We start from the raw sequence: 63,986 nt of genomic DNA, 5'->3' as shown, positions 1-63,986 counted from the left end.
ACACTGCGTATAAATGATTATTAAATTTACAATAATGCAAATGCATCATTATTTTCCCTGGCTGTCACAAAAATTTGTGGCAGCCGTGGAAAAGAACAGAAAGTAACAAGTTTAATTCATTTATTTACAGATTACATGAGCTATTTTATTATTAACATTAGTTCAGATCTACGTGAACACAGAACCTACTACTCAATTTGGACGGCGCAGTTGCACACTGGCTGTTCTTTTCTGCTTTACAACCTTCCACAGAATTCTACCTGTGCCGACCCATCTTTACAGAAGAGTGATGGACTGTACAGCTTAACTTGTACAAAAAGTTGTTCACTTGTTACATTTAGGTGTTATTTTAAGTTTTGTTATTTAAATTCAGGTTACTATATTAATATATATATGTGTTATTATTTGCTGTTAATATTTTATTTGATGATAGTTAATATGTTTGTTGTTACTTATACATGATATTTATTTTCTCATGCTATATATATTTATAATACTTTATATGGTTCATAAATTATTCTATGTGATATTCACATAGATGACGCTTGCACAAAGATTTTACCATATTTGTTAACTTCAATTAATATTTTATTTCTTTATGTTATGATGTTCGATGTCATGAATGTGCTGTTGCTCTAAATGTCTATATAATGCCGAATTGTTAATGTCTTTATTCTTGATGTATTTTATGTATTTTATAATATTTAAACCTATTAATACCACTATAGATAATTCTTGTTCTTCAGAAAACTGCTTAATGTATCTCATGTTCTCACCCGGTTTTGTACTTAATGGCACCGGGCATGTACCTTATGTATATTCATCAACAAATAAATAATAATAATAATAAATAATTATTAACATTATTGAATGGTCTGCATTATTAATGTTCAGCATTCTGCTGTACTGTACGTTGCACTTGAACTTGTATGTATAATTATATGATTGTTTAGATTATATATTGACTTTTCTATTGTCATGTAAATGAGTTAATAAAAATTTGAATTTATCAAAATTGAAATAATTTTTTGTACTTGAAATTTAGTTCAAATAATTTGCTTAAATTACAACAGAGCTACAGAATCTTTCAGATACCATGTGATTTGGAGAAAATTGATCGATAACTTATGCATGGTGGAGAAATTTTTTTTTTGATCAATTTTTCCATTTGGATATTTTCAGGACAACCACATACTTATGATCTTTCGGATGATATGGATTTGAATTATAATGATTAGAACTGCAGCTGCGACAACTATTGCAATGGCATTCGCATCTTTATTACCAGTTTTTGTAAGAAGTTTTATGTTAAATATCAAGTTATGTATATAATGGACGGTCTGTTGTCCTTCTATATAACTTTTTCATCGATCCGATCCATCTTTTTTTATAGTTACGATATTAAAAATGAGCAATTAAAAACCTGAACACCTCACGAAATATAATCCCTCTCTCATTGCTTGGTAATTCAAATTTGCTGCATTCTACAAGTAAAAACCGTGCAATGAAGAAAATGGAAGAACGAACTGGACTTGTTCTTCATAACTATTAACCCACAGAAACGGGGACATCGCACTTCTTTTCTCATTTTACCTTTACACTTCCTGATAAGTTCACTAATAGCCGGGTGGATAAAACTAGTACACAGTGAAAGTTGGTCGTGTGTTTGCGCCTGACCAATAGGCTCGCGAACACACAGAGTTTTTCGGGTTTACTCCGCGTGTCTGACACCTATGTAAGGATCAGTTTACCATAAAACTCCCCCCGAAGAGCACCTACTTTTTCATTAATGCACTTCTATGAAATTCTTCTCCCGATCTTTAAAACATTAAACTGCACTTCTCTTTAAGTTTGAAGAATTCAATGATGGATTTGAGATCGTGGTTTCTTTTAACAATAGTTGTTTTAACACTTTTTTATTGCTTCAAAGATTATAATGGTTCTAATTCTGTCAACATTCATATTCTGCTGTACAGGGTAATCATTTAAATGTTGATAAAATACGAATACACTAACCTCGATATAGAGTTCTTCTTTTATGACGTAATTTAATTTCTTTAAACGAACGATTTAATGCCAATTTTAAAAGCAAAAGTTTTTACTAAAGAAACTTTTTTTTCTTCAGTAGAAGCTTTGTTTTTACCTGGCTACAGTACCTTTCCACCCGTGTAATACCCCACTTTACAGCAAACATGCTTTCTCACAGTGCCGAGTGGATAAAACCACCGAACTCTAGTCGTGCGGTCGCGACTGGCCAATGGCTGACCACATGGAATTTATCGGGTTTTCTTCACTTTTCTAACATCTAAATAGAGGCATTTTCCCATAAAATTCCTCTAGAGAAATAACTTCCCGTAAACAGATCGCTAATGTGACTCAATGCCGTATACACTTGATCTAATCCAATTCAATAGAAAATATCAAGCTGACACCAGTCAGGACTGAAGTCTGTATGATGTATCTATCGCTGATAAAAGATGGATTCTGTTCTCGCAACTGTATACATACACTAAGAATTATATCATTAGTTCGTTCTCACCTTTTTTTCTACTTTTGAAATAATATTGAAGGAGTTACAGTAGAGAACCGAAAATCGGAATCAATTGAGGGCTGGGGTTGTTCAGATTAGTGATTTGTTCCGATTACCGATTATGTACGAATAAATATATTAACCTGTCCGATGTTCAAATTTTTCTCCGTTGCGTGTCGCTTCGTGTTGAATTTTCGTCGATTTTAAGCCTAACGAAAATTTTTATAATAATAATCGAGGCTATCGTATCGTTAAAAATTATTTCTGCATTTTGTACAAACAAAATAAATATATTGAAGAATATAAAAAACATGAAAATTATACTTTAGAAGTAAATTTAGAATCAAAAACGTTCGATTCGGCACGACGCAGTCCGACTGAAAATCGTTCCGATTACCGGCGATTCCGATTACCGGGGTTCCGATTAACGATTTTCTACTGTACTTTGATCCAGTGTTCATTATCCCGACAAAAATACGAGAGTCAAATTGATTTGCCAATACTGTACAAGGTATCAGCCGTGTTAAAATCATTATTTATTACAGGCAGGCTACACGGCTTGCTTAAGAAATAGGGATGGATGATGTAGGTTAGTTCTATCCACAATAATTAATAAAGTCTGGAACGGTCAAACTCTTCTTATGAATTACATTATTGATATCCAAGGCCTCACAGAGGTGAAGAAACGACAATTATTATTGGCGATATTAACAAAGCAATTTGAGAAAACTCACTGTAAAAGTTATAAGCTTTCACGTAGACACGAAAAATTCAATCGAATTATTTATTTGTATAAATATTTTGAAGATCTAAAAGTATAAAACAATCTTGCTCACTCCAGTGATGAATACTGTTATGAAAGTAAAGACTTCATTGAAATAAAAACACAGAAGTTATGTACATATTTTATTAATTTCTCTGTAAAATCACAATCCAGTCTACAATTAATTGTTTAAAAACACATCACACTTACTTAAGTTTTCTGATAAAATTGATCTGTCATCAAGGACAAATAGGTACACAGTGTATCATAGAAATTGATTCAAATATAATTTTTAATTTGCACACAAATAGTTATTCAAATAAAATACCAATCTTAAAAATATTTATTTACAGTTTTTTTTTAATCAGAATCGTCATTAAATTTGATATGAGGTCCACGAAATTGTACAAACTTTGCACAATTATTGTTTTTGCTAAAAGGAGAACAAATATATTAATTTTAATTATAACAATCTCATTTAAAAATGTATATTATTCTATTTATTAAATACTTCCATCCATACTTTCCTCTAATACTACGTCCCATTAATACTTACCTAACGTCTTCTGACAGAGGAACACGGGAAATTTTTCAGATACATTCCATTGCTTTAAGATTTTCATTAAATAACTTTTCAATAATTTCAATAAGTTCATTTTCCGTATTTAAACGTCTCTTTAAATATATAATGTTAGGAAAATAAATTTCTGCGAAAAATATATAAAAAAGTAATATTCTTAATTGTTTAAAGTGCATTTAGTAAACAAACGTGTACTCACTATCTTGAAATATCAGCAATAGCTTAATGTTATAAAACGAGAAAATTCTGATGTTTTCATTCGTGCTGATAGATTCTGTCAGGCGCAAAACATTTACACCAAAATCTCTAACAAATTCACTGCGAGATACATGAGGATCAACATAGGATGTTTTCAATCTTAAGACATTATGAACGTGACGGCACATCTCGACGAGTTCCATGATTATTCCTCTTATCATTGCTTTTGACAAAAGGAATTGCTAGAAGAATTTTGATTATTTAATTACAATTTATGTAAAACATCAATTTGGGGTTCGATCCCGCTTATAGGCTACTGTATCTCTTTATCAAGTTGGAATTAATTGATGCAATGACACTTGGACGATCTGACAATGAAAAAATTCTCTCTGAAGAATTTTCTACGAAAATCGGTCCCCTTTTTAGGTAATTGGTAAAGAAAACCAAAAATTCTCCACGTGAATACCCTCTTGGCAAAGCACGAACCCACGATCACCAGTGTTTAGAAGTGTTGTCCACTCGGCCACCGATGGGCACAGGCTACAAAATCCCCGAAAGTACACAGTTTTGTGCAATTACAGAAAATTTATTACCCAAAACTTCGAAAAATATAGAACATACTTACTCTTCTCGTTATTGGTAAACATGTAAACTGTTTCATAGAGAATACAGTGTTGAGAAACATATTTCGAAGGCAAGGTATACACTCAAATAATTGTTTTTCATCTGTCTTCTTCAGGAACCCGATTCTTCTCTGGAAGAAATTTACGTATTCAAAAAACACAAATTTCGGAATATTGCAACAGACAATTGTCTAACAGTACTTACTGGTGATTGAGTGAAACGAATAAAACGCAAAATTGAGTAACTTTCGCCACCTGTATAGTTTTATATAAGGACAATTCTGACGCTAATGTTAAATTCATAATTTTCTTTACTTACAATCAATCAGCTCTGCCTTCATTCCGGCATCGTAACATCTATTTAACTTGCAAAAGTTACAATCATCGGGAACTGTTGGACAATTGCCATTGTCCAACTGTTCGCCTTCGTGGTGCCAGAATGTGTGGCACCACGAAGTTGGACACGCAATCATAGAAGAAATCCAAACAGTACAATCAGGCCTATGATCCGTATTTAGTTAGTACGGCCTCATTCACTTTGCAAATTACGCATTTTCTGACAACCACTGGAAAAATTTTATTTTGTTAGTGGTGTTTCCATATACATTAATTAATACGACTCATTTACCTTTATTCTTAGTTTGATTTTTGCATACTATTGGTCTAAATCTGCAAATACGAATTCGCTATATGAAATGTAAGATATTTTATTTAAATTTTCCTTGTATTTTATCGCACGATCCACCTCGTTGAATGACTATTGCCAAATTTAGTTATTTTAGAAGCCAGATAACCACACGATAAAGTGTCTTTGTCGTGTGATTCTTGTCGATAAAGTGGATTTCTAATGCACGGATTTGAGTACTTCTAAGAATATATCAAAGAAAAGCTTCCAAATTAAATCAAACAACTTTTCGAATATCTTTTGAAAATCAAATAATATTCGAAACTCCAATAACGGCCATTTCTATGGTCCTGTCAGTGGCAGTTGTTCGGAGATTTGGGAGTATATTCTATCAGTTATTAACGTGCGGAAGAAAAAAATATTGTCACATTTCGTGTGAAATGTCTCCATATCTAATCTACATACATTTTATACTTAAATATTACGTAAAATTTCCATGGAATTAAATTTATTTTGTTTACTTACGTATAACATTAAAAAGGGAATTTTAGGTCTTAAATTAAAAATGATACCTACTCTTCCTCTACTGCTCTTTTATTAAAGTTACACTTGAAGCTTTCCGTTCCTACAGTCGACATTTCACAATTTTAGTCACTTATTTTTTTCAGCAAAACGAAAGATTTCTAACGTTACTCAGGTTTTTCATTAACACGATTTAAACCAATTTGCATATTACGGTACTTTAATTGATTTTTCTTTAAATAAAACTCCTCGGATCTTTATCTCCATATGAAATTTTTGTATTGTATTTCAAAATAATAAATTATTGAGTCTGTGTAGCGAGTAACTAAGAAAGAAAACCAATGACATAATTCGTTTCTTATGAAACGAACTATGCTATTGGTTTGCTTACTTCAAGACGGTATTCAATACTTTCCAATTGTCATATCAGCAATACAGGGCGACACGAAATTAGGCGCATGCAGTACGATCCTTCTTTTTGTCGACATAGATTTTAACTTTATTTCATAATTTATGCATTACATTTCGGGTTCTTCTATGTAGAATCTCGAAGGATCGTCTGTGACGTATGCCGTGGCCATTCCGGACTCGCTGAAACACGTTTCCAAATGTTTTATTTTCCTCGTCACCGTAACGAGCCTCTTCGATGTTAAGAATTCGGGATAAGTTAAATCTGATTAGAAATAAATTTGCATAAATCTTACGCAATTCGAATTATTATTGTTGAAATTTACGTACGTACGATTTTCAAAAACAAGATATAATTCCGCGAAACGAAACACGGATTTATTCGCGATTTCTTCTTTTAAATATTTCGCAAAAGATAATATACTCGCACCGAATTCTTTCACAAAATCACTACGTGACACGTGAGGATCTAAAAATGACTTTTGTGCTCTTAACACGTCGTGCACATTGAGACATCTTCGAGTAAGTTCCATGATAATTCCTCTTATTAAACATTGCTCCACTATTTTAACCTGAAAATATAAATATTGCACTTGAATAATGTAATCACAGAGTATAAATCAGAAAACGTTTTATTTTAAATGTAAGCAAGGTAACAATGCAATAACATCGAACATAAAAGGCATATATTCAGAATATCTCTCTACAATACTTATTGTAGAGATTGACTAGAGAATCGAAGTATCAGTGAAGCAAAAATACGAACAAACTCGCAGTTTAAACAACTAAACGTCTCCTACAGACAAGGAACTAAACCTCAAAAGTGCTTCTGTTTGGAACTAGGAAATTCGTGTTGAACAATGATGTTCTTTACTACACACTGCCTAGCTACTTAAGATCTCGACTGAGACACTACACATTTCTACAGAAATTTGACACAAAAGGATCATTGTCCCACCAAATGAACAAATGTTGAATTCTTGGCACTGTCAAATTTATACCTATTCGCAAACTGAAGAACGACGTTTTACGCCTAGTTTTCACTTTGATGAATGTGTGTAAGAATTCAAGCTGTAGCTATAACTACAGTGTTTATATTTCTATATGTAAAGCTTAGATTCTTTCGCTATATTGCACCAGTGTCTCAACACGTACTGTTCAAAATAGACTGAGTAAATGCATATATTTGTTCGACGTTTCCGCATTGCAAGTCGTTTAAATTCATAAAAAAATATAAGAAATTTTAGTTTTTGAATTCTTCATCAGAAAATCCATCTTACTTGATGGGAAACAGGTAAAATTTTAAATGCTTCGATTCGCTTTGATGCTTTGATAAACGTGTGTTGTAAGTGTGGAATATATTCTAATAGCTGATCCTCGTCTTTCATCGTGTTCAACCTGATTCCTTTCTAATTGAAAATATTTAAAAAGTCATCAAGTTTAGTGAATTTTTGAAAGCAAATTCGAAATTGAAGCGACTTACTCGACTTTCTACCATTCGATTAAAACGTATGCTTAAATAATTTTCGCCATCTGAGACGTTTCAACGTTCTGTAAAGAACTTATTTTTGTTTGAATTAGAATAAATTGTTTGGATACTTACAACTAATTTTATCGGCATCCATTCCAACTTCGTAACATTTATTCAACCAACAAAAACTGCAATCGTTCTCCCCCATCAATAGGCAATTGCCTATTCCTTGGCATCGAGGCACCTCTAATTTCACTACATTGTTGTAGAAGAAATCTGAACAATACAAACAAGCCCATACTCCGTATGTATTCAGTATTGCAGGATGAATGCAACACACTCGACATTCTTAACGAATAAATTGTAATTTACTGTAAAGCAAAATTCTTTTGGAAATACCGTGGGAGAAATATAAATACTTACTTCTCTCCGGGTAATTTACATTGTTCATCGTGTCGTTCCTGAAAAATTCCGGAAGAATTATATATTTTCAACCTCATATTCTGGAAAAAATATGAAAATTACAAATACAATATCAGAACACGTATTTTAAAAGATTAAATTAATTTTATATATCACAACAGTTACTGCAGTTGTCGGGACTTCAATTTCGTGAGTAATTTTTGCGGTATTGACACCTTCAAGTATGATCAATGGGCACGGTAACACAACACAAGGGAGCTGTGCCGAGTGAGTATGCCTCCCGGAAGTACTTTCAACGGAAACTGGCTGTTATTTAGGCGTAGTACGCGAAGGAAACTCGGATATCGCTACTGTTGAGGAGCGAACCCGTGAACAATTACTATTCTTCGGTGGTTTTATGCACCTAATCTAAAGAATTGCTTCCTAGAGGCATCCATTTTTTGCGTCGCATTATTCGTCCGACCTTAAATCCTGTGTGGAGAATACTTGTAACCTTCGATCTCAATAACGAATTCACTGAGTTAAGCGCTATTCTTCACCTGGTGATAATTTTTTTAATTGATAATTCCGTAATTGTTTTACTGAAACTAATTATTTAAGTTAATACTTTGATTAAATTTTGTTGTAGTTTTCCGGAGGGAAGCTTCAGTTTGATTTTATGGGTTTTTCTACAAGAAATATTTTCGATTTACGTAGGATTTTGCTCTTTTATGCGGAACAAAAATTATGATATAAAATTACACAAAAAAAATTTTTAATGAGATTTTCTTAATTTCCACTTACGCATCTTGTTCATCGCTAGAACAGTCTTCTCCAGACGTACGAAAATGTACACCATTCTCCATTTTCAAAGATTTTTCCTGAAGATAATTTATATTTTTATTTAACAAAATTCATTTTAAGTATTCTTAGAAAACATCTTAACATAAATAAAATACTATTTTAATTTAATAATTATTTTTAAATAATAAATTAATATAAGTAATCGCTTTACATATTTACACAACGTCAAATTTCGTCACCTATACTACAATAATTTGGTCATCGGTGTTGCTGATTCTCATATGTCAAACTTGACATTATCATATTCAAAATTAAATAAAATTTCTTCATTTAATTTTGATGATTAATGATTTAACAATGGAAGTGTTCGTATAAAATGAATAATTAACATTTAATTGCATATATTTACATACCAAATCTAATGTACGGGATGTCTGATGTCGAATACTTGATTTAACTTGTAGTACCTGATACCGATTTAATAGAAGTAAGTAATCAATAGCCGAAAACTCAGTTATACCAAAAAGATGGTTCCCGTGGAAGCTATCTACAAGCGAGTTATAGTTTCATTAACTTTGAAATTACAGAAAAAAATGTACTTTCAATCAATACACTCAGCATATTTTCCTTCAATCTCGAGACATCATTCAAGAAATACCGTGTTTCTTTACTGCCCATTAGCAATAAAACTTTTTAGCATTGGTGGTCGCGGGTTTGTCACGTTGAGATTTCCAGCTTCTATGGGAAATAGAGGTTTATTTCCCATAGAAAGTCCTCCTGAGGTGCACACCTTTTCACAGACCATTTTGCAACTAAACTTGTTAATTTTTCTGCAGACTTGGGATGTTTAAAGAACACATTTTAGATTTTTCGAAAACACATTTATTCTACGATACCAGATTTTTCAATATCCAAAAGATATTTTCTATTTCATGTTTGAACTTTCAACTATCGACTACTTATTCTACAAAATTCGTAGGCACGTAAGCCAATATTTGTATCAATCCATTTGTATCATAATGTACAAAAATTTAATCTTTTTACCTGTTAATATTTACAGTCATATATATATATATATATAATGAATAAAGTTTCAAATAAAAAAGACATGGCTGCTCACTTTACAATTTTACTGGTATAAATTCAAATACTTGTCATGTATAAGTTACATCAGGGTTACCACTTCTTGGTGTAAAACCCAGAACTGGGTTTTTCGATTTTCTCCTGGTTTCGAGGTTGTTTTTTTTCTAATTTTTGTAAAATATGGGTTATTTTAAAAATATGACTTAAATAAAATGACTTAAATAATAAAAAAATTTAGATTTTAAAAACAAAAACGAAAAGCATGGTACTTTATTTGCTGAATCCTGAATCACGTGGAGTTAAAAAGAAACACTCAGATACACTTAAGCACCTGCTCAAGCTATGAAATCATACCCTGCAATGATTTGCTATCGTGACACAAGCAGCAACATCTTAACTCCAGCTACTTAATTAAAAATCTGGATGGCTTACGTGTATTTTGAAATTAAAATGTATTGCTTTATGCAATGTATAAATTAGTAATATTTTTTATTCTTAAATATGTGCATGATATATATATGTTGTAGATTTTGAAAATGTACAGTACAGTACATTGTAAGTTTGTATATGAAGTGGTGTAAGTTTTAGAACAAAAGTTTTAGAAGAATTAAAATGATGGCAGCTAAACGTGTTGCATTTATTCTATTAATTCTTAAATGTGAATAATTATATACAGTATTTAATAAGTGTAACTTACCTACAACACAATGTTAGTGTTCTAAATTTTAAGTAATAGACTTATTGTCTAATATGGTATATAAATTATCTGTGGTAAATATGGGTTCGGCCAGGCCCACATTGGGGCGGCCGAGTGGTGAGGGATGGAAGCTGACATATCCCTCACCAACCGGCCGCCCCATTGTGGGCCTGGTCGAACCCATAATGGGCTTGCTGTAAGAGGCTTTCTTATTGCCCACAGGACGGAAAGAATTAAAAAAGAAAAGACTGTGATGGTGGCAGTTGTCCTGATAATTAGCTATTTTGGGCTAATTTTTTAATAATATTTAGCTACAAAAGCTAAAAAGTATTGGCAACACTGAAATTGACATAGTTTTAGTCTAGAGGGTTTTGCCACGTGTTAAATAAGCAACAAAGAATTCTATACAAGCCAGACTTCTATCTCGCTATGGACTTCGAATTTCATTTGATTATTCACAACAATTTTATATACTTGCAAGTTTTAAACTCATTAGTATCACCTCATTAAGTAATTTATAACAGCGTTTGCAGCTAATATTGGTCAGTTATTTTTAGAGGTAAGAAATCTAGCTCAATTTTTTTCCAAATTAACCTTTCATTTTACATATTAAGTTAAACATGAGTGATAACGAAATGCCACCTGATACACCAGCAAAAAAAGACCTGGTATACACCAAAATTTCAAGAAAATTGGCTTCGAAATCCCATGTTTAAAGACTGGCTACGACGTGAGAAAACGGACAAAAACTTGAGCTTTTGTATTTGTTGTAATACAGTGCTGAAAAATGCTAACAAGTCAATGATTGAGACACAAATGAAAAGACCTAAGCATAGGAAAGCTTTTGAAGCTGCCAAAGACAAAACAGTTAAAACAATTGATGCCATCTTCAAAAAAAAAGAAACTCTCAGCTAATGAAGAAACTGCGAAGGCAGAATTGCTGATAGCAGCATACTTTTCGTAGCATAACGTGCCTTTTAGCAATGCAGATCATCTCATAGATGTTTGCAGGAAGGCCTTTCCAGATAACCAAATTGCAAAATGTATTCAGATGAAACATGCCAAGTTGTCGTATTTAATGCAAAATGGCACTGCTTATTATGAAAAACTGAAAATTGAAGACATATGCAAGAAACAAAAATATTCTATGATAATTGATGAGAGCACCGATATTTTAGTCTCACAAACTTTGGCTATTGTTGTTCGTTACTTTGATCATAAAAGAAATGATGTAAAAGATGTTTTTTTCGACATAGTATTGGTGGAAAATGGAACAGCTCAGGGTCTGCAAAACTGTATCAAATCAATTTTTCAAGAAAGAAAGGTACCGTTACAAAATATGATCGGGTTTACCAGTCACAACTGCGCTACAATGGTGGGTAACAAAACTGGACTTCTTACATTATTGAAGCAAGATTTTCCATCAATTTTTGCTATTGGTTGCATTTGCCATTCTTTTGCCCTTTGCAGCAGTCACGTTGTGAAAACATTTTCTTCGTATCTCGAATTATTTCTAAAAAATATTACATCGTATTTTGCTCGCAGCAGCAAAAGGCAAAATGATTTTAAAATGATTCAAGGGGTTGTCAACACAAGTCAACATAAAATACCAAAATTATCACAAACAAGATGGCTTTCTTGTGAAAATGTTATCAACATTATTTTAGAACAGTGGGATGCTTTAAAACTTTATTTTCAATCAGAGATGCAAACAAACAAAATCGATGGTGCCAGAGGTATATATGATATTCTAGTAAACAAAGGAACAAAACATACATTCGTTTTCCTACAGTATGTGTTACACAAAGTGAATGTTTTAAACACTGAATTTCAATCAGAACATTTTCGCCTACATGTTTTATATTCCATGATTTCAGCAGAGTATCGTAATATTTTAAGTATGTTTATTAAGGAAGAAACTTTGCTAACTACAAATTTGTCTGAAATTGACCCAGCTGATGTAAGAAATCACCAAGATGTGAAAAAAATATTTCTTGGTGGAAGAACAATGTCCCTGTTAGAAACTGAGCCTCTGTCAACCATTACTTCAATGTGATTTAAAGAGGACTGCTTAAAATTTCTTGTTGAACTTTGCAAGCAAATTAAGATGAGATTTTCGTTGCTATACAATTATTTTGTAATGATTCTTCGACGAAATTGTTCTGGGCAACTAGAAATGGCATATTAAAATTACATTGGATTCTTCACCATCAATTATCTGCGCCAATATTTAATAATGTGATTAAATATGCATGGTTCGCTTTTGGACTCGTACATACAAACCGTAAATTTTTAAAGTGTAGGAAAAGGAGAAAGGAAGAGACAGCAGAAAGGAGAGGGGAAAAAGGAAAACCACCGCAATATCTTGAAGAAAAACAACTCTTTTCCTGGTAGGTTGTGGGTCGCGAAGTTCGGATACCCCGGCTAGGTACCCCCGTTTTACAAAAAGAAATAGGCTTATTTCCTAAAACAGATTTTGTACTGATTGATACAACCTTATTTATATTATTAAATGCAAGCCCCCACAGTTCTAAGAGAGTAAGTGCGAAAAATTGGATGCCGATTGGTCAAAGCATTTACAAGTGTGTAGAAGACAGGCAGATATTCGTTTTATATAAATACATATTTATATACAATAAAATATTACATATAGCCTTATATTTTTACAGGTAAAAATGTAGGCAATTTTATTAAGTTAGAAAACAGCATATTTACAACACAATAAATACTAATGCTTATTGTTCGTTAACAGTGAGCGTAATAACAATTGTCATAATTGTTATATGGATCGGAATTTCTAATTTTGATCGCGAAAATGGCAAAACCGAAAATACTTTCATATTTACACTGTAAAGGAAGTAAAGAAACTACTGTTTTCATTGCCTCCTATTCAATGGCAAGTAATTTTAGTCACTATTTTTAGTGGATAAATCATCTCCCTGAACTCCGACCTTTCTGTGGATGTTCTCATCAGTTGACATATTGCCACCTGAAACGGTGGAAAGTAACTTTATATTGTTTACAAACTAATTGGTAAAATAATTTTCTTGCAGTTTTATTCAATTCTGAGATTAGCCGTTAACAGTTTTAAGGAGTTTGGAAGGATATATATTGACGAAAATAGAATTTGTTAGTATAATATACGTTCAAATTCGAGTACTTTAATGCATGAAGTGAATTTAAATAAAAATTTCGTGTTATTTCTTACAGCTGCATCTTGCTATCTTGCCTACACCATCATCAATTGGTTACTTTGGTCAGTGCTCTTACTAATGAGTTTGCTAGTTATTGGTGCGTTGATAAAGGTAAAATTTACTTATTTGCAATCAATAACCATGTACAGTATTTAAAAAAATATATTTATTGCTTTCTAACAAATATCATTAAAGCTGCCGTAGTCATTAACACGAAGTATATATTTTTATAGAAAATTCGTAAACTACTAATCCCATTTTTGATATGGATGGGTGTGGTGATTATCGGAGTACCAGCCGCAGAAGTTTGTGTATTGCTTGCCATAAAAAATATATCTGTAAGTGTATATGAATAAGTTACACGTTTAATAATGTGATGAATAGTGCAACAATGGTTCTACTATACAACTTGAGGCATGCTTCAGTCGTAATGCCCAACATTATAACGTAGCGTGAGGCAAACAGAAAAAAATGTTCTACTTTTCTAATTTTTAGGAATTATTTTTGATAATTTTATCAGTTTAATCATTGATGACCATAGCTTTGCAGCTATGGTCATCGATGATTAGCAAACCTAAGAGCCATAAATTACACTTTCGACAATTAAAAACTTAAATATTCTTATAAAATTTAGTTATTTTAAAACTTTATCTTCGTATCTTAACGTTGAAGACCCTAAAAAAAGATTTATTAATCTAAATTCGCCATAGTTTATGGCTTCAGAGCTTTACATTTGTTCCTCCAGTTGAACAAAATGAGGAAAATCTGAGGTAGTACCTCGTACTTCAGTTTAGGGATTATTTTCTAAGTTTTAATATTAAATGAATCATTTATTAAATATTTACTTAATATATTGCAGGTAGCAATTAGTCTTATTCTACTTACACTCATTTTTATAGGTTTCAATGTAAGTAAAACTTTTGAAATCGATGTAATTATAAGCTTCTCGAATCTAAAATTTTCTATGCATATTTAGATATACTGCTTTATATCAGTATATTTATATTACGAAGATTTTTATAAAAGTAAAAGATCAAGGAAACATCATAGAAACAAACGTAGTAAGAGGAAAATTCATCACTCTCCTGAGAATATTGAAGAAATTACTAAATTTACAAAGGATGATGTTGAAGATGGTGTTCGAAATATCTCTCCAGAACCATCTAAACTAAACAAATCAAATGAAGAAGAATTAGAAAAACCCAAAAAATTGAGGTCTTCGAGAAAAAGGAAACATAAATCATCGGCTCAAAATGTTAGATTAGAAGAACCCAATCTTAAATCTAAAAGGAGTAGAAAAATGGCATCTTCAAAAGGAATTTCTAAAAATAAATCTAAAAAAACTCTTCCAATTCATTCAAAATTGAATTCAATACCTGAAAGCCAAGCAAATTCATCATCAAAAACCATTCCAGTACCCATACATCAGGAGATGTAATGCATCATCCATGATCATCGTCAGCAAAGACATGATTATACATGTTTTAAATAATCGAAACAGTTTCTAAATTTTATACACAGTAACTAAAATTCTACATTTTAAAATAAATATAAATTAATAAATTTTTAAGTATCTTTGATACAAATCAAAGTATCAAAATGTATTTTGTGACGGGTGCTAAGTTCTCGATTTGCAAATTTCATTTAGAAGTGCGAGTTATCACTTTTGCCACAGGAAATTTAGAAATTGGTTTACCCACTTTCCTTTTGTAAGAATCACGTGTTCAACATTGTACGAATTTCTGTATGACATGCTGCATGAGTCAGAGTAACTACAGTGCATGTTGCTTAGTGTGATTATTGCTTGAGAAATGTTCCCTGCCCAATTGCAGGAAATATAAGATCATTTTTTCGATCTTTAAAGAAACTTCGTGGCGGCACTCAATTATTGATGTTCGCTACACTTGGGTTTTGTTTTAGACCCTTCGGGGAACTATGGCCTTGCAGCCTAAAAACTGCACGCCAATATTAAACATAAGAGGGTACTGTAGCCTTATGTATGCCATTCAGAGGGATCCTAACTTTCTCTACTGTCTATCACCTCTCCTTCTTTTTTCCCCTGTTCTTTCCCATACCCTTTTTCTGACAACTAAACACCTTGCGTACGGCCGATGTCTTTTATGTATATAGAGAGATTGAGAAATACCCCGTCATGTAACCTTGTATAAAACACATTTTGTAAAAGAAGACACTACATGTTCCCGAATCTCATCACCTCTTGAAAAACATTTTGCATTCAAATGGATAAGTGTAGAAGTTGGTGCCAAGTGTCTGTTAGTAAGAAAACTTACATCTACTTAATACTAATAAAACTGAACGCGATCGCGAATCTTAATACTACTTAACAGCTAGACACACAGTGTGCGAAAAGCAAACGAACACAATGACAAACTAGACAAAACGAACGGACCGACGGAGACAAACAAGCAAGTCCCCAAAATTTTTATTTTTATTTTATTTATTTATTTATTTTATTATTATTTTTTTTAAACGTTAACTTACTCACTAACTAAACTAACATATCAAAACCTAAGACGAACCTAACCAGACGACTAAAGCTAACAAACCCTAATCTAATTTAACCTAACCTGTCATAACCTAACCGAAAACCAAGCTAAGAGTCCCTGATCTGACTAACAACTATGAGTAACCGAATTTAAACGGTAAAAGAAGACAGAAAATAACAATTAAAATGCAAAGTTGAAAAGCAGCTATATACCGACAGTTGAAACAAAGCAAGGTATAACTAATTGCCATCCGTGCCCCGCGGAGTGAGTGCTCTCAAGAGGAATATGAATGCGCGTAGATGATGGAACGTTGTACGTGTGTGAATGAGTTGGTGCATATTGCAAGGTCAGTTGTACCCTTCAAGAATAGCAGCTCTCATTAAACTATCCCTAATGTGATTGTACCTATTGCAGTGAAAAAAAGAGTGAAGTGGTGTTTAGTCCTTCCGAATACCACAATCGCATTGTGGATTGTCCCCAAGGTTAAATCTATTCAAGTATTGCTTAAAGTTGCCGTGTCTTGTAAGTAGCCGAGTCAGGGTGTAACTAGGGTAAAAGTGGCAAAGAATCGCAGTAGTGTCTACCTTGAAGATGAAAGTGTAAATAAGCCTGCCAATGGTTTCACGGTCCCAGCTGTCTTGTCAGAGAATGAAAATTTGCTTCTTGATGTGATTGTTGATATATGAGATCGGAATGTAACTGAAAGTTCTAGTGACTGGAGACTTTGCAGCTTGTTTGGCAAGACAGTCAGCGGTCTCGTCGCCGAGAACCCCGCATGACCCGGAACCCATTGGAAATCTTTTTTAATGTTGTTGTCTAAGTGCCTGAGAATGTGGCGTATGAGATGGACGAGTTTTAAGCGGCTATCAGACTTCGCAATCCTGTGTAAAGCTACCCTACTGTCAGAATCAGTGTAAGTAGTGTCTTTGTCCTAATGTGAATTAAGCTCATATAAACAGCTAATGTTTCCGCCAGTGCTACTGAGCAGTGTGTACCTAGACGAAAGCAAGCGTTGTGAAACTCACGGCCTAAGTCGGAGTAAACTACAAAAGCGGCACCGCATCTTCTCCCATCTTGAAACCGTCAGTGTAAATCCTAAACATGAAATGATCATCTGGATCTTCGAAGTAAACATCAGGGGCAAGCTGATGGGAAAGGTGATAATCGTAAGTCGGAAGGATATTTTTGTCGATTCCAAAACCGATATCATTGATCAAGGTAAAACTGGAGGGAATCTTTTTCCTACTCTAATCATTTTTGTCGACATCCGAGTCGCTATAATGTCGCCAGGGTAAGGTGACAAGATTTTCCTGCTAAATAATGCGTTTAATTTCTAAGTCAATAGGGGTCAATCCTGATATTACCAAAAGGACATTAGTGGGTGCGGTCCCATAAGCCTTACAAATGCGAAGAGCTGCAATCATTCGAACAGATAACAGTTATGCACTTTGGCGGCCACGTGACCCCAGGCCTGTACAGTATGGAGGAGAACTGGCTGAATTGCAACACTGTAAATAAGCTTAGTAGCGTTATACTACGTTCGCACACTATCCGTGACTCACTTCGATCTCGATTTACCTACAATCTGGATTGTGACTGTTACCAGTCGAACGTCGTGCTGTTCGCACACGCTGAGAAGAACCCGCTCTTGAGAAGAACCCGGCTATTACAAGCGATGATAAAACTGGCATAACTACACAGTAAGTCACGAACATCAACAAACAAAATGGAAGTTTTGGTTAGAAATAAATACTTTTTCTTGCCATATATCTAATAATAGACAGATGTCATCGTCTCTCCAAATATCTTTTTTATTTCTCTGTCGAGCAATAAAAAAGATATATTATTTCTCTGTCGATTTTAGCCATTTTGTATTTTCTCGCGCTCGTGGGACTGTGGGATCTCTCTTATGACTGGATCTAGTTTCATGAACTCTCTTGAGTCGATCGCGATTGAACCTCGTATCAGTCGAGATTGAAACAGTGGAGAGAGGTCGCACCACGGCATAATCGCCGATCTTGATCACAATCTAGATTCAAATGTTCGGTACGAACGGGGTATTAGGGCAAACGCCCCGTGTGTTTTTAGCAATACTAATGAGAGCGTTGGCCGACTTTTTAGCTTTGTCCGTGATGTATTTGATGTGGGGTGTGAAGTCTCTGGTCAAGAGTAACACCTAAATATTTAATTTCCGTTGTTTGCTTTATTCCGTGAGCACCTATTCGAGGGGTAAGCTTCCTGACAAGTGGCGCGTTCCTACCAACTATCATGCTTTTACATTTGTCTTCCTATGAGTTGCCTATGCCTAATACTCCACTGGTGAATGTTATTGAGAATGTCGTTGCATATGTCCTGTAAGCGTTCACTGTTCCTGTGTGAAGGTAGGATAATTGTGTTATCCGCATAGCCCTGTATGCGGCAGGAGGCAGGGTGTCATTTAATTGCAGAATAAAGTCAGCCTATAACTTTATTCTCCACTTAAATGACACCCTGTTCCAGAGACTAGGACCAGACCTGGATCCCTAGGACAGTCTCGAGTGATGGGTATGACTATGTTACTTTTGTGTTGTATAAACACCTGCACTCCTGTCGCTAAGATAGGACTAAATAAGTTTGTAAAGATTATGAGGTTAGTGATGAGCATGTAATGTGTGCAGGATAGTAGGCCACCAGGCGTGATCGAAGGTGTCTCTAAAGTCAATAGTGATAATTGCGGTATGCTAATTGTTTTGTTTAGCCTGATGGATGTAGAAAACAACCTGATGGATGGCATCAACTTTGCTTTTAGAGAAGCCGAACTGATTCTGATGCAGGGCTCTATGCTTGTGTAGACGCCATGTGATCCTATTAATCATTACATTTTTCCCAGAGTTGGGAGAAGGCATATTGGTCTGTATTTTTTGTAAGTTTTAGCGCTGGTGGGTTTGGGAATCAATATGATACTATCCTTTTTTCACTGAGTAAGAAAAAGATCAGTGTTCAAGCAGATATTTAAGAGAATAACAAACGTTGTAGGATTGGCCTCAAACCGTGTTTATACATTCTAGTGGTTATGCCGTCAAGACCTGAAGCGTTGTTATCGGTGAGTGAACAAATGGCATTCGAAACCTCGATGTAGGTGAAGTTGTGGTCATTGTCTATATTAGGAGGAGTGAGCGTAGAACTCCGCATAACCATTTTTGTATTGTCATCCTGCTGTGGATCATGCAAAGGGTAAAGCTGGTGAGGATGTGCGTGATAGTTTCTTCCGTGTTCTTGGTGTAGCAGAAGTTGGACAGTGGAGGGGGTTTGGAGCTGGTGTTTTTTCTTACAAGCTAAGTAGTATGGTTTAGACCAAGGGTTGCAATTGCAAGTGTTGATACAGAAATCCTTTCAAGTGTTAGTCCTTGTTTTATTTATAAGGGTATTGTAAGCATCGTGTTTGTGCCTGTACTAGTCTCTAAGTGTGACTTTAATGTCCGGGTCCTGTTCATTCCTAAATTGCCTCCTTAAACTCTTAACTACTTTTTTCTCGTTTTCTAGCTCAATGGTCCACCAGGGAACCTTTTTGTGTTTACAATGTTTGACCTCAGAGAAGTTAGTGATTGTATTTGTAAACCAGGTGACAAGATTGTCTAAGGTGTCCAGAGTATAGTGACTGGTGAGGGGTACCAGCCGAAATGTTATTGAAGGTGTCGCGGAATAATTGCCAGTTAGTGCGAGTACAGTGAAAACTACAGGGTGGTTATATCAATAATTAAAGTTGTCCTACTCAGACCTGTCTAGAGCCCATTCTTTTTTAACTTATTTTGATGAAACTTGAGATATGTGTTATATAGACCATGGGGAAAAGGAAAGTGCAAAAATAATTTAGTTTAAGTTTTTACCACTAGGTAAAAATGGCGCATGAAGAACAAGAAACAAAACGTAAACAGGCAAAAGTTTTTTATTCACAACATTTGTTTAATGAACAATCCATTTGCATCAATCACATGTTCAATGGTCTTACAGCATCGTAAGGAGTTTTGAACATGTGATTGATGCAAATAGATTGCATTGTGAGGCGTTTTGAACATGTAATCGATGCAAGTGGATTGTTCATTAAACAAATGTTGTGAATAAAAATCTTTTGCGTGTTTCCATTTTGTGTTTCTTGTTCTTCATGCGCCATTTTTCACCTAGTGGTAAAAATTTAAACTAAATTTTCTTTTGCATTTTCCTTTTCCCCATGGTTCATATAACATATATACCAAGTTTCATCAAAATAAGTTCAAGAGAATAAACTCTATACAGGTCAGAGTAGGACAACTTTGATTATAATCACCCTGTGTGATTATTTGTATTACTAGTAGTGTTCAGTTGGGTGAAGATATACCTATGGTCACTGGCAGAATCTATGTCGATAGTGTAACAGTGGTCGACCCTAGGAGTGGTGACTGTTTTCTAATGTTAGGTCGATCCAATTTTCCCCCGTGGTACAGGAGTAGATCGGAAGGGTGCCGGCGTTTAAGTGAGTAAGGTTGAGTTGGGCCGTGGTTTCGTTAACTACGTTATCAAGGCATAAAAACAAAACATAACAGTAAGTATTAAGCTTTTGTTGTAATTGTTTCCGTTTATATCTTGATGTTTTATTAAAACATAATAATTCTACAAACATTACAATCTCTCACAGTGTTCTTTATCACAGCAAGACAAGAATGGCTTTGTGCCACAAAAATCCAAATGACAAACCTGTATTGTAAATGTATCGTTTGAACAAATCTCGGGGATACTATAAATTACCACCTATGGAATTTCGGGTCTTTGGGTATATATCTGAACTCAGGAGACCGAGACGAGTTCAACGATACCCTACTTTTGGACCGGAGACGAAAAATAAAAAAGTTATCATACTTTTTTTCCAGCTATCGCGCGATGATAGGGAGTCGCGTCGCTCTCTCTGCTAAGTCGGTCTCGCTATCGCGATCGGGAGTCGCGTCGCTTGCCGTTAAAATTGCCTTTAGTAGACGTTTCCCCCTTTTTTTTTACTTTGTTCAAGAACTACCGTGAATCAGTAACTAGTGACGTTTAGCACATGGCGGCCTGCCGGCGGCTCCCCTCCGGGAGGTCAGTCGGGAGCACGAACAGTCGGAACGGCCGCTATATTCGCTGCCATAAGTAACATTAACCGAAATGGCAATCGCGCGATGATCGGAAGTCGCGTCGCTCTCTCCGCTCTCGTATCGCGTGTTTAATCCTACTGGAGATGACCGTAGTCTGACGTCATGGTTTGCAGGCTTTACCGCAAGATGGCAGTACTAGCAACTATGGTGTCGTCTTCGTGAGAGCATTAAAAGTATGGTAACTTAAAAAGTATGATAATTTTTTTATTTTTCGTCTCCGGTCCAAATATAGGGTACCGTTGAACTCGTCTCGGTCCCCTGAGTTCAAGTATATAATCAAAATCCTGAAATTCCATAGGTGATAATCTATAGTACACCCCAAATCTCTCTAAATGTAGCAGGCTCATGACTTACATAATTAACTTAGAACTTCTTAAGGAAAATTTCATGAAGGGAATGGGCACATAACTACGACTGGTCAGAGACTAAGTCGAGGTCAATTTCCAGTTTGCGGCTCTCGCCTCCTGGAAGATAAAGACCTAATTACATCACTGAATACAGTCAAATTTTAATTTGTTACACGAATTTACTATTAAAAAGAAGTATTTTTGTAGTTTTGTTTTTCTAAAAATTCGAAAAATCAAGATTCATGTTAATTCAAAAAGAAAAAACAATTTATTCGTTACTTTATTAGTTTAATACATTTTTGTTGTTTTGGAGCCTGATTAGCATAAAAGCTTAACAATATTTTAAAACAAAAATCTCATCCTACTAGTCTATTATAAAAATTTTCATTAACTGCACTAAATTTGTGAAATTCATGCTTGTCCTTGAGCTGCACCCTCCCCACGCACAACATTAATTCTATGAGAAGGAAATTCATAGTCATCTGGATATACTGAATATTCAAACAGTCTAGAAAACAAAAAAGAAAAAATTAAGTGCAAGCAAGTAAGAATTATAAATTTTGTCGAAGAATCATTTCAAACTTACCTGCTTACGGAGATAATAGTTAAATCTTCTGCATTACGTAGAGAAATATTACCCTCGTTGACATGTGTCTTCATATGATCTTCGATTACTGTCATATCTCTATGAAGATATTCAGGAAATTCATGTTCATCTTCGATTCTAACGTCTGCAGAATGGAGATTATCGATTTAGTAGAAAATAAGTAGCAAGAAAACAAAAAATTTACTCGAAGATTTTACCATCTTTCATTGCCAACTTGACTTTTAAAAGTTTAAACTGATCCATACTGATGTTGGCATCTCTGAAATCTAGCACAAGATTGAGAATTAAGCATCCTACGACTCTTAGAGGCGGCATGTCGCAACTGTAGGGATCGTAGAAACAGTTATGGAGCCATAAAACGTCGTGAGCAAACATTGATCTTTCCATCATCTGCAACGCCGTTCCTCTTAAATAACTTCTTTGTTTCAAGAGTATCTGAAAACAAGAAATCTTATTTCAAATACAGATATTAGAAAGTTATAAAAGCGATACTTACTTTGTCATCTTCAGATAGTCTTTGATATTCTCTCGAAAGATTTAGCCATTGATAGTAATGCTGCTCCATGTAAAGGAGACAATCTAGGAATTGAATGTTCTCCCAGTTAAGCTGAAATGGTTGAGGTATCTGTGGAATAAGAAGAAGTAGTGGAGGATTTTTATGGGAAAAAAGGTCGGAAAAAAAACAAAAACATTCAAATTTAAAAAATTAAGATAAAAACAATAATACAGGAGGAGGAGGAGCGGTCATTCTTCTCCTTCTGAATTCATAATGATCAGCATCCACTAAAAAATTCAATGCAAAATTAAAGTTAACAAGATGAAATTCTCGATTTCGTGTTTTTAAAATATTTTTTAAATAATTATTTCATTAAGAACTATCATAAAGTAGATCGAAAAGTTAATTTGCATATCTGGTCGTTCAGATTATTAATGAAAATTTTAAGTTACTCACGAAAGACTTTTGAAGAATTCATCCCAATACAGTAGCATTTACTCATTTTACAGAAGGGACAGTTATTACCGCTGGCTACAGTCACATCACAACTTCCTAAGAATTCACAGTTCAGAACTCTCGATCCTCTGACTACTATTTCAAAAAAGTCGTTGCATTCCTGGCATACATCACAGTCGAATTTATCTTCCAGATCAGTACAATCGCCGCATACTGGACAACGTTCGCCGTATTTCTGTGCACCTCCCTCTGGAACTTTATATTAAATTTCATAAGTGAATTTTTATCATTATTTGAATATTCGCCAGTCTTACTCTTACCTACCTGGCACAAAGAATTCTTCTTCTTCGGGTGGTGGATAGGCTTCTGCCATTTACTAAATTAAAATTTTAACTACACAAACAATAAAATACTGAGTATTAAACGTAATTTTAAGTTTGGTAGTATACTAGTAAACACTATTCATACCTTTAGACAATTCAGTTTCCACAACAATTAATGATGTCTGATTCTGAAAACTGCTTTAAATATATCTTACGTAAATTGATTTTCATAAAATATGTTTAAAAATGCTATCATTTGCACATTTTTACACATAAATTCCATATAGAATAAGTTAATATTTACGGTTTTATACTTAAAACGTTAATGTAATCATCTAATTTGCATAAATGTAGCGCATTTGCCGTATTGCTGCTCTTTGCAATATAACTTTGTTTTAATTTTTAAAGTAAATTATTATTATTTTTTTTAATTGATGTCATTATTTGTATTGATAAAAAATACATAATAATTATGAATACTGTTTTTATTTTTCGAAAATATCTATTTTAATAATTGTTCTATAAAACATGGGAATCTCACAATGTGCTGTAAACGTAACGTTGAATATTAATTTAGTATTCTGCATAATAATAAATGAAAATTAATTAAATTATTAAAATTACATTTATTTCTATCTCACATATTTTTTTATTTTGCATTTTCGTATTACTTCATTTATTTCGATAGTGTGAACGAACACAAAATTTTGTTTCGTAACAATAGAAATGCGGTATATGACTGTTACGCTGCATTTATTAAGTTTAAACGAAAGCTTTTCAGAGTTACTATATTGTTTATTACATTTATGCCGTAGAATAAATTGGTTCACTGAGCTGAGTTGTTTCGCTTAGCCCAAGGATGGCGAACCTTTTTAAGTCCGCGTGCCATATTGTAAGCGTACTTAGCTTTAAAGATGTTAATGCGCGCCAATGTCTTAGACTTCGAATAATGATATTTAAAGAAATTAAACAAATACGCTTTAATTAGAATAAATGTAAAAAAAATCTGATTGAAAAAAGGATGATCGGGTGATAGACAGAAAGGATGATTGAAAAAGACAGAAATCATATGATACATTACGTGCCAGATGATTTCTCTTACGTGCCACTTTGGGTACGCGTGCCGTAGGTTCGCTACCCCTGGCTTAGCCCATTGAATGATGGGCTAATGTAACGTAACACTTGTGCGACTTCTATAAGAAACCCAATTAGGCGATGCAGACACAGATGCAGACTCCATGTAGTCATTTCGTTGAGCAGGCGCAACTCCACGACCGGTGTTCAGTAGTTTTATTCATTAGACAAGTGGTATGCATCACGATCTAAGAGAAGGTTGCACTCAATCTATCACTAAAGAACAATTTCAACAATTTCATACAGAATATATCTGGTGTAACTGGAAACTATTAAAATAATAAACTGCTACCAGAGGAGAAACCTTCAATATATTAATCAGAATGGTAATTAGATTAAATAACAATCTCTTCTCAATCACTTAACGATGATGATGACTGTAACACCAAAGGTTTCTTTTGATTTTTTTTTATTTGTTGATTCTTTTATGAACTGAATATATGCAATTTTGTTGACTATTTTTTCTCGATGTTCACTACAGTTTTTTTTTGTTTCCTGATGTAAATTGAACTGTGCTGTTAATAGCAGACTGTACTCTTCAATGTGGAGGGTTCAACTGTAGGGTTCTTATACAATCAATGGATCCAGCGGTCACCCTAAGCCGATTGTCGGTAGGACAGTGAACACAAAAATATGCTGAAAAACTTGAAAAAAAAATTTTCCTACTTTTCTCATTTTCTTTTTATTTCCCTTCACGTGCTCGTTCATCAGTAATTCCAAAAGAACGTTTAACATTATCTGTAAAATTATAACTGAGTTTACTTGTCACACGGCATTTCTGTGCCAAGTATTATTTCCAAAGTTCAGTACTAAAGTTTATCTTAAATAGTTGGGGTCGTGATGGTTTATGAAAGAACATTTTTGCAGATAAATCTATGAACATAAAATCTTATCTGCCACATCGATACGAAAAATAAAGCAGCCAGGTCCGAGTCATCCTATGTCAAAAAAGTAGCATCATCACCACGTTCAGAATTTGTGTTAAGCATTTTCAAAATATAATCCAAACAACGAATGTAAATTGTAAAGGTGTAAAAAAATAGTCGTGCTCAGCATATCACATAATATTACATTTCTTCTTCCACGTTATAGTAATTTACTTTCTCTCTTCTTTTTGTCTTTTTCATCAAAATCGGTGAATAATTCTACAAAATTTACCTGGAATATGTCTGAACACAAGAAGTTTAGAAATACTCCATATCCATTGTAACTTCTCGTTGACTATGATAACCTATTCAGAAAACGGTATTTTATTCACATTTTTTAGACAAACAGAATAAGATCGAGGATATAATTCAAATGACTAAATAACAAAGGATGATAAGTGACATTATAAACAAGAGTATTAATGTGAAAATTGGTCATATATTTACTTAAATACTCAAACGTCAGATAAGAAAGGAACTAAAAAAGCGACACTTTTTTCCTCAAACACCGTTAATTCGTTGAATTGATTATTCCAGAAAGTGACCCTTATTTCCAAGAAGGAAGAATTAAAGAGACCAGAAAGACAAAAAATGAAATCGGAATCTTTCCTCCTTCACTTGATGATGATGCTTGTACCGCCAAAAGTTACTTTGATTCTTTTCTTCTTACTGGTTGTCTTTATTAATTCACTTTGCGCATTTCTTTTACATTTTTTCATTGTAAAAATTTTATTTATAATTTTTTTGTTTTGTGATGTAAATATGCTGATTAAAAATGTTTCGATAACATCATCAAATTCAGACACTTAAAACGGTTACATTTGAAAAGAAGTGTGTTTTTGTGCACTTTAGAAAAAATGCACAAAACTGCTCGGATTTTTTAACGAATTTAATAACTTTCTCCTTTATTTATTGTCTATTAAGACAAATGATGCCACCTACTTCAAACCATAAAAACAGAAAATCATGCATATTCTTTTCTTTCCGAAAGCCCCTCAATGTGGGTTCTTGTCCGTGGTGAGGGGACCTCCCAGGGATGGTAAACTGTCACTAAACCATCTCTGGGATCTGAACGGCCACACACGTGTTTGCCGTGCGTTGTGTCGTGCGTTTGACTTGGTTGTAGCCGTTGTTCGATGGTGCACTCTCAGAAAGAGTACAAAACGGAACAGAAATGCAGCAATTGTTGCAAAACCAACGAAAAGTTTGGTTTGCAGTTGGAGACGGGCCACTCCTGCCTAAGTCCCAGCTGCCCCTCTTACCTGAAGGAATTGGCTGTAGTTCGATCTCGAAACGACTATGGCTTGTTACCAACTGATGCTGGTTCGAAACAGGAAAGGAATTGACAGATCATTGTGAAGTAGGTCTATGACCTAAAAGTCCGTGTTTAACTGTGCTGGGTTATCCTAAAGCCCCTCTGCCCGTTATTAGCATAAAGTGGGACCTTCGGGCCCACCGATTACATGGCCAATGTAGGTGAGGCTATCTAAGGGCTAGGCAAGGGCTAGGCAAGTCTAAAACCCACCTGGCCTGCAACAGAAGAGCAATGCTCATGAAACTTAAAGGAATTGACAGAACATTAAAAGAGGTCTAAGACCTATAGCTCGGCAATATGCTGGGCGGGTCCCTTTGGGGATGGGGCCCCGCAGTCCGTGAGATTGTACACACTCAACCAAGAACTGAGTGATGCTTAAACAGCGTAAAGCTGTGAAACTGTGAGTATGTATTAGAGGGTTGGACTCGAGAGTGATAGAGGCAAAGAAGGGAAATGTGGCTGGTTCCTAATGGGTTTTATCGCCTGAACTAGAGCCCAAGCACTTACTTTGGGTTCGACTTTTATAGTCCAAGTGACTTCAGTGATTACTGGGTGCCCGACTGACCGATGACACAGTCTCTCTTTTTTTTATAGTGCCATTTGGTGGAACAGAAGCAATTTGCTCAGAGTTGTCATATGAGGTCGCTGCTAATTTTGCTAAATCACGCGTTTTCTCGCTCAGTGTGGCGTTGTCTCTCGTTGTGTGAACATTACCCCGCGCGTTTAGCCAAACAATGGGCGTATTCAAAATCTCAGCGTGCAGCCAGCATCACTCAATACCTCTTTTCAAAATATCAGATGTTTTCCGGTTGCTGCCAGCATGCTTCCAGCACACTGCAAGAATCTTTTTCGGGGCTGGATCTACCAGCAAACAAGGTGGCAGCCACCATGATGCTCGTAAAAGCTTTATTTTGGATTGAGAATTTTAAATTTCATTTATTTCTTGATGAATAAACCCTGAATAAATTAATATGCGGTTAGTACATATTATTTAAAACTGCTACGGAAATTTTAAAAATCTTCATCCTATTTCTCTCTTTACAAAATAGTCATTTTTCATTAAGCTGTTCTCCTTAACGTGGAAGTCCTCATCATTGACCATTTTTATTGTTTTTCTCTCCCGAAATTCCCGGCAGTCAGCGATTGTGTTCTGTAGAAAACGCCAGCAGTTGCGTCACTTCCGGCAGCATCTCACTGGATTGATGCTGAGATTTTGAATATGCCCAATATCATTGCTTTCCTTTCCTTCTAGCTCCATCATGGGAAATCGCTTGTTAAATGTTAACTTATTCTTTACATTAGTCTTTTATATTCATTTTATATTAATTTCTTATTGCTTTTAGTATTAAACACTATTTATTCTTATAAAATGTGTTCTTGGTATGTATTTTGGAGTATGTAGAACAAATTCATTGGATTTACATTGATTCGTATGGAAATAATTGCCTCGGTTTCCGATTTCGCCGAACTTTTTTTCGCTTTCCTTTACATTTTTCCATTCCGCATGTGTACAGCCTACATTGTAACAACTGGTGTAGCCCGTACAGAATAATAGAAGGACAATACCTTTAGTGAAAGAAATATCGGTTTTCACAATAAAAACACCAAATTTAGTGTATTATATTAATTCTCATAACAAATTATTCGTATAACTTTAGATGACACGACCTATGCAAGACTGCTGGTGTTAGCTCGAAGCATTGTTTCTATTCAAAAGTAAAGAAAACTGTCTGCTTGTTTTAACGTTAGAATCTACTATCAAATTAATATTTTTTTCTGTTTATTGAACAATTATAAAAACCTAGGTTAATGTTACCCTAGGTATACAAATGGCGGCTCGTCTCCGATTCCAGCAATCAGAAGACAGGGAACAGTGGGGACACACGTTCTAACCTAACCTAACCTATTCTAATAAATTACCATAATTATTATCAACCAAATTATTACAATAGGTTAGGTTATGTTAGGTTAGAACGTGCGTTCCTGTTTTTGATCAGTGGCGTAGCTAGGTTGGGGCAAGTAGGGCACGTGCCCCGGGCGCCTTTCAAAAGGAGGCGCGCAAAATCGCCAATTATTAAATTTAAAAATCGAAATGAGTCTATTAATATCAAACAATCTCGTGCGCGACTCACGCGCTTCGCGAATGAGCGAGAGGGAATGAGTGGTGCGCGCAGGCGGTGCTCTTGCTCGTTCGAATTCGACCCTTCTCGCGCAGTTTCGTCTTCATTTCTAAATTTTTTTTTGTTGGTATAAGGAGCGAACGAACAAGCTGACGCAGCTGCTAAGTCTGCAAGTCCTTTACAGCATGCAATGTCTATTGAAGGAGACGACTTGAAGCTAGTCGTTTTGCCATCTCTCATGAGAGATGGCTAAACGTATGGAATGCGCAAGTCCACAATAAACTACACGAGATCAAACCTTTGATAGAAAATTGGACACGTAACGAGGCTTATTAAAGATGATCTGAGGTAATCCTTATCCGTTTGAAGATTGGACATACTCGGCTGACTCATGTATACTTTTTGAAGAGTGACGACCAGCCACTATGCCAGTATCGCAACTGTTCTCTAAGCGTAAAACACATACTGTGCAATTGCTCGACCTTCGAGAGGAAGCGTACAGTAGATCGAAATTGCAAGTTTGACAGAGGTTTTGGCCAGAGGCCAAATATTGATAAGCTACTGGATTTTCTGAAAGTCACCAATATGTATAAACAGTTTACATATAAGTAAAAACAAAAAAATAAATATTCTGTCGTTTTGTTTATTTGTACTGTTTTATATGTTTATTGCGTTATCCTTTTATATTATATATTCATTATTTTTTAAAATCTTTACCTTTTGACATGGTACAGCTTGGCCTATATGGCTCTTGCCCCAAAAACCCCAACCAACTAATCAGTGTGTATGGATAGATGTTAGTGCGTGTGTGGGTGGTACGATTTTGTTCGACCTGTTTGAAGCTTAACTCCTGTGCTTTTTGTCGAAAATATTTTCAAATTATGCGGGAAGGTTTATTTTATTAGGGAATTGATGCTATTAAATTTTGTGATTAAAAGGGTCGTGGGGTGGGAGGGTAAACGGGGTCGTGTGTATCTCTAGTAGTGTCAGACCTAAATGCTAGCAAGTAAGATTGCCATTTAATTTTAAGGGTATGGATGGGTTTTATAAAAAATTGTAAATGCTAATGACAAACAGCCATTTAATTTTGGTAAGACCAACTATTAGAGTTTAGTTGGTTTTATCCATTCTGGTGAGCTAATATAATAGGAAACAGAAAATTAAGAGGGTCTATTTTGTGGCTGATTCTATCCTGCGTTGCTTATTAGAAAAATAATACGGAAACGGCACACGTGGTCTTTCAAAGGGCATACCTGGGCAACTTTCTATGAAAAACTGGCCCCCTATGTAAGTGTTATATACAGAAATCCCGAAAAACTTAACGTTGCTAGCTTATTGGTGAGGTAGGAACCAACTACGTGTTCAGTAGTTTCATCCACTCGGTCACTGATGGGTACAGATTTAATTACACCATTGTAAATCATTTGCGTACGATCATTCTTGAGTCCAACAAATCAGATTTTCAGACAATAAAAGTATTTATTCCCTTCAATAAAAAGAAAGTATTTAAAAACAACTTTACATTTAAAATTGTGATAAAATGTTTGCTTAAAAACAAAAGTTAGTTTGCACCATGATTTCAATGTAGAACATCCATTACACTGTAAAAACAATAAAAGTTTACTTTAATTTTCGAATATATTTTATTCCGTATATACTAAAAAACTCTTACTTACCTCAGTGTTGAAATTCGTATTGTGCATTGTATTTTATGTTATTACGAGATTTAACACCTCACAGTTCAAGGCAGAAATTGAATTTTATTGTAAGGATAATTATCTTCGGGAATGTCTGAAGAGTAGTCAAATAAGCTGAAAAATTCACGAGATTTATAACGTTAACAAGGTCACCTTTGTGAAAATCAGAAAAGAATTCTTCACCTTAATGATACAATCTCTTCAAAATTTTCTTCAGTTTTGAAGTCTTCGTGTATATCTGTCATGAACTCTGATAATCTTTCTGTGATGCGTTTTAGGAAATCATGAAGGTCAGCTTCAGCTTCCTTCAAATCTGTATCAGTAATCAAGACATCTAAACATAGAAAATCAAACATTATATACGTCATGTAAAAGAAATTATCATTAATTAAAACGAAGTAATACCATCTTGCAGTATCAGATCAAGTTTTAAAATGTTATACGCTTCAACTGTAGTTAAATGCCTTGGAAGAAAATGGGTTATTATTTCGTTTACGTAATCTCTTATACTCTGTATGTCCGATATTATTATTCCAAATGGTAAATCTGATGTCCTAATATAAAGAAAACAATTGTGCAACCTAAGCATTTCATGAACGTTAAGAGATCTCTCTACTAGTTGCATGACAGCTCCTCTTTGGTATGTCTTTAACCTTATGTCTTTCTACAAAAAGTAAAAATGTTAAAATTAGAAAAAAGCAAATCCATAATACTTTATTTAGAAAGTTAAAATGATCTGAATTGTGCAAAAAAACAAAGAGGATAGTTCGGTTAATAATGTAAGAAAAAGTATATTTTTTTTGCTGATGTAATACTTCAATTTGCCGTTTTTCTCCGCCTCTACCAAAAATCATCAGAAATCAAAAAAAAAAGGTACTACCACGTCTAATTTTGTTATCAAACGTTTATCTCTTACGTACTTACTTGTTTTTTTCCACAGTTTTGTGATGACTAGAGAGAGAAAATAATTGGTGCATCATGCATCAAATCATCATGGGTGCTATCGTGTATCAAAAGCCTTGAACACCATCAGCAATGGTCATATTGTTGACAAATTCTACCCTTTCCATAACTGCTGTCGTAATACTTGAATGGTTCCATATGCAAAACACTATTCGAAGAATTATGAAGCAAACTTTCGCTGCTTCTACTTCAGATAATACTTTATATTCTTGCTATAGTTTGATTACTTCTGCTCATTAGTCAAAAGCACTGATTTAAAACATTTATTTTATTTAGCTGAACACTTAAAAACTAATCAGCAAATTAAGTATTATAGCAGAAAAAGAAAATTAATGAAATGTGCCTATGAATTTTTTCCATTGGAAAATGTGCAAATTTTTTTCTGACGTTACGCTACATACAGTATTTATTGTAATACAAAACTCGAATTCTGTCTGTTACCATTAACACACTAAGAGTAATGCTAGGAAAATAAGACATTATTTACCTTTTTTTCCTCACTTAACTGGCGAAAAGATGGAAAAGAGTTTAACCACTTGTAATAGTATTGTTCCATATATTTCAAACATTTACTAAATGTACTGACATAGTTCAAAACGATCTAGAATATTAAAATTTAAATTTAATTTTACTGTAAAAAATCTTTATGAAAAAAAGGCAAAAAAATTTTTTTGTTAAAATAATCATTTTAAATTAAGTTAAAAATTACTTCGTAATAAAGTTTTGAGTTTATCTAGAGTCCATGGAACCACTAAAGAATTTCTAGATTACGGATCAGCGAACTTTCAAGTGTCATAAAGACTAACGTCAATGAAAAACTCCGAACAATTCTTAAAATGTTCAAACTCGACAGTATCACCTCGCAGTATTATTAAAATTTCGTGTTTTGGTACTTTCTTATACAGCGAGTGCTTCAAAAAGTTAACACCTGTATGAAAATATGCATTCGCTGCAGTAGTATTAGTGGGGCAGTAATTTTTGAGACATCCACAATTGGGTCGAGACTTCTTACACACGATAACGGACTAATCAAAAGGAAAACCTACCAACATAAATCCGGCACACGTTACATTCATATTAGTGTGAAGCTGTATCTTGCGCTATCAAGACAAATTTTGAAATTCCATAATGATTATACGTCACTTACCGATTCGTCTTCTCGAGGTAACGCTTCCTCAGAGGATGGAGAACCTATTAAATCGTTCGTGTTACGATTTTTCTAAAATTGGTTTTTTAAATTTAAGACAATACCGCAACTTACTTGCGACTAATTCGTACTTCAGATTGACATCGTGGCATTTGCTGAAGCGGCAGAAGTCGCACAAGTTAATACTCATCCTTCTGTTTATCGAACAGTTTCCACGCCCAGTTACGCAACTAATTACTTCTTTTTGTAGTCTTACGTGTCTCTCAAAAAACACCGCACAAGACGCGCAGGTGTACGCTCCGTAATAATTTGATATTGCACGGTTTCCACAAATTTCACATACATTTATTGGAAGAGGTATATACACAACAACATCTGTAAAAGAAATTACTTATTATCCCGTAAGCATCCTTAGTTTCAGACATGTGACTTCAATTGATAGAGAAAGACTGGACTGATTAATTAATATGGACGATCTGCAAAGGGCACTCCCCTTTGGCATATCGCCATAGAAAGCCCCTCAGTTGGACTGCTATGCAAAATTGGTCCTTAGACGATACAGACACGAAAACAGCGAGGTAAGGGGAAAGCTTTCTTCTCGTGTCTGGTATTCAACTGTTTCAACGAGTTGTGTTACGTAACATCGATAACATCACGTTGGTAGCCATATACTAAATTTACTACAGTAATGGAACTATATTGAGCTACACGTAACCTATAAATGGAGAATTAAATAGTTGTATGGATAATTACTATTTATCAAAGTCTTATCTGCTATTTCATATGAGAAAAGATTAAAGATCTCCCCCCTTACGACCGTCCAGCAAACTAATTCTGAGATATAAAACAAAATAGAAGCAAAAAGGTACGATGTATGCTACGATAATTGTGTAGCAAACTTGATTTACACGTTCTCCCAAGTATGAAGAAATAAAGTTAAACAGAAATTTAATTATGTAAACATCGTTATAGTTAATTATAATTAACTTATTACCGTCTTCACTGTTTTCCATTTCGCTGTCCAAACTTCCGTTCATTAAAGCATAACTTCCATTCATTGCAGAAGTGTTGTTTAAGTCAGAATCTCCCATTATTTCGTGGCAAACTGTAGTTTAATTATAAATGACTGAATTAAATACTTACATTTTTATAATATAAGAAAATAAGCATACTTATTTAATATAATTTAAAAATCACAAGAATATCTGAGTGATTTCAACTTCGGTTGAAGTACTGTCGTTTTTAACACCCGATGCTACGGCTCGTATAAATTGAATTGAATATTTAAATGTTTTGCATAAAATGACAACACTATTGACAATTAACATTCAATTTTTTCAAAATAAAATTTTAATTATATGTGTACACGTTATAATATTTTAAGTTGATATCTGGAGACTTTGCTTACAGAGATGTATTAAACCAATAGCGTATTCCGTTTGATTTGAAACGGATTATGTCATTGGTTTGCTAATCTAAAAGTATTAAAGTAGTATTGACATACAATGCGCTCATTGCATTTCGTTCTTACTTTTTTAATTGGCAATTTAAGAATTAAGAACATTTATTGGGCTGCAATTAGAAAAAAATCCTATAAATTTCCACTGTCGTCCATACTTCTGTCTTTCCTTAATCTCGAGAACGGAGTAAGATATATAAATTTGAAGAATAAGCGTGGACACCTTAAGGGCAGGAGGCCCCGATTACATGAATGATCGATGAAAACCGGAAGTCACGTTATTTCAATTCAAATTTTCCCCAAAAGATGTTAGATGACCGGCACAACTCTATTGTTAAAGGAAAACTATCGTGTACACGCGCAAGCTACTACTAATTTGAGGTGAATAGCATATATTTTAAATTAAATAAATTAAGAATTGCTGCCCGGTATTGTGTCTATGTCACAATAAATAATTGTTAGAATTATTATACTTTATTAAAAATATTTTCAACATGGGATATAGCGTATTATTCTTTTCATATCAACGTATTGTTTTTTTGCCCTTAATTTCATTAAATGTTTCTAGTAACCTAACCAGTTATTTATATTTTAAGGCTTATCACACTGGTGAATATGAACAAAAAATTACTTATTTATTTCTGCGTAAACACATTACTTACTCTTGGTTTTCTTGAAATCTTTTATAAAGCAAATGGCAATGACAATGTTGCCGACCTTCAGTAAAACAAGTGCTATAAGGTTTGAAGAAAAACGTTGATGTAGGAAAAAACGTTGGCCATCACAAAATCATAATAAATATAAACCTATTCTTTGGTGTGTTGTAGGGGTTGTAACCGAAAGAGTTGTGTCCAAAGGAAAATATGCTTTCTCGCTAGATGAAGCCACACTACGGACCATAACAACACAGTTGATTAAGTTTTACTAGCTATATGCTGTCATATGCTCGTAAAACAAAACAGTAATTCAAACATAGGATATAACAAATTATTAATTTTTTTAATTAAAATTTCGTCGGTATTTCCGCAGAACAGTCTAAAACAATAGACATATTATCAATAATCATCTAGACGGTTAAATGCAATAATAATAATTAATAGGGTAGATGTACTGTACCTATTGCTGCCCCATTAACATAATTTCCAACTAAGAAATATTTTTATATTCTTACAATTTTTTAAGCAATGAAACATAGTAATAATGATGAAAAAACATCTTCTCTTTCACTTTATTCCATTAATGTTTATTAATTTTAACATTTTATAAACGAAATTTAGAATTTTTTAAAATATTGCAAAAATCACCAGTTTTGACCATGCTTATACCATTTGTGTACCTGTTGTGGCCATCCCGTGTTTAATGCAAGTAAAACTGTTTTACGAGAATATATATTAATATAATTGAAAAAACTAAGCGTAATAATAGTCAATAGCCTCTGAATATTCCAGCTTTTAAACTTGTGAAATGACCAAAAAAAAATATTTTGTAGTTTTATACCCATCAGGCCTATTTTATATTATCGATATTATTTTATCCACAGCAGACTTAACTTATAGAAAAAATATTACTGCCACAGAAAATTGTTGTATAGCTTACTTATAAAACTGTTTATTTATATTTGACTGGAGAAAAGTAAAATCCTAATATAAGTATAATACCCTAATAATGCATATGGAAAAAATCCATACATTTATTAAAATATAAGCTGATACCTATGTTTTGGTTATGTGCAAACCAGTTCATCGACACACGTGCTCAGAACAAATGACTAGGCTGTGGTTCAAACCAAGGTGTATAGACACGATACCGTGATGTATCGCGGCAGTCGCCATTTTGGATCCTTTCGACGGTGTTTCTAGAGCGAAGCTGATTTCGACTTCAATTAGTTAGATTTGTTGATAAATGGAAACTAAGTGAGAATTCGAGGCTATGGATAAAATAATGTTGAAAATATAAATTTACTAAGTGTTTAAAATAACTTTTGTAAGGTAATGTAACAAAATTTTTTAGATATATTTTGAGGAGTCACAATTTGAACTTAAGTGGTTCTCAGAGGTTCTGTTTGGGAACGTTACAAGTATGCATATTTGTAAAATTGTACTTATGAAAGCACGGAAATTTCAATTAAAATATGCCTGATAAGGTTACTAAAGAAGAACAATGTAATGTCTCATGAAAAATCACGTATTTTAAAGATATAAACAACTGAACAGTTTAAGGAATTTAAAATATTTATTTCTAATTTTAAAATGTTTTTAAATTCTAGAAATATATATTTCAATATTTTGTCAAAAAATCTTGTTTTAAAAAGTAAGAATAGTGAACATTTCAGCCGTGGTTTCAGTACAGCTCAGTACATACAACTGTAAAGAAACGAAGCGAATTAAAATTTTTCAACAGTTTCTTTTGCATACAAATAAAGTAATGTTACTTACAGTGCTAGAATTTGCATATAAACATTGCACGAGTTGCAACGTATGCAAATTACGAGACTTTATGCATCATAGTTGAGGACAAAACCGAATTTGATTATAAGGATACTTCCTTCAGGAATGTCTGGAGAATAGTCAAATAAACTGGAAAATATTTATGGCATGAGAATTCATCCTTTTTTGAGTTGAGTTAGAAAAAAAGCAAACTAACTTACTTCATTGATTCGATAATTTCGAAATTCTCTCTGTTTTTGAAACAGCTAATTAGTGTCTGAAATGATGATAGAAGATTGCTTGCAAGGTCTAAACCTTTCTTCAGTATCAATACATCTGAAAATAGAGGAAAAGCCTTGTTAAAAATTCGCTTTTAAATAAGTTGCGATACTTTTAGAACTACAGAAACTACCGCCGTTCAGTGTTAACTGAAGTTTCATAATGTTAAATGCTTCTAGTGTGGTTATCCGATTCTGTTAAGGCCTGCGCTACGTCATCTCTAAAGCCACATGTACTTTTTATTATAGCTAATAATTTATCAGAGGTCATTGTAGTATATAGGAAACAATTGCGTAGTCTGAGCATTAGAAAAACGTAAAGAGATCGTTCGATCAGTTGCATGATTGCCCCCTTTACAGATGACCTGGATCTTACGAGTTTAAGTGGAATGTAAAATGGATAACTTCAAATAACGTTTTGTACAGAAAACTAAATCGAGTGCGAATTTACAATATATATATTTACATAATTTTGCCCTTAAATTACAAATTATACAGAGGTCAGTACATACCTTTTCGTCCTTACTTAAATTGTGCAAACGTGGGAAAATGTTTAACCATTTGTAATAATATTGTTACACGTATTGCAGACAATTAATACAGGCTTTCTTTCGATAAAAAAAAATACTATAAATATTGTTGACAACAGTAATTAGAACAAAATTATATAGGAAATGTTGAATTGTAATAGTATAGAAAGGCCCTAACCCACGATACTTTATTGCACAAACTTTATTGCAAAAGCGAATTTGTGCTCTTATGGCAAACACTTCAGTTAACTGAGTGTTGGGCAATCCTTGATAAAATTATAAAATTGGAACTGTTCAAATCATTAAAGTAGCTTTACGTACACATAATTCGTTTCCCTGGTAGTTTTCCACATTATAATCTTAATTGACATATCTCAGTACAATTTCCCGAAAAGACTTGGCGGTGCTTTCCGTAGAAGAGGGGCTTTCTAATAATTTACATCGCCTTACGGATACGCCAAATCGACCTGTTGACTTACGGTCACAATTTGGTTTAACAGTGACAAGGTTAAAATTTATTTTGACGTCATAGCATTTGTTTTAGCGACAAAACTCGCACGTCGTAACACCGCTCCTTTTATCGATCGGACATTTTCCACTTTCAGTTATACAATGGATAATTTTCCTTTCGTTCGTTCGATATACATTTTCTAAAAAATTTGGAACACGAATCGCACGTGAATGCTCCGTAACGATTTGATACTTCGTCATCTCCGCAAACTTCGCATGTATTTCTTATAGGAGATAAGTGTAATGAAAAGAGGAATATAATTTTAATTAAAATTTTTTCATGTTTTTTAATGCAGTTTTTAATCAAAGTGGTTCGCGATTTTGTTTCTCTGCTCTTCAATAAAATGATTGATTTTCTTTGGAAAATCTGTGAATGATTACTGAGGATCCAAATCCTTCAAGGTGGAAGACTAAGCACATTTGTAGAAGAGTTCGGACTATGAACTGATCGAATAGAAATGGAACAGGTTGCAACAAACTGCACAAAGCTGCAAATTGTTGCCTTTTGTGCAGCAATCGTTGGCGCAAAAGTGTTTTTCATTTGTTATCTTTTGTGCAGAGTTACACCTTTGCTAAGCTTATGAATAACAATTGCTAAGTTTATAAATAATAACAATTAATTTATTACTGTCTTCGTTTTCTTTGGTCTCCGTTTTTCTGTTAGCTGAAATTTAAAAAAAAATAAATAATAAAAATTTAATTTAAAATATGGAAAAAATTAAGTTATTCTTACTAATAAGTGTTGTTTAAGTGTCTATCTATCATCAGCATATTTTGGGCAAATAGCTTCATTGTTGTTAAAAATTTACAAAACTTATTGCTTTTTCATTCGTTCATTGTAATATAAAAATTAAACACACCCATTTAGCTTAATTAATGATATTGACTTCGGTTAAAATACTGTCGTTCTAGTGCCTTATGCTCTGTCATTCTTTTAAATACAATTCAATTCCTTAATTTTTGTATATTTAATTTAATTAAAATTTTAAAACTTTTTACAGTTAAATACTAAAAGTTTGGTTTATACGGTAAAATTTGCATTAAAACAGTGTATCCATTGTGTATGCACTATTTTTACATGGTATTATTGTTACTGTGTATTTAAATTACTTTTTAAATTTATTTTTAAAGTATATTAAGATTATTTTATAAATTATAATTAATTCTCGTATGGCTACATGGAAACGTGTCACCCTTCCACTAAATGGTACCCTGCGGGTGGTTGCTTTTCATTGCTTTATTCTCCTGTTTTTTTTGTTTTTTTTCGTTTTCTTTTGTTTTTTTTTAATATTTCCAAAATAGATAAATTGATAATACGAGAGTTTTAACTTGGATCCAAAAGGGCAGTTTCTTCAACTGCCTTCAGAAGTCGCTACACAACACAGTGTTCCTTGGAAGTAGTCCCCTCATCCTAAAACGATTACGCGTGACATGACGAAGCGATTTACGTGAATTACTGTTACTACAGTATAAGAAAACACAAGCATTCAACAGAAAGTGAATATATCTTGTTTTCGGGTACACAAATCAGTAGCATTTATCCTAGTAGTTTTTATGTAGCCTGTTTGACTGAGGAGCGAAGGCAACGCAACATATGGCCGACATACCAGAAGGAAAATGCCTCCCAGAAGGACTTCTATGCAAAATTGATCCTTATTTAGGCGCTAGACAAATAAAATAAACCCGGAAAATTTCGCGTTGGCGAAACGCCAGCCCGCCACCAATTACCAATGTTCATTAGTTTTATCCACTCTGCTACTGGTGGGTTATTGATTTAACAGCTTTCCATGCGTGAAATTGCCAGAATTTATCACGTATTAAATCTTTTATATCTTCAGCATTATTTTTGATAAAAAGTAAGGAATCCGAAAAAAAAGAATAATGATTAGCAAGCTGTTTTAATATAGGGAGCCTTCATACACCCATAGGATTTACTGTGAAACTACACATCCGGATTTCATCCCGAAAGTTACGTACATCTTACTGATGACTTACGTAAAAGTATATTTTAATACGCGATAAAATAGCAGCAATTGTCAGTCTTAATAAGCTTCTAGAGTAAAACAGCCGTGGATTATATCCGCATATCAACGACCGATTGATCAATGTGGAGGTGGTACAAATTTAGGATTGCCAATGTTTTTCCGTTTGGCATAACTTATTGCATCCCTTCGCAATAATGCGCTGAACCCACGTAAGAATCTAGAATGTAAAGAAGTTTTTTGCATGCCTACGAGAGGAAATAGCTGCAGTATACTGTTTGAGAGTTAGTGGTGAGCCACAAAATTTTAAATTTTAGTAGTAATTTTTTCTTATAACTTTTAAAAATGTGTTCTGTTTATAACGAGAGTATTTTTGGTGTGATGGTGTGACGTTAATATTTCGCGAAAATTCCAATTGTGAAAGTGTGCCATTAGCCGAAAACGATAGTTCGTATACTATCAATTAACTTTTTGGGAAAAAAATCTTATCATCGTCATCCAATAGCGGACCCAGAAATCTTTAGTGAGGGTGCAGAAAGGAAACAATAGGTTGTAAAGATAAATTTCTTTTTAAATTTGCTAGTTATAGCTGAATACACAGACAACTACCTTCTTTCATAGATATATCGTAATACCCCAAACTATTTCAAATACCCACAGGAATGGAGGTACAACTGCACCCTAGCACCCCCTAAATCTGCCGTTATCACACGAACATTGATGATGATAATGATCATCATCATCAATGTATCTCAATTTGAAAAAGTGAAAATTTTAACTTACTAAAACAAATATTTTCTTCACTTTTATTTCATTTTATACTAGAAAATCAGTTAAAGAGAGAATTATTGCTTGTTAACTTATTTAAATATCAGAAAAAATTATAATATACATTATAAAATTTCAATAAATCTTGTTAATATGACACGCCAAAATATTACAGTTACAGATTTATATAATAATTCCTTTATTTTTTTTTTTAGTGTTACGAAGTATGATCTTAATACAATCCTATTTTAAGTTTCCCTCGTGATTTGATGTCGTGTCTAAATCTTCGTCCGACGATGATATTTTTAAATTTTCTGAAGAATATAAATTTTCATTATCTTCTGTGACTTGTTTATCATTTTTCAAATTTTCCTCTAATGGAATTTCTTCTTTTTTATCGTCTAAATTCTCTTCCTCGCAGTTTTTATTTGATGAAACCTCCAGTTTTCTTACCTGTTTCTTGTGTTTATAAGTTTTATAGTAATAATACACATATAGTAAACAGTATATCTGTAAAGAAAAAATTTTCTGTATGAAAATGATTAAAACTGAGTTTAATGTTGAAACATAACATTGATTATACTTACATTCATACAAGTTAATATAAAAGTCAGCATCATTAGAATAATCAGCATCTAAATGTAAAAGATAATTAAATTTAGTATCATCACCAATCACCAATCCCCTTTCCCTCTCAGTAGGTCCGGTCATGACGTAATCGTTCTCCAAACTGTCCTCTTTTGAGTTTGCTCCTCGTTAAACTAACTCTTTTAGATCTTTCCTAACTGCTACTTTCCTACTTCTCTTTGGCCTAACTATCTCACTCTCTAATTCCTCTAGTCAATACACCCTCTTCTTTACTAGCCATATGCCCATTCCACATATTTTTCACGAGTTCTCTCTTTCTAATGTCTTACTCCTAAACTACTACCTGTATTTTCATTTCTAATCCTATCAGCTAAGGTGAGCATTTTCGTTTTTGCTGTCTATAGTATTTTACCAAAGAATTTTTTATTCCCCGTCATAAATTCATACAATACTCCTAACAACAGACTTATAAAGCTTGTTAAAATGTTTAAATGTAACTGATACTCTTATCACAAAGCACTCGCATGCATTCTTTTGTCACCCTATACTTCTTTTGTTAGCTATATTCGTGTCTAACTTTCCTCCATTGTTATTTTCCTTCTTCAATAACTAACCTACATTCTTCCTCCTTATCATTAAAGTTGAAATGTATTTTCTGTTAATTCTTCACTCCCAAACGTTTTAAATTTCTTTTATCAATTGTTTCTCTTCTTAACTATATCATCTGCGAATGTTATGTACCATGATTCTTCCTTTGCTGTACTCTCTAACTGTTTATCCAACTAAAATGAAATCAAAAATTATAAACTTAAAACTGAACCTTGATAGACATCTACAGCAAGCTTTAGATAGAAGTATCTCCACGCATTGTCTAAAATTGAGTCTACACACTTATATACATATATTGTACTATTCCTACGTACATATTCCTGTATACATTACTCTCCTATTTCTTTTCCTAAGTATCTGCATATAAAATTTCTAAGGATTCTATCATTCACAGATTTAGAAAAAAGCGTATACCATCGTGTTCAAATTCCTTATATCATTACAATTTTCTCATCTGCATAACTACAAATATTGGATCGACATTGTTGATCTACTGGCATAAATCCAAACTCATGTCTAGTTATGGTAGCCCTACTTATTTTCATAACTTCATTGTATGACTTATTCATTGCGCATCTTTTTCTCTCATAAATGGTACAGCCATCTCTCTTCATTACTCTGGCATTTGAACCTTCTATAATTAGTCTAACAAACCCCTTTATTCCTGAATTTACCGCTTTACCTTTACATGATAAATCCTGCCATTAATTAACTGTTTGCTAATACTATGTAATCTGTGAATTCCCTAATACTACGACTTTCTCTAATATCCGTACTGCATGCCCTTTCCATTAGGCCTGATTAGATATTAGAAATCCTTATCAGTTCACTTACGGACGTTTTGACAATGGCGACTAAAAGACAGATTTCCGAAGCAGGAACACCAATAGTTACAATTGACATCCACATTAACCATGGCAGCATCAGCTTAGGCTTCTTCTGAAAATACAAAGATTTAATCGAAAAATTTATAATTTCGATACATTGACGTATAAAATCAACCACCTTTCTAATGGCAATAAGCAGCAGGAAACTCACTAGCAGCAGTCCAGACCACGCGATCCAACTAATGATTTTATATAAATTATAACACAAAGAGTCTATAGGAAAAAAATTCGGTTAATGTTACCTATGGTTTCAAAATGGCGGCTCGTCTCTGATTCTAGTAAACAAAAGAAAGGAAACAGTGGGGATGCACGTTCTAACCTGTTTCCTTTCTTTTGTTTACTAGAATCAGAGACGAGCCGCCATTTTGGAACCATAACATTAACCAAAAATTCTTGATTAAAGAGCATTCTAACAACATTAAAATAATCCAACAATTACTTACCAATTTTATTCTGGTCAATGTAATTTCCTGCAAACGTTTTATAATTGCCAGTAGCTAATCGGATTAGAGAATACATCTGGAAATTTTATACAGAATTAAGTTGTGTACAACACAAACGTGTTATAAACATACTTACCAATGTGTATGATCCAACAAAGTAAGAAATTTCCTTACTTTCTTTATGAGTAAGATTTTTAACCATTACTACAATATTCTTACAATAAGTACTTTCCAACAATGAACGTTAGTCGAATTCGAGATTATCGAATAAATAGAAGTGAAATCTGTTCAACACGGAAAAGAATTCTTCGGTACGGAGCGATCTTCTAATAATAAAACCTTCAAAACGGAAAAGTGCCAAACCAGAAAAGTTGTTCTTGAAATACCGGTTTACTCAGATTTTAGTGTATTAACTGCGTTAGACTTGACACGATGCCAGTTAATACGACCATAATTACATTATAGACACTTACATTGTTATATCTCCTACCCGTGACCGAGTGAGTAAGAACAATGACAGTTAGGAGCAGCGGCACCCTTAGATTTTATACGTTTGTTCTCATTTTACGAAGAGCATCGCATATTATGCAAGAAATTTCGATTTTATGATTCAACGTCGAATTAGCACTCCAAGATGGCACTGATTAGCCTCGAAGTTAATCGACCTTAAAAACAAGGAATGGGGTTTTGGTCAATATACGACGAAACTGCTTGGGACAGTGGGCAAATATCGTTCATTAGTCTCTTATATTTGCAGAATAGGTTAAGTCGTGAATTTTGTTTATTGATAATGAAATTTGAGGCCCAAGGTAAAGGGGGGCAGTTGAAGGGGAAATTGACGTGACTCGGGTTTTGCAATGTACCGAAACGGAGTCGCGGGTACTCGAAACCAAACGATCTGGCCTCATGATATTTGAGAGTTTTTGCATCTAAATAGGAACCAGTTTCGCCTACTAAGTGCTCGCGAGAAGTGCCCGTTCGAGTGTCACCTTATCACTCCAATCTAATGATCGTACAGACGTTATTCTTGTACACCATACAGGCAAATTTGAAATTCTACAGGAAGTGTCACACTTCAAAATTAATAAAACATTTAATGTAGAGAATGTCAGGTTGAGAGATCCTTATTAAGATACCGAAATATTGGCAAAAAAATTTGAAAATCCGAGAAAACTGGTACAGAAGTAACAACAACTAAGACGTATCAAATATTAAAGTTTATTTTCGATTTAAAAAAAAAGTCTTTAAAATAATCGACTAAATATACATAAAATCTTATTAAAAATCCAGTAAAAACAGTTTTTCAAAACAGCAGTCCATTCACCTGTAACAATAAAAAAAAAGACCAATTTTTTAATTTTCTTTGTATAATTAAGATATTTTAAGATTACGTAAGTGAGATTTTCATATGTACGATTACATTAATCGTTGAAATAAATGTTTCACTCGTCGTTAGACAGAAGACGAATTTTATTGTAAGGATATTTGTCTTCAGGAATGTCCGAAGAATAGTCAAATAAGCTGGAAGAAAAAGTGACATGAGAAAGTCCTCTTTTCTCAAGATAGAAAGGAAAGAAAAAAACTACTCACTTTAATTTTTCGATCGCTGCAAAGTTCTCTTTACCTTTGAAGCGTCTTGAATTCGCTTCCATATACTGTATTAATGTATCAACGATCTTTTGCAATTGCTCGTGGAAACCGTTTCCAAGTTTCAATTCTTTGTCCTCTACATGTACATCTAAAAAAATAGTACTATTTAAATAATTTATATATATATTTATTTATATAATAGTCTCAATTGCACAACGTACCTTGTGGTAGTGCTGATTGCAGCTTCAAGACCGAAAATGCTTCCGCGTGTGTCATACCAGAGGCTTCCAATTCTTTCGCTTTGTCGAAATAAGCGCGTCCAGAGTCGTATATCATTCTTATCAAATTTAAAAAGATCATATCCACCTTCGTCATACAGCAAATAAAAGAATTGTGTAATCGAAGCATCCTATAAACGTTCAGAGATCTCTCTATTAATTGCAAAATTGCGCCCTCTGCATACGACCTCAATCTTAGGTTTTTCTGTGGAAGAAAAAAAAATTGGTTAATTAAAAAGACAATATAAGTTAACAAAGAAAATTCCTGTTTACACGAACTAAACGGTATTATTATAAAAAGGTTGAGGCCGAAGTTTTAAACGCGAGAACGTGTACGTCGGACGTTCGGCGCCGCTTTCCTGTAAGTCTAGAAGTTTGGCAATGGTGCTTGGAAAGTCAGTGGAATCAAGCTCGACATTCCAAACGCCATTGACAAACTTTTAGACTTACGGGAAAGCGGTGCCGAACGTCCGACGTACACGTTCTCGCGTTTAAAACTTCGGCCTCGACCTCGCTATTGTATAATTTTCACTTGTTTTATGGTGGTTTCATTAAACTTAAGATGTTTTTCTTACGAATTAAAAGTGAAATTTTAGTCTTCAACGAAGAATTAAGGAAAGAATGCAAAGAAAAAGTTACACGTACCTTTCGTTTCTCGCTTGAATTACGGAAACTTGGAAGGGAATTTAGCCATTTGTAAAAGAATTGCTCCATGTACATCAGACAATCCAGGAATGAATCTTGTTGATCACAAAACAGCTAATAAAAAAAGTTAAGAAATTACGAGACAAAGCCTTAAGTCTATCGCTAAACACGAGATGACCAAATTAACCAGAGTTCTTTTTTTTAAGTGTGTATCATTCCGCTACTGTCACTCAGCAACGACGATGAGTAAAATCTTCCTAAATTCGAACGTTACATCACACAACATCCAAGAAATTTGATAGTCATACAAGCTGAAAATAATGGAGAGGGGGGAACTCTACAGGATTTTCTACTTTGTGACAAAAGACCGAACTAAATCTTGTAGTTTGTGGACTGAAGAGGACTTCATTCTTATTCCGGTCGATTCTATAAAAACTAGATTTATGAACTTACATCTTCAATAGCTTAATAAAATTATAGGCATATTGCAAATGCGGCTTCTATACACGTGGATAAGTAAACCGACAGATCCAGTTTCATTTGAGAACAGATGAAAATATGCTTAATGACATAACGCTTCATTGAAATGAACTACAGACTTCAATTTGTTATAAATTAATATTTACGTCTAAAAATATCGGACTTACCAGATAATATTTTTCTTCGGTACATATTTTACGTTCATAACTACTCGGCAATTGGCCTAAAACGAACTTCATATTAGCACTTTTTCCAAATCCGTGTAACTTAGAAATCAATGTTTTACTTACTTAAGACTTTTCCGTAATCCATTTTGACGTCATAGCACTTGCTTAAACGACAAAATTTACACCTGACACCATCCTTTTTATTTAGAGAACATTGACCGCTTTTGAAAGAACAAGGGATTGTCTCTCTTCGGAGGAGGATATTCACTTTAAAGAAGTCTGTACAAGAACTGCACGTGAATGCTCCGTAACAATTCGATACTTCAGGATCTCCGCAAACCTCGCAGTATTTAGGTGTTTCTGGTAACGCAGCAGCTGCTGCAACAAAAGAAAAAAAGTTGAATTAATAACACAATACTGAAACCTGAAGACAGGAAAGTGTTCGAGCCAGTAATTAAGAATTAAAATTAGTCTTTATCAATAGATAAATTACTAAGTTTTCAAAAGATCAATTAGCAACATGATTCGGCTTAATACAGAATATAAGTATTGTTTAAGTGTGTATCATCCGCCATTTTTGGTCTAACGTTAGCTTAATTTTCCGTTAAAACCGATTTAATTAAATTTAGGAAACTTAAAAAGGAAATATTATGAAATATTAATTACTAAACTAAGCATACCCATTTCACCACAAACTCGAAATAATAATAAAACCAATGGTCTGAACTGTTTCACTCGATTGTTTCCTCGATCTGCTGTTAATTAAGTTTTAAATATTATTGAAAAAATTTTCTAATATATTTAATTTATTTAAAATTTCAAATATTTATAATTTAAAATAATAAAATTTTAATTTTAACAGTATTAAAAATTTTAATGGAATTAAAATATTAGTTTTACATATATTAATGATTTGCATTATGATATTTAAATTCATTTCGTGTAAATAATTTCTATTCGAATATTTAGGTTATTTATTTATTGTTGTGTGTTTTAATTTAATGTTAAAAATATTTTACAAATAGAATTAACGTGGTTTTAAATTATATTAAATTCTTGTGTGGCCACGTGTAAGCGTGTGGGTCTTCCACTAAATGGCAGACATTTCGTATCTGCTCTGAAGTGTTTCGTCGATTTTTTCCCGTGTTTAGTGTTCTCATTTTGGAAAAAGCGATGACAGATGAAAAGTCTTCGGTTAAAGATACTTAAAAGCTATTTAATTGTAATTAAATGAATTAGGTCGTCTACAATATTACTGTTATTTCCAAAAATAATGAAAAATCGTTTCGTTTCGGTGTTATTTTGTCTGAAAAGATGAAGATTTCTAAGCATTGCTTGAGGGGATATCATCCTACACTATATGCTCGAATGTCACCCTACTAGTTTTGTTAATAGGGGAAAATTTAAACACGTACTTTAAGACAAATCCGCGGAACACTGGTGGTTTTTCGCTATTCGGATTTAATTTTGGGTTTCTTCGTGTGTTTAACATGTAAATATGGGCCAGTTTCCCAAAGGATGTATTCCGTTGGTAGACCAACAGATCTACTAAAATGTATGCCACTCAGGAAGAGTTTCCATGGGATGCCGACCCTTATTTAGACTTTAACGGTGGCAGATCTACATAAGAAATAACAAAGCTTAAACCCAGGACCTCCAAATTTTAGGGAACCCAAGCCACAAATATATTGCTAAGTAGGCAAAGTATATATTGCTAAATAGACGTAGAACGTACAATACTAAGTTACAAATTTCTTGAAAAATTTTTTAAAAATTCCAGCAACGAGTTACTTATCTTTCCTAGAAACATTTAATTGGCACCATTCATTATGATATTTAATTTAAAAACTATTTAAATTTTAACTATTGTGAAATGGCAAAAACTTTAATTTTGAGGATAGAAGCGGCTTTTGTACGAAATTGGCCCTTATTTAAAGTTAGACACGTGAATAAAATATGGAAAATTTCACATGGTCAGCCAGGGGCATAGTCACGGTGGGGCAGGGTGGAGCAAGTGCCCCACCCTGGCTCATTCAGTCAAACGAAAAATTATAGGTCAATAGGCTATAATAATGTGACCAGAGGGTCGGCACCTCTTTAGTGCCTCGTCAGGACTGACACCACTGTGTCTTCTAGGATAGACACAGAAACCTTAACGGCCGCAAATTAGGAAATCGCGCGAGCTCTCACGTGCGCGGGCGATCGGATTCGGGTGTAGGAAGGTTGAGAGACGTATCGGAAGTGAATCACTCGGATACTAGGTTAACAAATAAAATATCCGATTTAATTCGACTAAAAAGAATACATAGCTTTATGCTATCGAATAACGGTCAAGAGAGAGAGTTTACAAGAAACCGCGAGTTGGTAAGATACCTTTGATGCACTTATAACTGTGCGGACTTTCGGAGGGATGAACTTCGGTCGGTCGTTCGGTCGGAACGGAATCCAGGAGTTGTTGGGGAAGCGTTGAAATTTCTTTGCCTTGGATGGAGGTCGAAACGATGAAGAACCGGAAGATATAATAATCCGTATCGGTGGGAAGTTTGAAGGTGTTCCTAGAGAAACACAGGGTGTGATATTCTTGGTGGCCTGTGTGACGACGATACACCTCTTTTGGCAAGGCATAAGGTTGATGGGCACAAGGGCACTTGCGGATTCTCTCCACGACCTCTTGTCCTTGAGTCACTCCTTTTACATCTCCAAGCCTCTTTATCTTTTTTTCACCAATAGTAATTTTTTCTTAAGAGTTCTCAGTGACACATTCGATGAGTGGGAGAGATGCGATCATCCTCCGGTAATAAAATTGGAAACTTTTTTCTTTGGAATATTTTCATTTCGAAAACGAAAAATGAATCTTCTCTCCAAATTTTCGTCAAGTCAAACTCTCGTCAGTATTGCGCGGCAAGAAAGCATGTTTGAATCGTGGCGGAAGACATGAGTACATGACTTGACGTGAATACAAGGCATGAGTGACGTGAGTACACGACACACCCGGCAACAGCTGCCACGTGTTGCCGGGTGTGTCGTGTACTCACAACACCGGCAACACTGCCACGTGTTCTCGTTCTTGTTTCTTTTTCATGCTGTACGCACTGCAGAATAAATACATCTCTTTGTCTGCCAGTTTTAAGTGCCTTTTATAAAAAATCCAATCCGCTAGTTGATAAAAGTAATTATGTCATCAATTTCTTGTTTGGTGTAGTTTTAAATAAAAATCTTTTATAATAAAGTACTCGTATTGTTTAGTGTGAGTACTCATGAAATAATTCAGCTTATAGGATTTTAGATTAAGAAATAACAATAGAATAAATTTGCATTATTTGGCGTATTTGTGCAAGCCATTGTTTGAATGTTGTTTGACTTTGACTTGTTTGAATGAAAATAATTTGGCAACCTGAAAGTAACTACAGTACATGATTAGCACTATTATATTGCTTGCTTTGAGACTATATCCAACTATAATTTTGAAAAGAATCAAGACTTTTTAATGGAATCATTAGAAAATTTAGCATTGTCCCACCACTATTGAGCAAGTAGTATGAAAATGAGTTCACTGCAATGAAATTCGTTGTCTAAGTGTACATGTTTCAGTGTTAAAGAAACTACAAATTATTCAAGGATAAACTGCAGAATAAAACTTCCTTACATTATACAATGAAGTTTTTACTATCCAGGCTGCTTTTTTATTTTTTTATTGTATATAATGAAACCTGCTTCAATTTCTGCTAATTCTTAAAAGCGACTTAAGACTGAAAACTTAAACTTCACCACTTCCATGTTTTCTTTCGTTACCTTCATTATTATTACCTGATTTTATTTTGACATTCACTGCTGTTGAATAAAAATAGTTAATTTTGTATTGTTATAATTAATATAATAATTAACTTGTATTGGTTGATATTTTTGAGAATTTACACATCTATGCTATCTGTTAATGCCAGGTTTCTCTTTTGTTTTTTTACTGTCCCGAAATGTTAAATAAAGCGTATATGTCTGAAAAGATATTATAACAAAAATACATGAAACAGTAGTTAATGAATGACACTGTAATTTTATTATTCAGAAAATATACAATCTCACAAAAAAGTATATGAGTTGCTTATGTAGAATGAAATATTTTGGTACTTTAATCAAATTTTAAGACATTGAAACTGAAATTTTTCTCATTGATAAAGAATGCAAACGTTTTATCCTAGTTATTCATTATAAACAACTGGACATTAAATTAGTTTCATATATGAATGACAATAAATTTGTTAAATATTAAAACTGTCATGCAGAATTAGATATTATGTGCATATTTCTTTCGATAATCCTTTAAAAGTTGAAAATTGCATTAATTGTTTGCAGAAATTTACATCTCTAACTGATGCAGACCTATATACACCGTTGCCTCGTATATAAGGACATTCATTCATTCATTTTAAGTTTATTAGGTACCAATTTTAGTACATAGCACGGTTCCGCTTTGGGCACTACCGGGAATAAAGACAGATAAATTTACAGGTATACAGATATATAAATTTTCACATAAGGAACCCAGCTGGCTGTACGAGCGTGCCTTCGCTCTTACAGTGCCAGCGCAAAGGGACAGCACAAAAGGACAGAACATTCGCAGAACCCCTAGAGGAAAGTGAGGTTATGTGTGATTTGGCTAATCTTTCTAGTCAGGTTGTCGAAAGCCTGGAAAATTTCCCGTGTCCTCCAGAAGTCAGCCGGGTCGCAGGGCCACCCCACCCCCTGCTCCCGAAGTAAGAGTTGTAGCTCGAGTCTATGCTGATCCAATATCATGCAGTCATTTAGGTAGTGTAGAGCACCATCCCCAACGTTGCAAGTTCGGGCACAGTAGTGATGTGCCGTGGGCAAACCTGACCAGATAAGCAGCATACCTTCCGTGATTTGTGAATACTTGAGAATTATAGTAGTTGGGGGTGTACCAACTATTTTGCAGGAATGTCTCGAGGTTAGGAATAAAGGTGTGAGTTATATGATCTTCATGTTGGTCTCAGCTTTGCTGCCAGAGAGTAAGAGTCTCTTTACGCAGAAAGTTGCGGAGTGTGCGTTGACTCAGTTTGCAATACGAAATGGAAAGGGATTTGTCCGTAGCAGCCTCCTTGGCCAGAGTATCCGCTCTCTCATTTCCCCGCTCACCCTGGTGTGCTCTGATCCAGTTAATGTCAAAAGTGCATCTGGAAGCATGTAAATCCCCGTATATAAGGACAGTCAGACAAAATAAACTTTATTCTGCCCGACACCGCTTGGCACAGTCGGGATGAGTAAATACAGTGTGTACATAAATACATAAAGATGACGTGCCGAGCAGGAAGACCGACAATAGGCGTAAAAAGAAAAGAAAACAAAAATGATTTTACTTTCTTAATTATATCATTTTTTCTTTCACATAATTATAAAATTGGGCGCGAATCATTTTAAAATTATAATGACAAATCAAAATTGCTTCAATTGTCTCCACTGATCACCTGTTTCTTTTTGTCGGACCATTGAGTTGACATTAGGGAAAATATTCTCTCCACATTTGCATTGTGGGCTGGAATGGCAAATACGTATTCGCATAGCTTTATTAGCTAACACCATTTTTGATCAATGCTTTGTACTGTAAAAAACTTCAGCCATTTCTCTTCCATACTCAATTTCATAGTTGCTTCGCAGTTTTTGGTTGGTATTATTTTTTTTCTAAATAATCTTTTAGGTATACAAACTTGTTGAATAGAATCTCAGTGTTGCCAATATCTATGTTTCTTACTTGTAAATGCAATAGTACAATATATTTCTTCGAATTCAGGAAATTGGTGGAAAAATGGGACAGATAGTAGTACAGGACTGAGTAGTGAAATATAGTGACAATCCCATATATAAGCGACATATAGCAACCCTAGGCATCAAATTGTGAGATACCAGCAATTACAGCTTTAACACTAAATGAGGTTGGTCCAATGATGCAATGAGTCAAACAAATACAGTATAATCATTGTCACGAGTTTTGAATTCATTCACTCGAGCCAGGTTTTCTTAAATGTACATTTGTGTAAACTTTTTTTGAGGAAAAAAGAATCAGATGAATGCCTAGCTACAAAATCAATTTTTAAAACATAAAACAGCAATAAATTCAGTACAAGTAATTATTTTTATTTAGAATTGTGCAAATTACATTTATGATCAACAATAGCGAGGTTGATGCTGAAGTTTTAAACGCGAAAACGTGTACGTCGGACGTTCGGCGCCGCTTTCCTGTAAGCCTAGAACACTGGTCTTGAGCGGAACCTGGCTAGTTTAGGAAAGTCAGTGGAATCGTGCTCGACATTCCAAACGCTATTGTCAAACTTCTAGGCTTACAAAAAAGCGGTACCGAACGTCGATGTGTACGTTTTCGCGTTTAAAACTTCGGCCTCAACCTCGCTAGTATCACCTATGAATCGTGATAAACATTTCTCTATATACAATAAGCTAAACTAATATAGCTTGAACAACACCTTAAATACTTTTTCCAGCGACACACTAATTTCTTTAAAGAAAAGTTATCAGCTTTTCTTTATAGGTCTGCTTCAGGCTTAACAAGAAGATTCAAACTGTCTTAGTTCGAATCTTCTTGTTAAGCTGACACAGACCTATATACACCAATAGGCGTACATGGGGCATCGTGTAACCTCTGCTTTGTCGACATAACCAAGACACAATACAGTTAACGTCACTAGTTATTGATTCACGGTAGTTCTTGAACAAAAGAAAAAAGAAAACGTCTACTAAAAATGTAGTTAACCTAACCAAACCAACCTGACCGAAGCACCTCTATTGGGTTTACTTAGGTACACTTCAACCACAAATGTACTGTGGTGGCATTTCGAATTACATAAAATCATTTTTTTACACTGGCACCTATTTGTAGTACACAAATCAGTTTGGCCTAGGTCAAACTAGTTAAGCCTAAAGTATTTAGGCCAAACTATATTGTCCTAGGCTAAACTAGTATATCCTGATACGCGTAGGATAAACTAGTTTGGCCTGAAATCGGGTTTGGCCGGTAACATATATATATATATACCGGATTTGTGTACCCTCGCTGTAATATTTACGATTACAGCCTTTGTAACCACTACGATTGTAGTGGTTACAAAGTTAAATATTACAGCGTAGGTACACAAATCGGGTTTTAACAAGCAGTTAAGAGTGAAACAGGTAAAATACAAAAGATACATAAAACACACGAGTTGATTATAATGCACTATGCAAAATAGTAGAAATGACATAAAAGTTACTGAAAAAAAAATCGATTGCACTGCTGTGGCTTTATACAATACATAGATATTTAAAACAATACATAGATAATTAAAATTATAAAAGAAATACACCAATATCCTCACATTTAAAGAACAAATTAAATAACTTTTAATTAATACACAAATAACTTCAATTATACACAAAGCAGTAAGCAACCAGAAAATATTTAAATAAGAACTTGGTGTTTCTGTAGTACTTATCAAACACTGGAAATAGGGGATAAGTTTTAATTTAATTTTTATAGTCCTATAGTTTTCCTTGATTAGAGCATGACTTTTTAATTGATTAAATATAGCTTCATTTGTTCCGAAGAATGTATACACTGAAACAAAACGAAGCTGTTAACAGAGGCCAAAAATTACTTAAACAATTAAAAATACAGAGAATCTGTGCAGAATTTATGATTAAAATGTATTATTTTATACTTTACAATTAAACTTCCTTAACATATGGTAGTTAAATTTTGACTGTTTAATTAGTTAATTTGTTACTTTTGTATATTTAAAATGTGATTTATTAAATAGCATTGCTTTAAACATAAAAAGTAGAGCATTGCTTTAATTTACAAAACTGGCACCTGGTTGTCATTGTGCAGTTTCCTCCATTGTCACAGTTGGGAAATTCGTAATTTTTAATTGTCTATTCGAAAAACCGGTTACAATCACAAACTTTGCAAACTGAAAAATCCGAGAGGCAGACACTACAAATTTGAATACAACTTGGGCATGCAGCGGAGATATCATTATATGAATTTTCCAAATTTTAAAAATTACCAGCTTCAGTAGAAAACGCCTTACGAACCATTTTTGATCATCCATTTGTCTCTAGTTTCTTGAGAAATTCTCGAAAATTTGAACGCAAATCTACACAGATAGTTCTTAAAATCCTGTTTTTAATACGTTGACTGCCACGTGACTTATTAGGATTCTGTTAAAAACACGTCATGCTTAATACAATAAGAAAAGAACAACTCTCGATGTCCTTTCCCCTTATTACTGGAATTACTTGTCATTGGCCAACGAATCGCCGTTCTCGACAAAGTAAATTTTTTTCTGGAGCATTTGAATTTTTAAAAGTACTGGAGTTCTATTCCCCTTAGTGTTCGTTCTTAGTTGACAGTGTCACGGTTGTAGCTCTTTCTTATTTTTCCAACATTTTAAGTTTCCTCACTTTTAATTCTAGCTTTCGTGTCTCTATTTAACTCACTTCGGACTCGTTATTCACAGATACCTTCTTTTTGTGTTGTATTAGTTTAAGGAAATCCAGCGACCAAATTCTTTCGAACAAAACACAACACCTCAATGGTTTGTTTACTTCGCTTCTTGCCGCTTGGATGAATTGAAGTATGGTCACTTATATATTAGGCTTGAATCTGACGTGTCGTGACGTTACAGGAAGAGATCGTGTTGTATATAACTATTCTGTCTAAAATACACTATTTTGAGGGTAAAAATTCATGTTTTGTCAATATTATTATAAAATATAGTTAAATGCAATACGAAATTACTCCTGTTTAAATAAGTCGAAAGCTAATTTTTTTAATTGGCGAATTTTTATACTAACAACATTATAAAAACTCTAGACTTTATTTTTAAATCTCAAACAATAAACTTTATTATAACAAAGTATACGAACTTTACAAATGTATATTTAAAAAGATTCTAACCTTTTATAACGAAAGTTCGTTTAAGGTTACATAATTTAATATTTTCATATTTTTATTTATAAATTTTTAGTATTATTGAAAGTACAGAATTTTCTTTTCTCGCGCATTTCGTTTGTAATACATAATTTTTGACTTTACAATAATTGTTCGACATAATGTTGCACAAAACAGTTATACGTCTAACTAATGTGTCTTTCCAGCATCGACAATCCCCGTTTTGGGCCCGTAATGCCCATTGCGTATCAACTACGGAAGAATAAATAATGGATAAAAAGATGCTCGGCGTCTGAATAAATGTACTTTATCGTGCTTGCGAAACAAAATAATAATTTGTGTATTATTAGCATAAAAAGACAAAAATGTTTACTTTTCGGCGTAGGAGAGAGCTTCTAAGAAAAATTGTAGGTGTTAAAAGCGTTGAAAATTTTAATTACCATACCGAAAATATCGCAAGTTATCCTTTTATCTCCCCGCATCTTTACCTTTAACTACCAAACTTTAAATAAAACACCGCCAACACTGTAACACGTGACATACATCTGGATTAAAATCCCGTGAAAGTGACAATCGTCATAAAAATTCCCGAATATTAAATTATACATTTCTGAAGTTTAGAAGTGATTTTCAAAAGAAAAAAGTCATTACTATAATATTAAAAAGAAAAATTCTAATGAAAATTCTATGATATGCTAACGAAAACACTTAAAATGCTTAACTATGGTAATTCTCTGCCTAATTTGGTTTAATGTTATACGAAGAATTTATTATAAAACATTTCCTTTTAACCAGCACTTAAGTTTCATTGATTAAGCTTTTAACATAATTGTTCAAAGCGACATTAATTTCATGCAATTAACGTAATTGGTCAACATAAATTTATTGAGAAACCGAAGAAAAATATTCATTCGTAAGTCTCTTAAATGCGCTTGAGCTTACTTCGCACAAATATTATTCGATCTAAGATTAGAAATTCCTCACTTTTCACAAAACGAATTGAATATGAAGGATGGAAGCTGCATGAATTGTTTCCTGAGGCCCTGTTGGACAACAGCCCTTATTTACGGATTAGACCAATTGCAGATGTGTTCCTGCGAACAACCGGCTTATGTAATTAGGACTGAGAAATTAAGAAAGATCTACGTTCGGTTTGTTCAGGTTGTGTTATGGCAATATACTATAATTCTGTTATGGCGAAATTTACCTGGAATAAGGGAATATTCATTGTGTCACGGATTCTTTGAGATATTCGTGAGTGATCCTCAAATAATGAACATTGCAACGTTAATCTTATTTATGACTTACTCAATCGGCCTGACGTCTGCCAATAAAAGAAAAATCCATCTGATTAAGATTCTTCGAAACAGATATTTTTATCAAAAAATTACTATTGAAAATAATGCTCTGCTGAGAATGGTCTCCTTTCTCGTTTCTCTTATTGTTATATTATTAATTATTATTTTTCAAGTTATTCTTCTGGGTTTTTACTATCCTGCGTTAGAAAAGAGAGCAAATGTTTCGATTCGAAGCACTTTTTTGTGCTGTTGATATTGGAGTTTCGACAACTTTAATTACAGGAGGAATAGCATATGTTTTGCTGTTAGCAGCTGTTATTGCATTTGTTCTTCATAAAGAGTTGGAAGAACTTTTGAATGAATTATGCGAAATAAGAAGAAGCGACAGAAGTCTGAAGGCGAAATTACAGGATTTGATGATCCGTCATCAAGATCTGTGGCTTTTTATGAATCAGTGGAACACAAAATTCAGATTCATTTCATCGGCTATTTATTTCGGAATAATTTGGGGAACGAGTTTTTTGTATTACGTATTTTTGTATCTGAACATTCAGGAATTGTTTAGAGTGTTGATTTTGGCTGTGATTATTCTTAATTCATTTATTTGTATTATATGTGCCTGTTTCCTGTGCTGCGTAGCATTTACGGTATGTATTCATTAAACCTAAATCCTTTTTTATTTATTACTTGCTTTGTTTACTTATATATGTTTTTTTAGATGCAGAATGGATTCCAGGACATTCGGCAATTCGCAATTTGCAAATTGAAACTCTGTCAAAAGTTGAAGGTATAGATTTTCGTAATTTTGATCTGATTATAAGTCAACTCCTAGTTACTAAATTTACTGTCAAAAAATAATTTATTCTGTAGATATTAAATTTTATGAAACGATTTGGAAAAGTGTCGTTGTGTCTCTCGATTGGAGGTTTCTTTTGCGTTAACAAGAGAATTCCTCTAAAAGTACGTTTTCTTTAACAACTCTTTAAATATTGTATAAAAATTGATATATATAGTACCATTTATTTTGCTTTATTTCAGATGGCGAGTACATTGCATTCCGTGTTTTCGGGACTTTTAAAATTGAAAAATGTGTCGAATGACAGAGAAGTTTGCCGTCAACTTTTAAATCGCAACCACTCTGATTTAAACTAGAATGCTGAATTTTCACCGTATTTTGTCTTACAACAATTGAAACTTTCATTATTCACAACAATAGTTGATAACACGTTATTTTAATTGTTTTTGCTTTCACGGATAATAAAAATTTCATGACAGTACTTTTGCACTAACAGTATAGAATCTGTGTCAATTTAATTACTTTCATTTAGAGGAAGTTATTAAATGTTAATTAGAATTTTTTTTTTGTCTTTGAGGCAATTACAACATCGATTATATCTACCGGCAGTCGTCTGTATGAAATCATTAAACACTAGTAGTTTATCGCATGTTCGTGCCTCGTTAACACAGTGTAACTCTAGCAGTCTAGGAGGAAAAAATCTTAAATTCCAATATAAAGTATTATTGTCTGTATTTTGGGTAGTTTTTGCTAATAAAATACATATTTGAGTAATTGTGTAAGTTACTTAATATATGAAATAATAATATTACTATTACTTACAGTACATATTGTTACATAAATCCGCGAAACTTGCAAATTTATATAACAAAAAATAAGTAACAGATATGTCTGTTTAGTATTGTGTTTAATTTTCATAAATTTTAATCCTGAGAAGTAATAAATAAATTTAAAAAAAATACATTATTATGAAAGCAAAAACGAAACAACAAGAATTCGATGTGTAATTATACAAGAGTTAATGAAATAATGTTTTAAAGAAAATGTGACTCAAAATAAATTAATATCTAGCTTATATAAATGTTCGATAACTCCACGACGTGCAATAAAACTGAAATCAGCTATTATATTGTGCTTTTTTTCACTTATCTGGATGTAGAAACATCGATATAAAAATGTAAATTATATAGAAGTAATTAATAAACAAATATAAAATTACTAGCAGGTAGGCCCGGCGTTGCTCGGGCAAAAGTAACGATAGCGAAGATTAAGATTATTACGTTAACGTCAACCTTACCCGTTTTCACAAAATGCAAGAATTGGGTCCCCCTGTTTCCAGACTAATTAGAGAATTTTTAAGATGGGTCTAAAAATATGTTCGATTTCCCGCAAAAACGAAAAAAACTGCATCTGCGTCTTGCACGTCGCTTTCTCTTAACACTTCTATTGTTACGTAACACTTCCAGTGTTGATGGAAGAGTTGAGACTTAATCCTGTCCCGCTCTTTCGTGGAGAGGAATTTCGAAAAATCCCTTGTTAGTGTGCGTTCTCGTGACGTACCCTAACTGTGTACCAAATTTCAACTTTCAACTCTTAACCGTTTGGGCTCTGCGCTAATTATTCTTATTATTATTATCAACTCGTCTCGAATATATATATAGATATGTTGCGATAAGAATTAGAGGTAAATTATTCTTTTAAATATATTAACTTGATATCAATATAAAGGAAAATGAAATGTGACAATAATTTAAATTTTTGTCTCTCGCGTTTAGCATTACACATTTCTAAACATCATCTTAACATCATTATAAAGTAAAATTTTATATTTACGTTTCAAACTCTTTCGTAAATGTATAACGCTTCATATTTTTATTTAAAACAGAATAAAGTAATATTATGTATTGCTACATTAAATCTTATAGACAATATATTTTCATTGTGTTTTAGTTATTTTAACGTTTAACGTTTACCAAATACAATAAGCACACTTCTGTTGTATCTTTTAAAAATTAAAATAAATAAATACTAATTTCTTGGAAAAGTAACGATACATTCTCTATCGAACTTCTGTGGATCGTATAATATATGTTAATTCTTAAAAGCCTTATTTTGAATTCTCTTCTAACCATAAGTAACCTCTAACAAATATTTTTTAAATATAATCTCAGCAATTGTTAAATTCTCATGTAAAGTAATATAAACTTAGTTTATGCCACTGTGATATAAAAGAAAACCAAATATCATACCTGCGTTATTGATTAAAACCCAATCGAGAAGAAACGGGTAGACTGTGTACTTTATTATTAAAATTTACAGTTTAGCTCTATTTGTTCTCTATTACATGGGCAATATTATTAATTTCTGAAAATGATATTAACCTGGTATATTCATTTTATATATTAATTTTCACGAAGAGAAAGTAAAATAAATTACTTCTCTCTCGCTAGCAAACTGTTCAAAATACGGCGGTTCGAATCACTTATTCTTCTATCTCACGAGACCGGGTGTGACGTCAGGTTCGGGCCTGGCAGGTATCTAGATAATTATCATTGAAAGTCTCACCAGTGACCTAGTGAATAAAAATTACTCGGCCAACAGGCTAAGCACGTGGAAATTTTATATGTATAAACGAAATAAGTTTACGGTTTTACAACGCATGCGTAACGACACTGTTATTGATGACACTACGTCTGGTCTATAAAATCGCGCTGTTGTCAACGGCTAGACATCTTAGAGGTGTGGAGGAGTACGTCAGGAATTGCAATTTGGCACAGTGTATTAGGTGCCCAAATCACGCTCACCTATAAACTAGCCTTGTAGGTAGTCAGGGAACCGATAACCGTGTCAAAATAAAATACTTGCGACACTGTTACTACAAACGGGCGCGAGTGAGAGATTTGCGCATGCGTTGTTTGTTGCGAATTTCGAAATGTAAACGTTGCGAAATGGAATTGTGAAAAAACGTGTGACTCACGTTACGAGTGTATTTTCTTCGTCGTTTCGCCATCTTGCGAAACGACGAGATCAACATCTGGACAATTCAAGTACAAATATTTTTCCGCTTGCCGTAGGCGAGAACAGGCCCGTGACAACGCAATCCGTCGTGAGCTCGGGGACACCGAAGCCCGCCGTAATCTACGCCGGGACTCCGAGTAGTGGTGTGGGCTTTTTCTCATTGTTTCGTGCTGATTTTTCTCTCTTTCTTAGAAAACGGTTCGCAGTGGAGCCAAGTCAAAAATGGCCTTGCCCGTTTACTTGTTTGCATTTTGGACACTCGATAATTCAAAAATGTCCACTTTTTCACTTTACGCCTACGGAAACGGATATGTTTTGTTCGGGACCGCTGAACTACAACGATTTAATCAAATCTACCGGGAACCATTTTTTTCAAAATGTTCGTGTGGATAAACCTTTTGGGAAAAAGTTTTGCTCCTTGTATTTGAATTATGTAACTAAGAGATTTTTTAATATGTGATGTACAGAGTTTTATGTTCTCCCACTTTTACTGAATTGACGAATTCCAAACGATAAGACTCGCAATTAGCTCAGAGTTCAGATTTTTTCTCACGTTCCTATTCGAAAACCTCCTCATTGTTTCGTGTTGAAATAAAAAATTTGACTCTTCGGAAGGAATAACAAGAAAAATTATAAAATTTGATTTAATTGTAAACAAATAAAAAAACAGTTGAATTACAATAAAATTTCAAAGGACATTGAAAATATTTACCTAAAATTTTTCAATTATTTCAATTTTCAAAGATGCCATTTCATAATTGAAGTTATTCTTAATATATGCACGCGGAAACGTTGAATATTAAAACATTTTAAAATTTCATTCCTAAAACAAAAAACAAAGGGGAAAATCATTTTCAATTACTGTAAAACATATATTGTATTCTAAAATAATTGAGACAAATACTTTCTTGTATCTCGAGCAACGGTTTTGTCCTTGGAATCTTTTGCATCCTCGTCATTTACTTATTTGACGTAGTGAAATGTCGCAACAGCGAGATTGAGGCCGAAGTTTTAAACGCGAAAACGTGTACGTCGGACGTTCGGCGCCGCTTTTCCGAAAGCCTAGAAGTTTGACAATGGCGTTTGGAATGTCGAGCGTGATTCCACTGACTTTCGAGAAGAAACAGGAAGACTATATACTTTCTTATTAAAATTTATAGTTTAGTCTATTAGTTTTCCGTTTGGCATTACCTCGGCAATATTATTAATCAAAAATATGTATTTTTTTCAAATTTAAGTATTATATTATATAATACTTGAACACTTAATAAAAATGATACTAATCTTATATATTCACTTTATATATCAATTTTCTTGAAGAAAAAATAAATTACTTCTCTTTCGGAACAGTTGGAAATGGCGGTTCGAAGCGCTTATTCTTCTACCTCGCGAGACCGGCTTGATGTCATGTTCGGGCCTGGTAGGTAAGTATTGCCATATGATTATTGCCAGGCCCTATTAAATATTGCCATTTGCAATATTTTTTAGGCTGCTTCGAATATTTAGCAAATAGTCGAAGCCACTCATAGTAGTGCTGCTTCTTTAACGATATACATTCTATAAACAGGCCAGAATAACAGAACGAAATGTCAGTGAAGAGGCCTGTTAAGTTTTAATTCAATCGAAGCACTATAACACACTTCTCGAAAAGACCGTGAGAATCTAATATAATATCGAAATTGTTACAGTGTAAAATGCAGAAGTTTATTCTGTATCACTATAATCTTTGTTTACTAAATAATAGTAGAAAGAGAAGTGTAGAAATACTTACAACAACAGGTAAAACTATGTCATAAAACATTCGTTTGCAGAGTTTTTTTTAACTCTTTCCACCCTGTGGGCATTTATAACACTTCTTTTCGCAAGCCTGTTATGGGTTCGGCCAGGCCAATATTCAGGCGGCCGGGTGGTGAGGGACGGGGCTTGACGGTTCCGGCCGTCAAATTTGCATAGAGTAATTACAGATAACAGCCGAAACCGTTAAGGCGTCAGATTACCATGTTGTGATGGATAGGACATCGAATCCTGCAGAACATTTCAAGAATTTTATCTAATCACGACTTTCACAATTAAAGTTTGACACTATTCATCACTCATCACAGTTGTATGTAACGTAGAAAAAGTATACGATATTTCAAAAGTTAATTGTTTGCCAACCCGTTTCTAAATGGACCGCGGAATACCTATTTCGTCTCGGGTTCGGGCTTATCGACAAACGATCACGTAAAGTTTTCAGTGCTTTGTTTGCGTGTTTAAAACCTCAATACATAGTTTTACCGGAAGTCCTTCTTGTTCGACGATGGTCCATTTTTGTCGGTGCCATATCTAATCAACCAGTAAACTGTGTTTTCCGGATTATCAATACGAATCCTAAATTGTTATTTCTAACGAAATTGCTTGAAACACGTTTAAAAGTATGATTATGTGTTTGAATGATTGATATTTAATGTTTACAGTGAATAAGTCACTTTTGGAGCGATAGGAACCAGAGTATAAGTTACAAATAGGTCTAAATAATTAGTATTAACATGGCGGTAAACAACTGGATTTTCCTTTATCGAGTTCCTCAGAAATATGACAACCCTACAAAGATAAATGAGTTCAATAATAGGCATATAGGAGAAGATCATTAATTATTCTGTACATAGATTCATTAGTAATGTCTCTGGAACAGCGTTTTTCTGAGGAGAACTTATTCGCATTATCATTGCTGACGTTGCACCCTCACGTAATCAATATATATTATAAGTGTAAGTGTACAATGTGCGTGCCGCTAAAACTCAAAAACGAGTCCCTGTACGATCAAGGGAGTTATATGGTGTATTCGGGAACATCCCGGAACATTCTGGAATGTTGTGGAATGCTCTCGAATACTCTCGAATGTTCTGGACTGTTCTAGAAATTTCTAGAGGACGAAACTTCCAGCCCTTATATCTTAAACAGCACGCCCTTCCGGTAAAACCGGAAACCATCTTCATGGATGGGAGATAGAGGGCTACCACACAATCTCATATCAACTCCCTGAGAGAAGCCGGGTACCCCAGCTTGTACTTGATATGACATGTGAGGATTTTTTTTAAAAAAAAACTACAATTTGAATGATTTTCTCGGTGAAGCTGTACTTTGGTACAACCAATGGAAAGGAAAAAATGTGCCAAATGCCGAACTGAAGGAGATAGAATTAGCTGCACAGGTTAAA

The 63,986-nt window shown here is 33.8% G+C and overlaps 7 protein-coding genes and 3 long non-coding RNA genes across 12 annotated transcripts; 3 read left to right on the top strand and 7 right to left on the bottom strand.

The window, feature by feature from the left end:
- Nucleotides 1-853: 853 nt before the first annotated feature.
- On the top strand, nucleotides 854-1,987 carry LOC136972285 (uncharacterized). Its single transcript, XR_010880308.1, has 3 exons — nucleotides 854-927; nucleotides 1,183-1,293; nucleotides 1,931-1,987. It is a non-coding gene; the product is annotated as an uncharacterized lncRNA (long non-coding RNA).
- Nucleotides 1,988-3,644: 1,657 nt separating this feature from the next.
- LOC136972284 (uncharacterized) lies at nucleotides 3,645-5,079 on the bottom strand. The gene is made up of 6 exons (XM_067266842.1): nucleotides 5,014-5,079; nucleotides 4,900-4,949; nucleotides 4,697-4,825; nucleotides 4,073-4,313; nucleotides 3,850-4,000; nucleotides 3,645-3,726 (listed from the first exon to the last, which is right to left on the bottom strand). Exons 1-5 carry the CDS (start codon nucleotides 5,033-5,035, stop codon nucleotides 3,885-3,887), a joined length of 558 nt encoding a protein of 185 aa, XP_067122943.1. The 5' UTR covers nucleotides 5,036-5,079; the 3' UTR covers nucleotides 3,645-3,726; nucleotides 3,850-3,884.
- Nucleotides 5,080-6,359: 1,280 nt separating this feature from the next.
- LOC136972276 (transcription factor HNF-4 homolog) lies at nucleotides 6,360-9,731 on the bottom strand. The gene is made up of 8 exons (XM_067266834.1): nucleotides 9,648-9,731; nucleotides 8,927-9,003; nucleotides 8,144-8,181; nucleotides 7,853-8,068; nucleotides 7,733-7,782; nucleotides 7,530-7,658; nucleotides 6,584-6,821; nucleotides 6,360-6,514 (listed from the first exon to the last, which is right to left on the bottom strand). The coding sequence occupies exons 1-8, from the start codon at nucleotides 9,729-9,731 to the stop codon at nucleotides 6,360-6,362; spliced, it is 987 nt and encodes a 328-aa protein (XP_067122935.1).
- A 2,026-nt stretch (nucleotides 9,732-11,757) lies between these two features.
- On the top strand, nucleotides 11,758-12,762 carry LOC136972275 (zinc finger protein 862-like). Its single transcript, XM_067266832.1, has one exon. The coding sequence runs from the start codon at nucleotides 11,758-11,760 to the stop codon at nucleotides 12,760-12,762; it is 1,005 nt and encodes a 334-aa protein (XP_067122933.1).
- Nucleotides 12,763-13,461: 699 nt separating this feature from the next.
- Nucleotides 13,462-15,474, top strand: LOC136972283 (uncharacterized). Of its 2 annotated transcripts, none has more exons than XM_067266839.1 (5): nucleotides 13,462-13,835; nucleotides 13,917-14,011; nucleotides 14,134-14,238; nucleotides 14,760-14,807; nucleotides 14,877-15,474. In XM_067266839.1, exons 2-5 carry the CDS (start codon nucleotides 13,979-13,981, stop codon nucleotides 15,336-15,338), a joined length of 648 nt encoding a protein of 215 aa, XP_067122940.1. In that variant the 5' UTR covers nucleotides 13,462-13,835; nucleotides 13,917-13,978; the 3' UTR covers nucleotides 15,339-15,474. The 2 variants fall into 2 exon arrangements, with proteins under 2 accessions (XP_067122940.1, XP_067122942.1); XM_067266841.1 differs by having other exon boundaries at nucleotides 14,096-14,238.
- A 6,697-nt stretch (nucleotides 15,475-22,171) lies between these two features.
- LOC136972282 (hepatocyte nuclear factor 4-gamma-like) lies at nucleotides 22,172-24,095 on the bottom strand. Its single transcript, XM_067266838.1, has 8 exons — nucleotides 23,923-24,095; nucleotides 23,779-23,847; nucleotides 23,455-23,709; nucleotides 23,230-23,285; nucleotides 22,999-23,127; nucleotides 22,700-22,937; nucleotides 22,482-22,626; nucleotides 22,172-22,403 (listed from the first exon to the last, which is right to left on the bottom strand). Exons 2-8 carry the CDS (start codon nucleotides 23,825-23,827, stop codon nucleotides 22,307-22,309), a joined length of 969 nt encoding a protein of 322 aa, XP_067122939.1. The 5' UTR covers nucleotides 23,828-23,847; nucleotides 23,923-24,095; the 3' UTR covers nucleotides 22,172-22,306.
- Nucleotides 24,096-30,758: 6,663 nt separating this feature from the next.
- LOC136972281 (uncharacterized) lies at nucleotides 30,759-31,266 on the bottom strand. Its single transcript, XR_010880307.1, has 3 exons — nucleotides 31,153-31,266; nucleotides 30,949-31,083; nucleotides 30,759-30,873 (listed from the first exon to the last, which is right to left on the bottom strand). It is a non-coding gene; the product is annotated as an uncharacterized lncRNA (long non-coding RNA).
- Nucleotides 31,267-36,827: 5,561 nt separating this feature from the next.
- LOC136972280 (uncharacterized) lies at nucleotides 36,828-37,235 on the bottom strand. The gene is made up of 3 exons (XR_010880306.1): nucleotides 37,186-37,235; nucleotides 36,974-37,114; nucleotides 36,828-36,901 (listed from the first exon to the last, which is right to left on the bottom strand). It is a non-coding gene; the product is annotated as an uncharacterized lncRNA (long non-coding RNA).
- A 3,951-nt stretch (nucleotides 37,236-41,186) lies between these two features.
- Nucleotides 41,187-43,796, bottom strand: LOC136972278 (uncharacterized). Of its 2 annotated transcripts, none has more exons than XM_067266836.1 (6): nucleotides 43,696-43,796; nucleotides 43,560-43,635; nucleotides 43,235-43,329; nucleotides 43,064-43,168; nucleotides 41,620-41,667; nucleotides 41,187-41,542 (listed from the first exon to the last, which is right to left on the bottom strand). In XM_067266836.1, the coding sequence occupies exons 1-6, from the start codon at nucleotides 43,759-43,761 to the stop codon at nucleotides 41,276-41,278; spliced, it is 657 nt and encodes a 218-aa protein (XP_067122937.1). In that variant the 5' UTR covers nucleotides 43,762-43,796; the 3' UTR covers nucleotides 41,187-41,275. The 2 variants fall into 2 exon arrangements, with proteins under 2 accessions (XP_067122937.1, XP_067122938.1); XM_067266837.1 differs by having other exon boundaries at nucleotides 43,064-43,165.
- A 1,205-nt stretch (nucleotides 43,797-45,001) lies between these two features.
- LOC136972274 (uncharacterized) lies at nucleotides 45,002-56,157 on the bottom strand. Its single transcript, XM_067266831.1, has 9 exons — nucleotides 56,116-56,157; nucleotides 49,093-49,432; nucleotides 47,400-47,474; nucleotides 46,843-47,097; nucleotides 46,720-46,775; nucleotides 46,073-46,186; nucleotides 45,371-45,632; nucleotides 45,150-45,297; nucleotides 45,002-45,080 (listed from the first exon to the last, which is right to left on the bottom strand). The coding sequence occupies exons 1-9, from the start codon at nucleotides 56,155-56,157 to the stop codon at nucleotides 45,002-45,004; spliced, it is 1,371 nt and encodes a 456-aa protein (XP_067122932.1).
- Between the last annotated feature and the right edge of the window lie 7,829 nt (nucleotides 56,158-63,986).

Source organism: Centruroides vittatus, unplaced genomic scaffold, assembly GCF_030686945.1.
Source record: "Centruroides vittatus isolate TY-2023 unplaced genomic scaffold, ASM3068694v2 contig_2889, whole genome shotgun sequence".
Classification (NCBI taxonomy): domain Eukaryota; kingdom Metazoa; phylum Arthropoda; class Arachnida; order Scorpiones; family Buthidae; genus Centruroides; species Centruroides vittatus.
The sequence above is the reverse complement of the archived record's forward strand: the minus strand, read 5'-3'. Positions and strand labels throughout refer to the sequence as shown.

Bases quoted from the DNA above. Each gene is read 5' to 3' on its own strand.
- LOC136972284 (XM_067266842.1), bottom strand. From the start codon at position 5,035: ATGAAGGCAGAGCTGATTGATT. The intron at 4,950-5,013 runs GTAAGTAAAGAA...AAAACTATACAG, and splicing joins GAAGGCAGAGCTGATTGATT to GTGGCGAAAGTTACTCAATT. The intron at 4,001-4,072 runs GTGAGTACACGT...TATTTTTCGCAG, and splicing joins ATTGCTGATATTTCAAGATA to AAATTTATTTTCCTAACATT.
- LOC136972276 (XM_067266834.1), bottom strand. From the start codon at position 9,731: ATGGTCTGTGAAAAGGTGTGCACCTCAGGAGGACTTTCTATGGGAAAT. The intron at 8,069-8,143 runs GTAAGTATTTAT...TTATTCGTTAAG, and splicing joins TGTAAATTACCCGGAGAGAA to AATGTCGAGTGTGTTGCATT. The intron at 7,659-7,732 runs GTAAGTCGCTTC...ATTTTCAATTAG, and splicing joins ATCGAATGGTAGAAAGTCGA to AAAGGAATCAGGTTGAACAC.
- LOC136972275 (XM_067266832.1), top strand. From the start codon at position 11,758: ATGAAACATGCCAAGTTGTCGTATTTAATGCAAAATGGCACTGCTTAT.
- LOC136972283 (XM_067266839.1), top strand. From the start codon at position 13,979: ATGAGTTTGCTAGTTATTGGTGCGTTGATAAAG. The intron at 14,239-14,759 runs GTAAGTGTATAT...AATATATTGCAG, and splicing joins TTGCCATAAAAAATATATCT to GTAGCAATTAGTCTTATTCT. The intron at 14,808-14,876 runs GTAAGTAAAACT...ATGCATATTTAG, and splicing joins TCATTTTTATAGGTTTCAAT to ATATACTGCTTTATATCAGT.
- LOC136972282 (XM_067266838.1), bottom strand. From the start codon at position 23,827: ATGGCAGAAGCCTATCCACCACCCGAAGAAGAAGAATTCTTTGTGCCA. The intron at 23,128-23,229 runs GTATTATTGTTT...CTTATTCCACAG, and splicing joins TGACCGCTCCTCCTCCTCCT to ATACCTCAACCATTTCAGCT. The intron at 22,404-22,481 runs GTAAGTTTGAAA...TTTGTTTTCTAG, and splicing joins ACTATTATCTCCGTAAGCAG to ACTGTTTGAATATTCAGTAT.
- LOC136972278 (XM_067266836.1), bottom strand. From the start codon at position 43,761: ATGGTTAAAAATCTTACTCATAAAGAAAGTAAGGAAATTTCTTACTTT. The intron at 43,169-43,234 runs GTGGTTGATTTT...TTGTATTTTCAG, and splicing joins TGCTTATTGCCATTAGAAAG to AAGAAGCCTAAGCTGATGCT. The intron at 41,543-41,619 runs GTAAGTATAATC...TTTTCTTTACAG, and splicing joins TTATATTAACTTGTATGAAT to ATATACTGTTTACTATATGT.
- LOC136972274 (XM_067266831.1), bottom strand. From the start codon at position 56,157: ATGCGGGGAGATAAAAGGATAACTTGCGATATTTTCGGTATG. The intron at 46,776-46,842 runs GTAAGTAAAACA...AGTTCGTTTTAG, and splicing joins GGATTACGGAAAAGTCTTAA to GCCAATTGCCGAGTAGTTAT. The intron at 45,081-45,149 runs GTGAGTAGTTTT...TTTTTCTTCCAG, and splicing joins GCAGCGATCGAAAAATTAAA to CTTATTTGACTATTCTTCGG.